Here is a 70,940-nt window from a genome sequence, read left to right as displayed (position 1 = left end):
TAAGGTAAAAAAATATATAATTTTAAGCATCAGTATTTTTTACTTTATGTTTCGGTTCTTTTTGAACCGAAGTCTATTCCTATATATTTTTCAAAAATAAAAATTTAATTTCTTCTCAACTTCACGTATTTTTCACTAAAGAATTACTATGCTCTCCATCAACAAATAGAATCACTACTATCTTTTCTACCTCCATTGAACAAAAGAGATTAAAAAATTATATGCATTACAAAAAAAGAATTATGAAAAAAAAAATGCAAGACTTGACATTTTTTAAATTATTTGAAAAACTACATGTCTCTATTATTTAAAGAATTGAAACATATACTAGCCTTTAGTTTGTTTAGAAGTAAAACTTATATTTGTGTAACAATTTTAAAAGTCCTATTGTAATTTTAAAGTCTTCATTTTGTTTAAAATAGAAATATGTTAAAGAATTTCAAAAGTTATTTTTAGAGTATTTTAAATTATTTTTAATATATTATATAATCTATAAATTTATTATTTTTACTTCATAGATATATATTAATTATTAATACATCTTTTTGCGTACATGAATAATTTCTGTGATACGTATATGGTTGAAAATAATCCTTATAAGTAGTATTGGTTAATAGAAAATAAAATATAAACAAAATACTTTCACCAAAATTTATTTATTCAACGGCATTTTTTAAAGTGCAATTACATAATGTATTTTCATTATTATAATTAAGTTAGGAATTTGTAATTGAGTCTGAATGGAAATGCTTTTAATAATGATTGGAATAATGAAGCTCGGTTCAAGAAGCATGGAAAATATGCACCGACTTTATTGTTTGTGAGCAAGTCAAACACGCAAAGAAACATAAGCCAAGTTGTGTGGTGGGCCCACCCAATTGTTAGGGGAATTTCTGCATCTTCAATTTCAGTTTTAAAATATAATTAAATATAGATATATAGATATCATATATTATTTAAATAAGGTATAGTTTAATATTAATTTTTATTTTGAAATTAATTATTTTTTGGAAACATTTTGTCCGCTATGTATTCATGGAATGTTAAGATACTATATTATTTTTATTTGACTTTGTCTTTTAATAATAAATAAATTTAATATAATATACTTAGATAAAGATTCAAAATGATGACACTTGTATATAATTATACAAGTAAATAATAATTTCATGTGCAAAAAGAAAAAAAGTAAGAGTTGTGCATAATTTAAAAGAAGGTTTAAATATGTTTTTAGTCTCAAACTATCAAAGTAAGGTACATTTTAGTCCTTCTATTTAAAAAAAACGTTAATTTTTTATTTTTTCGGGAAGACCAAAAGTTAAGTTTTTTTTAAGGAGATGACTAAAATGTACCTTACTTTGAAGGAGGGACTAAAAACAAATTTGTTTGATAGTTTAGGGACTAAAAACATATTTAACCCTTAAAAAAAAGGTAATAGATAGTTTACAATGGTATTTTTTGTTTATTATTATTATAATAGATTATGACCATTATTTTAAAAATTGTTTTTATATCACACAATTAACTTTGAATTGAACGTTTTATTACTCTTAAGATTGTGTCACTACAATAATTATTAAAATTATCGATAGATTATTAATTATCCATCGATAATACACATTTTTTGGAGGATTTATCGATAGAGTAAAGAATGATGCTTACTGACGGACTATGATTGTTGGTAATGGATTTTGTAACTTATCGATGGATAAATTCGTCGGTAATATCATAGGTAAATATCATCAATCGTTACTGACGGATGATGGATGTCGGTAAGTCCTTCGAGTTTATGAAATCAGAAACTGGTTTCCTTCTCTCCCATTTTCGTTTTGCACAAACCTTCTCCCCCAACCTATCCCACTGTCTAATTCTTGGCGCGACGCTGGTGGCTGGTGGCTGGTGACTGGTGGCGGTGCACGATGCTGGTGTCTATGTGTGCTGTTGGGTGATGGTGGTCGTTGTGTCACAGTGGTTGTTGGCGATGGATGGTTCATGGTTGTCCATAAGCCCTAAACTAGTAGTGGAGGTTTGTTGGAGGTAAGTATGTGTTGAAGGATTGCCTTCTTGTTTTGGTTCTAAAATTGGTTTAATGGATTGCCTTAGTGATGCTTACTGTCAATGATGCTTGCTACCAATTTGGATTTGGTTTAATGGATTGCCTTATAATGATGCTTGTTGCCAATTTGAAATTAGTTTTATTTAGTTTTGTTATTACGATGATGCTTGCTGCCAAATTGAAATTGGTTTAATGGATTGCCATAACTTGCATGTGTTTTAGTAGTAGCTATTATAGGTTTGGTTTTCATAGCTTTTTGCATTTTGATGCACATCATATGATGACATGGTTCATTCTAGGATTATCATTCCATGCATTACTTCACTTTTCTCATGAATTCAGATTTATCTTGCACTTGTTATCATTGCATTTCAATTTTCATTTCAATTTTCTCATGAGTTTTTCTCTTGTCAAGGGATTATTATTGTCGAAGGTCTGTGCTTACTATATCTTCATCAAGGGAGAGTTTTTGATTGTGCAAAAGCCCTAAACTGTTGAATGTCTCACAAACCATCGAGGTAAGTTTTGAATCCTTCTTTGTTTGTATTTGAGTCTGTCTATTTAACTGCTCAATTTCTAGGTTTCTATTTAACTGTCGCACCTAAGCTTTTAGATATTGAGGTAATAGATAGAAATTGAGCAATATCTATTCATAGATATTATGCTAGTAGATAGAAATTAAGCTTCACATTTTAGTGGAGCGACCCAACGAGCTACACATTTTAGTGCAACTTCATAATCATCATTAGATTTTGTGTTTGCCTAACTTGTTTTGTTTGCACCTCAAGCACCAAACCCAGAATTATCTTTTTGGGTATCATCTTTCATTTTACCTAGGCCTCACGAACATTTAACATTCCCAGATCCACCTATTTGCTTTCAAACTTGTTACCGTCCCTGGCTGACCATTCATTAGATTTAGTATGATCTGTTGTGTTTATATTCCAACCACTTGACTTAGAAGAATCTTCTTGTGTGACAATTTTCCCTCAAGAACCCACCTGGGCATTTTCAAATCTTCCTTCATTTGTTCCAGCTTTGTTACTTACCCAACCATTGCATTTTCAATCATTAAGTACTTTAGGATTGCCTTCGAAGCCAACCTTAAAACCAGAGTTATGTGGTGGGGACATTTCCAAATCCAAATTTTCTTCTTCTAGCAAATCATTAATATAACCAAACAAGCATTAGTTTCTTCTTTCCCATCAGTTCAACCTCTAACCATGTGAAGAAAATTGTAAGCATCCATCCCTTTAATTTCACTTGATCTTATATGCAACTATACATATACTATAGAAGCTCATCTAACTTTGTGGGATCAGTTATTACAACCTAATAGTGACAACTTGAGTGATGGTTGTACCTAACTAACTAACTGATAAAAGGATCAATCTAGATTGAGTGAGTGTAGTGGGGAGTCCAATGCTCTTTGTTTCGGGATATCGTGGTTCTATTTTGTTGTAGGTTCTCTATGTGATGGAAGGTGATTCACGATGTTGAATGAACCTGGGTATCTCGTGGTTGCTCGATGACTTCTCTTGGTTCTTTTGTAGGTTTTTTGTGATGAAGGTGCGAGATCTGTGGGTGGAGATTTAGGCTTTTCCAATTTGGGTTTCTCTTTGCATTTGGGGTTCACAATTTGGGTTTTTGTTTGTAGGTTGGTGGTACGAGAAAGATGATGGACATAAATTCATTAATAAATTTCCTTCCGCAATTAAAACATTAAAATTCATTAATAAATTTTATTTTATCAACGGATAGTTTTTGTTAATAAAAGCTATTTTACTAATATTATGTTGATAAGATTTCATCATTAATATATCATTATCATTTTCTTATAGTGATATAACCTTATTTCTATAATTTCAAGTGGTCTGAATAATTATTATCCACACACTTTTCCAAATTGTGTTTTGTTTTTCATTGAATTCCATTACGTAGATGTCTTAGAAGTGGACTTTGGCTTGGTTATGGTACAATGATATTACTCGTATCCATGTATCACAACACTCAAACCCTTTTGACTATTTTACAAAAGAAAAATAAGTATGTATTATCATCTTTTTCTTTACATAACTCGCATGACTTAGTACCTAACACTACTCCTGATGTGCTAAGCTCTCTTTAGGATTTTATCTATAATAAGCACTCTCCATCCAAAGTGTTTCACATTTGGGAGTGCCCTCACACTCCAATAAAATTAAACAAACTAAATAAAATTAAACATACTAGTGGTTTTCAATTAGACTGTATTGCAATATGGTATAGGTTTATGTAATTGAAAACACACCCTCCTTTATGTTTAGACCCATGTGTCTTTTATTTCTCTTTTGAAAGATTTATCTATTATGATTTGCTCAAATTCTTTTTCTTGGGATGTTTACATACTCATCTTTTTCTCTTCCATACTAAATGTCATTCTCAATTAGTTTCATTTCATTCTTCAAACTCTTTTATTGTTCTGTCCTTACATTGAGATAACATATAACTTAGAAAATCTAAAATTTAGGTATAAAAGAGAACTAATTTGTATTCATCACTTAATTAATTTAATAACTGTGTGTATTTATAAGATACTTTTTGAATGAGATAATTTATTTGTAAAATTGTGAAAATATTGTTCTATTAGAAATGTAATACTCTCTTATAGACTCTTATTTTAATATTTTAGGAATTCAAGTATTCATCTTGCAATTAGTTTAAGTTTAAGTTAAACAATAAATGTTCTATATCTTAGAATGTATTGCATATTCTATTTTCTATGTCTTTTAATTATCTGCACTTGTCTTATATTACACGTTGAAACGATGTTATGTTCATTTTATGTTCTTAAACTTTTTTGTTCATATTATAATTTGAATTTGTTATTCGACTTTATTAGAATTCACCTACAAACAAGACACAAAAATAGAGAAAAGAATGACTGGCAAGAGAAAAATAAATCAAAGAAAACTGATTACATTGATTGTCTAACTCGAAAGAATACATCATGAATATATGTATTAAAATGAGAAGAATGCCACTAAAAAACATAATTAAAATGATTATAAGATAAAACCTAAATGAATGGTCAAACAGGAAAAACTTAAATATATGATATCGCAAAGAGGAAATTTATTTAATTAACTATGATCTTACAATGTGGAACCAAAATTATTGCATTTATTCTCTACGAGAATCTTACCGTGTGAAGTTAATAATAGGTTTAATTGCTTCCTTTGTCCCCAGTTTGGTTGAATTGTGTCAAATTCATCCTCAATTTAAAAAAGTTTCATTGTCGTCCTCACGTGGTGTAAAAGTTTCATTGTCGTCCTCACGTGGTGTAAAAGTTTCATTGTCGTCCTCACGTGGTGTAAAAGTGTCAATTGAATCCAAACATAGAAAAAATTTGTGTCAAAGTAGTCATTTTTCCTATATCTCTGTGTCTTCCTTTCATACAATCAAGTACAGATATTCATTTTACCTTATCCAATTTAAGGCTTTTCATAGCTCCAGAGAAGTGACATATGAAAGGAAGACACAAAGATATAGGAAAAATAACTACTTTGACACAAATTTTTTCTATGTTTCGATTCAATTGACACTTTTATACCACGTGAGGACGATAATGAAACTTTTTTAAAAATGAGGATGAATTTGACACAATTCAACCAAACTGGGGACAAAGGAAGCAATTAAACCTTAATAATAATATGTTTAGTTTTTTTTTTTAAATGAGATTTCAAACATGTTAATATCCGTCTTTCCAATGAGTTATTGAATTATTGAATTATTAGGCATGAGAGTTAGGAAGATATCTTTGTCAAATGACTTTTTTATTCTATTTTTCAATACTATATATGAATACAAATGTCAGAAGTTTCTATCAAATATTTGAATTTATTTGAGGATGGGGTTGGTAGAAGTGTGGTGCTTTGAGGATGTAAATTACACTGATATCTTTTGAGAATTTTTTCGAATTACTAACATCTATTTCTCTTTTTTAAATTCTACAAACTTTCCATTTATTTTTAAAATATTACATTATCTTTTCTCTTTACATTACAAATTCACCTTTTTATCCTTTAAAAACATTACGCATGCACCCTTTTAAATTCTACAAACTTTCCATTTATTTTTAAAATATTACATTATCTTTTCTCTTTACATTACACATTCACCTTTTTATCCTTTAAAAACATTACACATGCACCCTTTTATATCACACACGCATTCCGTAATAAAGAATTACTGTAATGATAAAAATTAGAGGATGTTGATGTAATATATATATATATATATATATATATCATAGTCATATTTGTCTTATTTATCCACGCCACTATTATTTGACTTTTGGATTTTCATGTTTTGCATAACAGAACATTTAGAAATAATGTATTTATAATAATAGGATAATTATATGATATGAAATAAGGCTAAAATAAGCTGAGGTTATTCATCCTTTTAGCAACTTTTTTATTCTGTCTTTTAAAATCCCCGTTTCGGTCAATTTCATTGTTAGTTGGTTTGGGACTAACACGGTTTTATATTTTAAAATGATTAATTATAATAATGATTGGAAAAAAGGTCATTATGTTCGTTATATTCTATATTTTTTTATTACAATTGTACACGTCCAAGATGTTATAAAACATCTTCAAAATATTTTAATTAATATTTTATAATATAAAAATTTATTATCATATTCTATAATGTATTTATAATATAATAATTAATTATCTTTAATGAATCGAATTTATTATATATATTTGTTTATTTATGGTTTAGGAAGTCTATCATATTATATGGAGTAGAGTGAGTTCTCATATAATTTTTATACAATTTTCATTTAATATTACTTACATATTAAATACATTCTTTAAACTCTTACTACCTTGAGATTCAAAAGAGTCTTTTATAGGTGGATTTTTCTTTATTCTTGTTTAAAACTTATATAGTTTTCTCATAGAAAGCAACAATTTAGTTCTTTAGATCTCATATTTCACCTTAGATGAAAACATAGGAAAAGACTAGAAAGGGAGAGGGTGAATAGTATTTTTAAAAAATTTCGCAAATGACATTTAAAATAGCCCTAGTGGGATGTCACGTGTATAAGAAATACAAAATCTTCATGATACAAATTGTATAAAAATGTTCTCTTCGAATATTCAAAAACTTTGAAAAGAGAGTGGTGACTCTCTTTGGAATTGGTTGTTGAAAAGAAAGTAGTGTTTTCTTTGGCAAATAATTGTAGAAAAAAGAACAGTATTCGAATGGTGAATCTTCTTTGGTGAGGGAGATAGATGTTCTGCCTTGTGTGATAGGAGAACAGGTATGAATCCAGAAAAAGATGACTCGAGTGTATCTGTATGGGAAATCTACGGATTAGGCTGTAGGAGCGACTATAGTTGGTGAGGTAAGATACAAGAGTGTGACGGAGTCTTGACATGATGGAGCTCGTGGTTTGGGATGCTCATGGTGTGATTCATGATTGGGATAATCATGATGTGGTGTACCTATGATGATGATCATGGTATTGAAGATGCTCCAAGTTATGTTATGTTGATAGTGGTGTTACTATAATGGTTATAGTAAGTAGTTAGTATCAGTGTTAATGAGTGGATAAACCAAAAGTATATGTGTGAAATGTTAGTGATGACATCAAGGATTACAGATCGAGGATCGAGGAATCTTATTGTTATTACTACTATGTATGGGGTGTTTGATTATTGTTGATATAATCAGTATGTTTATATCTTGTTGTTATGATTGTTTTATCGGTAGCTTATCCCATACGTGTTTGTGTTTGTGTTTGTGAATGATATTATCGGTGGTGGTCATATAATGTGTTATACGTGAGCAAATGATATTGCATGTGTTCCATAGGCATGATAGATTCATGAGATAATGGAGAAAAGATTTGGGTTTCTTTAAAAAAGTACTTTTGGTATAGACTTTTGAAACAACGTAATTGTAGTTGTCTTATTTTCTTAGTCATTTTAATTACTTTTGGAATAATGTAATTAGAGAAGGCTTTTGGAACCATTATGTTTTGAATAAATTATGCATGTTAAAAGGTTAAGGTTTTTGAAAAATACGTATCTACATTATGATAAAGTTTTGAAACTTAGTGGTTTTTGTAAACTTGTGACATCCCAGAATTTAGAGTGTTACATGTTGCATGCACAATCTGCTCTATTCTTTACTAATAATATGCAGTACACACATTCACCTAAACCCAAAATGGATGTTAGTAACAAGGATGAGAATCACGGAATGTTCTTGCCTTAGGAAATGGTGACCTAAAAATAAGTACAACCTACTTCTAACAAATACTAAAAACAACAAGTAAAACACTAACCAAGAAAAGGTCTCTTGTAGGCTAAACGATTTCAAACACACTCTTAGTGAAACAATAGAAAACATAAAACCTTGAACAAGCTCTAAACAACATTAAATGCTCAATGCTTAAAAACACCAAAGCAAACAGGTAATAGAATATACTTATTATATAGACATTTGTTTTATCTTGTGCATGACAGTTACTACAAGCATTCATCTACTCTATCTTATGAGAATAAAAAATGAATGTTGAAAAGAAGAAGATAAAAGAAGATTTGTTCATCAAAAGTTGTGCCAAATAAGAAGTTAAATCTATTTTTTATAAAATTCTGAAAAGCATGTTTGCTCTGACAAAAAGACACCATCCTATGACATACACCTACACCAATAGCCATTAGATTAGACCTCGAGACAAGCTTCGTCAAATGGTCATATTATCAAATCTCAAGACAAGCATCGTCAAAACGGCTATATCAAAGTGTATAAATAAATAATTAACAGAGGAAGAAGATGATGATGAAAAAGGAGATAACAATATCAAGAAATAGCATCATCAAAATTGAGCAAGGAAATATCTTTGATCTATAAGAGTAAAATTCCTCTAACTAGGGATATAGAGAAAGAGAAGAGCTTAAGAAAGAAAAACTCTCAAGCTTAATCAGAATATCAACTTACTTTTGTAAGAAAAAAGAAGAGAGAGTAATAAAGTGAAATAATGAGAAGTTCTCTCAAGCTTAATTATAATATCTACTTATTTTTAAGAGAAGAGAAAAAAAAAAGTAAGTCAAGTAGTATTCTCAAGCTTCATTGTAATATTTGTTTACTTTTGTAAGTAGAAAGAAAAGAGTGATGAGAGAAACACCAGCGAGTATTTAGACTAGATGGTATTGAACATATTCTCTTTGTGAGAGTAATAGCCTAAACGACTTGTAAGCAATTATTGATTATAATGGAGAAAATCAAAACATTATAACTTAACTTAGAAAAGTTAAGAAAATCTAGACAAAGTTAAACAAAGTGGACCCACCTAAAAAATTTTGGATTCATACTTTTGTTCATCCTTAATTTATTTTTCTATCCATCTATTTATTACTGTAAATAAATGAGATATATAAATGCATACTTCTAAACTTTTTATTCATAAAATATAATGTAATATTTTAATTTTGAAGTGTTTATTATTCAAACTAATTGGTTATATGACTATGTTTAATTAAAAGAGTGTTAAAATATTTTATCTTTTATTTTTTATTCATTAAATTTCAAACTAATTGGTTATATGATTATGTTTAATTAAAAGTGTTAAAATCTTTCATCTTCTTTTATTTTTATTCATTAAATTTAAACTTTTGTGATATATAATTTTATTGTCTCATTATTTTCAATGACTAATAAATTATTAAATGAAAATTATACAATATTATTTAAAACTTTAGTAATCTATTTGTCTCTATAGAATTAAGTATATTAATCAATTATGTATTGTAATTGGTTATGAATTTATAATCAATTATAATCACAACTTTTACTTGCATAAATTTATTGAATAAATCAAATGTTCCAATATAAAACCAGCTTTTTCTATAAATATTTGAGGAATGTCGGATTTAGCAAAACACTTTTTCCGCTATCTTAAATTATACAAAAAATAGTATAAACCTTTTTATTCGAAAAAGCAGCTAAAATGCTAAAACTTCAACTGTCTCAGACACCCTTTATAAAGAAATTGACTACGGTTCAGTCCTGAAATAAACATTACATTACATTCGTGAAAGATATCAAATCCTTGGCAAATCAGATGAAAATTTTTAAGTCAAATTCCACCATGATTAAAAAAACAAACAGAAGTTGAAAATAACCATAACATGTATGGGAATCAAAATTGAAGTGCGAAAAAAATGATGCTGGAAAACCCACATTTGAACATCCCCAACCAACCGTAAGATGTATAAAATATCCCCAAAACAAGATACGAAACAAATGAACAACGATGCCCCAAGCTATAGCCATCTAACCACAACACAATGACGATTTACAGGAATAGAAAAATACATTTCAAAGCAGAACTAAGGTTCTGAAACTATCAAATGTATTGAACCAACCATTAGTTGTCATCTTCATGATTTATCCAACTGTTTACATCATCGAGCAGCTTGTAGACGCTGAAATGGTTAACCCTGATCTTCCACTCTCCTTTAGTGGGATCATATGATACAAATTCAGCACCTTGGTCCTCAGCCTTTCTCTTGAGCATCTCCTTGTATTTCTCAATCTTTGGTCCTTCTGTATACTGATGTCCAGTTTTTTTGTCGAAGCATTTGATATTGAGTAGTGTGACCTCAGCAGGCTTATTCAGACCTTGTCCAACAGGAGGTTTCTTTGAATCATCCATGTATACAATCACCTCCCTATTGTTAAACTGAATCAGGGACTCCAAATCAAGCCCTCGTACATCCGTTTCACCCAAGAATCTGATGCTGCCATAGCCTTGCCTTCCAACCACGAAATCCTTCACATGACTGCAGAATCCTGGTTCGGCTCTTTCCTTGGCCGCCAGTTCATGTATCCTAGGCAGTGTATAGTAATCAGATCGCCGCAGTTTTGGCATTAGTGCCTCAACGTCAGCCCCATGCTCATACACAATGGCAGCCTCGCCAGCTCTGTGACCACTCAGTGTCTTGTACATGTCTGCCTTTTGTGAAGAATGATCTTCATTGTTCCCGTTGGAAGTTGGCTTTGTCGCTGTATGCTGACCTTGCTCCTTCACAACACCATTTTCTACACCAATATCTGCAATCATTAACAGAAATTATGGCACAGAAATTAAAAAGCACAAAAATGGGACAACAGCTATATTCTATAAATACATTAAATACTGGAAATTCATAAGGAGCACGTACTATCTTTGTCTTGTGAGCTGGTTCTATCAGGTGTTACACTTGCCTCTTTAGAGATATTCCCTGAAAATGGCATTCGAAAAAAAAATATGGGCACTTTGTCAGTACATTTATATATATATATATATATATATATATATATATATATATATATATATATATATAACGATGTTGTGCATGCTTATAAAGTAATTTATTACTCTACTAAAGTTGTAGTATTTAGACATTACTCATCCAGAGGGTTTTCAAAAACAAAATTGAATACTCTATCCCATCATAGTAAAGACTGGTACACAGCTTTGGTTGGAAAACATTATAATCAACGTACTGAACGAATACTCACTACTCCTACAACTCAATTAGGGAAAGATAAAACACTAAATACAAACTATAAAAAGGATATTACCGTTCTCATTCCTGGGTATGGATTTATCCTTAAAAGTTAACCCCTTCTCAGAAGCCTTTGCCGGCCACTGCTCCATGGGACTAATGATCAACGCCCTTGGATTTTCCCTAGGAATGAACAGAGCATCGGCCTTGGGTGTCGTTGTAGTATCCTCATCATCACTAAAGAATGGAACCTGCAAGAGAGTAGAGAAGTTACGACATAATATATTCAACTCTCCATTAAAGACTATCTCACTAGAAACCTAGATTGAATGAAAAAAAAAAAAACAGCTAAAATACTAACCCGAGGACCATCATTCTTAGAATGATATTTCCTGACAGGAAGCCTTATTCGTCTTTGTGAGAGATGCCGAGATGTTAATAAAGATGATATTCTAACAGGAGCAGGCTTGTCTAGTGCCTGAAATGAGGTGACATTGAATTCGTTACCTTTCATTAAAACTCAATTGTTGACAACAGTTTGGATGGTCAAAAAATTCAATAATTATAGCCTTAAATTAGCATAAAATCCAAAGTTAAACCAAGAAAGTTCAATTACAGGCATGCTAGAGATTCCATATTGAATTGAAGGAGTGGTTCCAACTCGACCAATTGACATCTGAGGCATTGCAGGAAGTGTTCCAAATGGATTTGTATTCGGAACTGCTTGTACAACCACAGAACTCTGGGTAGAAGACCTGCCAAACATAAAAACAAAAAATAATGAGAACAGCAACTACAATATCCACAAACATTCAAAAGACCTTTCATATTAAAACAAATAGGTTCCAATAACAATACACATACGATAATCCTAGATACATATACAAAGAGAATCCTCCATTTTTTTAGTAACTGATATTTGGGAAATACTGCTCCCACAATTTCAGGAGGATTAAAGTTTCAGGCAACTCTATCTTTCCATTTGTGTCCTTGAACCTATAGTGACCGATTTATATAGAGCCAATACTTGACTAAAATAGGACTACTTAAAGAGTTACGAAAAGCTAAAACTGTTTTATTTTTACTACTTACTTTTTTGATACAACATACTACTGTATTTATAGGGGACAATAGTTCAGAATACCAAAGGTCAGGAAGCTCCTAAAAGAACCTAATAGAAAGTTCCCCTACATAAACATTAATAACATTACATTTCAACACTCCCCCAAATTAGTTCTTACTTTCTTTAAAAAAGGACATAAATATGGATAAAAGTTTGAATCTCTCTTTCATTAAATCAACCCTACATCAAGAGAATTATTCAATGAAGGTTACAAAATAATTAAAACCATAAGAATCCCCAAATATTAGAGTAAATAGTTGAAAAGGCAAAATTACATCACGTCTCAGACATTCTAAGGTAGAAAGATCTAACATGTTTTCCTAACTACAAAACTCACAATCTAAGACTTGAATGTGTTTGAGACTCAGAACCATCATCTTCAACTTGGACCCAAATGATCATGCAAAAGTTATGGGGATGAAGTTGCAAGACAGGAAACTAAGGAGTTAGGTTTTAAGAAATAAAGTCCTCGTGACTCATGTGCTTCTCCAATCAAACGACCCATACCATGTTCCTATATAACAAAGGAATCAGTAGTAAAGGTTACAAAACAATTTAAAGAACGAGTCAATTGACTCAAAGAGATTAAATTGTAAGGACAATGAGGAATATACAAAATAGAATATAAATTTAGTGAAGAAGACAAGGAAACTTTGCCAATTTCATGAGATGCCACTTTGGATCCATTGGCAACGGTAATGAAATGAGGAACTTTTGGAAAGGACGTGGAAGAAGATGAAGGAATGTTACCTTCCACTGGAGGCAATTGACACATTTGACATTGAGGAGGATTGGCCAAGATTAAAAGATTTTCTAGGTACCTTAAAAATTCTTGGTACTCTTCATTTGAAATTCCGGATTCTAGATTATCATATTTAAAAGCATGAGTAACTTTGTCTGGAAAGCCATGTAAGGCATAACATTTTTCTTAGGTATGGCCTATTTTCTTACAATATGTGTATTGAGGACACATACTACAACCACCACGTCCTCCTCAATTGCTCCTACCTCATCTTCCTTGTGGTGCTACCATAGCTAATGTTTCAATTCCATTAATTGAATTCTCGTCTTTTACTAATGTAGGTCCCCGAAGAAGTAGAGTAACTAAGTTGTCCATTGATGGGAGTTGATCACCGCCTAAAACTTTTCCTATGTGAGCAACCATATCATGAAATGCTTGTTTGAGAGAAGTTACTCTGAGTTGCCTAAAAGAGACGTTGCACATCATTAGCAAAGATATCGTGTGCCCTTTCCGAAAAGAGGAGCATGTCTTGTAAAGTCTCAAAATTTCTAAGACATCTTGCTTGACAAATTGTCATCAGGACCGCATAATTGAAAATCCAGCTTCTACCACTAAGATTTTTCTTCATCAAGTACAGTAGAAACATCTTGTTCAAGATGATTATGGTATCCTTGACCAAGAAACCATAACTCCACAAAAGAAGACCAAGATAAATAGTTTTTCTAGTTGAGTTTTGCAAAAGTAATGGTAGGAGTAGCAGATAAATAGGGTGTTCCAACCAAAAGTCATTCCAAAGAAAAATTGACGAAGGAAAACTTGGCTTGAGAGTAAAATCCCTAGATATGAGCCACGGCCAACGAAATAGAAAAACAAGGACCACAACACACTCAGGAGACTATAGCAAGACGAGTGGCATTGGAGTGATGAGATTCCCACACAAAGGCGGTGTGTGAGGAAAACCTGCTTGAGGATGGTCGGAGAAAGGTGACGCATGATGGTGTGTGTGGTGGTAGATGAGATGGCGACCACTAGGGACAAGTCGCACTTCACGAGGCGCACTTAACCTTGAATTTGCCGAAGAAAAAGCGACGACAGATAGCAATGGTAGCAAACAACAGCGGCAGACAACAACGACGACAAAAAGTGAAAACCCAAAGGTCTGGCTCTGATACCAACTCAAAGTTTTTAGAAAAGCTAAAACTGTTTTATTTTTACTACTTACTTTTCTGATACAACATACTCCTATATTTATAAGGGACAATAGTTCATAATACCAAAGGTTAGGAAGCTCCTAAAAGAACCTAATAGAAAAATCCCCTACATAAACATTAATAATAATAAAGAACATTACATTTCAACATGACTAATGGTGCTTTACAAGACATTCTAATATAAAATCAAGTAAATATGCAAATTCTTGGAGCATGACCAAGATGGAGGGAATATAAGTTGACGATTAAGGGAAGAATTTGCTACTATTTTGTTTTCAAATATATAATTTATAATATTTAATGTTCTTACTTCTTATTACTCCCTCCTACCTAATTAAAAGACATTGTTTTGACGTTTTATTGTCTCTCTTCAAAAAACTTTGTTCCACTTTCTATTGCATTAATTATCTTTTTACCAGAATACCCTTAATTACTTGATTTCTCTCACAGATTTAGAGATAATAGTCTATTCATATGTTGTCACTATTCTCTCTCTATAATTAATTATTTAGGTGAAAAGTAATTAAATGGAAAATTTAATATACACAGTCCCAATACTATTAAGGGTATTATAGGAAAATCATTTCAAAATTCAGACAAATTTAAAATACAGAAAAATTTATTGCAATTAACTAAAATAACCAACTTTTTCTTATTCGCCAATTGATTATCAATTAGAGTATTATCAATTAGCTAAAAATTCTATTTATTCTATTTAATTATTATAGTTTTCAATTTATATGCTTTTGGTTGTGTATATTTATGTAGAATCAGAATTAAGGTGATATAGTTGTCTCTAATATATAATAAATTTCTATATTTTCTATAATATTATAGATTATAATAGTATAAAACACTATTGATAAAACAGTAAAATTCTCCTTCTCAGTTGCAGGACTGTTTGGGGGCGGAAGTGGCTTGATTTGGGGTCCAGGCCTAACAACCTTCTCACCCAAAAACCCTAAGACTCCGCTTCTTAGTCATCATCCCCTCTCACCAAAGAAAAAAGTAGCTTTATTCTATCACTAGCTGTCACCCACTCAAAAAAAAAGAGTAAAACTAGGTCCTTTCACCCATCAGCCATCACCTCACCCTCTCACACAAGAAGTTACAGAACAGAGGTTGCCCACTGACAGCGCACAAGCTGCCCAGTCTGTCCAGTGAAGGCACAGGTAGCAGAGGCTGTCTGGTGCAAGCGAAAACAACAGAGAGCAGCTATTAAGCCCAAAAATTGCCACACTTTTACGCAATTGTTAAATGTTTCTCCAGCCAAAATGACCACGAACAATTGATAACCCTTACAAAACTGGAAGGGTGTTGTGCTGCAACATACCAGTATGCGCAATAGTTCGCAATTGCTTTTGATCATCCTATTCCCTCCATTTCATTGTGTCCTTTACGCTTTTGATAATTTTTCAAACTACTGACAGTCATTTCCTTCTTTCAACATAATTACAGCCTTATTCCAATATTATCCTTAACAAATACTAACACTAATCAAAATTATTTTATCACTAAAGATAATTATGATGATAGTGGTTGTAACGAAGGTTGAGTGGAGTGAAAATAAGAGGAAGGGAAAATATCCTATCTTGTTACTTTCTAACTCAACTTCCCCCTCAAGATAAATAATGCTCTATACTAATAGGATAAGATAGAGAATAAGATCAGGAAATTCTGTTGATGCGCCAAACAATTGATCACAAAATCTTATTATATCACAACCGGATAAAATAGTTATCTTATTATATCCAGACCACCAAACAGGTTTTTAGTGTTTTATGTATTCATAACACATGTAGCGTTGGGTGAGCTTATAGAAAGATGTAATTATTGTCAATTAATTGTGCAACAATCACAAAAGAATGAAATAAAGAAGAATGTCGCAGAATTTTAGTAAGAATTTCCTATTCACTAACTAATTTATTGCTTTCTTAATACGTGCAAGAAATTCTTGAATGGACAAATAAAATGTAATGGAGAATGATTTATGCAAAGTATTTTTTTCTTAAATTCATGTCTGGATAGTTAGGTCATATATCTTGTATATTCAATAATTCCATGAATCCATGACACATCAATGATTGTGTGATATTAATTTTCTGGATACTTTATATTTCAAAACTCAAAAGATACAGCCCGTTGGTCACCTCCAAAGGGTAAAATCAACTTGAACTAAATGCAAGACTTAAACTAATTATAACTTACGCAAGTCCAAAATTATTCTGACCAAATAGGCCTGGAGTGCCACCGAAGCTGCTTGCACCCACTAATAAAACAGTCATTCAAAACATTAATCCTTCAATCATTGCATGAAACAACAAACAGTAGTATAAACATAAGATAATATAATGAACTGACCAGGTTGTGTCTGGCCAAAGTTGCTAAAGCCAAAAGCACCGCTCGACTGTGCAGGTTGTGCAGGTTGAAAAGGTGTTGAAATGGATGGCTGCGGGTATGAAAGTCAAACAACAAAAGTATTAGAAAAATGCAGTACACACTTGAGCATTTGGCATTTCACATACGGAAATCCTGCCCAATGGATATCGCTTCATTGTTGTTCTGTACTACTACTCGTTATTTATATACAATATTTACAGAAATACTAATAAAATACTTACATAACTGGATTAGAATAATGTTCATTAAGTTTGTAAAGTATAAAGCTCAAATGACTCCAATTTATATTTGCTCATAAACAATGATTTTAAATAAAAACATTATTGATCACCAAATGCAAACGAAATCACGTACCGCTGTTTGACCAAAACCTGTCAGATTATTAGAAGTGAGTGATGCACTTGACGAGAAAATACTTCCAACAAGACCAGAAGAAGGTGAATTAAACAAGCTTGATTGACTAAAAGGTGTAGCCTGCCCAAAGGGGGAGGTATTCTGTCCAAAAGCAGAACTTGTTTGTGCAATTGGAGGGGCTGCAGAACTAAATAATGGGGATGACTGTGTATTGCCAAAAATACTTGAGCCAAATGGTGAAGAGGTCTGAGCAGGAGCAGTATTAAACAGGGATGGAGATTGCCCAAAGCTGGGAGCTGAAGAAGAGTTAGCTCCAAATGGAGATGGGGATGAGCCAAAAATAGAGGGTGCTGCTGCTGAGGTCGAAGAACCAAAAGCTGATGAACTGAAGGCAGGAGCGGCAGAAGTTCCAAATCCAGAAGAAAAGGGGGAACTCTTTGGCGCAAACGGGTTAGAATTAGGTGTTGTGGAAGAAAAAGGATTTGCCGATGATTGACCAAACACTGGGGAAGGAGAAAAGGCATTTGTCTGAGTTGTAGACGAATTGAAGCCTGCCAAACCAGTAGACTGACCAGAGGGAAGTGGTCCACCTAAATTACATAATACATTAAGTCAAAACCATCATCTGCAATGAAAGACAGAAGAATTATAAAAGTTTTTATAATTGTTAAACAAAAAACAAAAAACCTTTGTCTCCCAATTGATAGTCCTCCCATCTTAGTTCCTCGTGACTTTTGTCTTTGTAAACAGGCATGGCAGATATGGATTCCAATTTTGCAGTCTGTCCAGAGGTACCACTATCTGCTTCAGTTGTTGCTGTGTAACTAGCTACTCTACTTCCACCCCGTTGCTGACCTCCAAAACCTGGCTGTCCCATACCAGTATTTCCAAAGGTCGATGATGGAGTTTGAGATCCTGCAAGAAAATATTTGAAGATTACTTTCAACTATATTTGCACTAGACCTAATATCTTTAAAATAGAAATATAACAGTAAAATTCTAATGGTTCTTGAACTAACCAAATGCTGAACTCTGACCTCCGAAGGGTGAGGCTGTACTACCAAATGGACTGCTGCTACCAAATGCTGAAGAAGACTGACCAAAAGCCTGAGTGGATCCAAAACTAAATGCAGGCGTACTAGAGGCCCCAAAAGCAGGAGTACTAGAGGCCCCAAATGGAGTGCTTGAACTACCAAATGCAGACGTGCTTGATGAACCAAACATAGGGTTACTTGAAGCCCCAAAGGCTCCTCCACTACCAAATACGGGAGCACTTGACACCCCAAATGCACTCCCTGTGCTACCAAAAGTTGGGCTAGAGGTGGAACCAAATGCAGGGGTGCTAGTTGCACCAAATGCAGGGCTGCTTGTAGCACCAAAAGCAGGGGTGCTAGTTGCACCAAATGCTGGAGTGCTTGAAGCACCAAATGCAGGAGTGCTTGAAGCACCAAACGCTGGAGTGCTTGAAGCACCAAATGCAGGTGTGCTTGTAGCACCAAATGCAGGAGTGCTTGTAGCACCAAATGCAGGCTGAGATGATCCTCCAAAAGGTGTTGAGGAACCAAATATGCTGCTTCCAAAAGCCGGTTGTGATTGCTGTGTGGCACCAAATGGACTTGTTTGAGTAGGAGTAGATCCAAAACCTCCAAAAGCAGGTTTCTGACCAAAAACGGATGATCCTATAAACCAAGAGAATCAATTCTCAGATTGAACCACAAGATTGTCCCAATAACATTGTTAAAAAAAATGAAGACAGCAAGCTAAATGATTCTAAAGAACTCAGGAATTCAATGAACAACCTGATGAAAAAATTTGATGTAATTTTCAGCTTTCAGAAAGAAAAAAATGAAGACAGTCTAATGAACACACAACAAAAACAACCCGTAAACAAAATGAAAAAAGAATTCCATGCACTCATACCACCAAATGACGATGATGAGCTACCAAAAGCAGGAGTTGAAGAAGACCCGAAAGCGGGCACGGAACTACCGAAAGCAGGTGACGATGAAGCCCCAAAAGCTGTATTGGAAGCAAAGGGAGAAGACTGTTGTGCCGCACCAAATACCCCAGTGGAAGTACCTCCGAACATGGAACTTCCAGTTTGCGAACCAAATGGACTCGTACTACCAAACGGCTTAGGGGCAAATGGATTGGTACTTGAATTGGTCTGTCCAAAAACTGATTGAGAGCCGAAAGGGCTCGACGAAGACTGCCCAAAAGCTGTCAAAAGAATAACACCAAATTATTAACGGTTTGCGAAAGTAATCAATAAGTAAACAAATACCATCCCCCACCCTTCATGCACACTTACAACCAATCAACAAATACAGCAAAGAACACTAATAATAATAACAACACCAATAAACTATAAAACAATCACTCTCCAAAGCAACCCCAACACTCGCATAAACACACAATTATCCTAACACCAAGCACGCAAAAACATTACGAATTTACGCAGAGGAGGCAATACTTACGGTTCGAACCAAACATCGTTAGGAGCAAGGTAGTAACAACCGCGATCTGAATCGAAGAATGTTACGCCTTGGCGATTGTGCTACCTATCCACGAGTTAGATCACGAGCGAGCAGGATCTTCGTTTGGCGGAATCGTGAAAAATCACGACATGACGTGATTTCGCGAGTCGCTCTGCAAAAGAAAGAAGAAGAAAAACATGGTCAGGTTCGAGAATCTTCTTTGCTTAGGGCACACAACCCTAATTCTCGCAGAAATAGGAATATTCGAAGTTACGAACCCCCTCTCTGTTGGACGGGAAATTGAAGAAGAAGGAGGAGGGGACTGATGCTCGGAGAAGAAGCAAGGGTTTTTCTTTCGTTTTTTTGTGATAAGTTAGCGGGTGATGAGAAGAAACGAAACGAAATGTTTGTGGATGAAAAATATTGATGGGCCTGCATCTAAATAGGCCCAATTGTGAAAGCCGCGTAGCTTAAAAATTCCGCTGAATAGAAAACAAAAACATTGCTTGATTGGATTACTAACTATTTGGGGGATATTTTCATTTTTTTTAATTCACCAAGTGAAGTCATTTTTTATATAATAATAGTAATGACATAATGATTAATAAATGTTCATTTTAAAATTACAATAAATTCTCCTTTTTTTTAGTGAAAGAGTATTTAGTAGAATTTTCTTTTTTTTAAGAAGTAGATAATTGTTTGTGTAACATCCCAAAAATACAGTATAAAACTATATAATAGAATAATCACATGTTAATAATACTACAGATCAGTCTTCCAAAAGATAGGATGTGCGCTTATGGCCGAACGGCCTTACAGAATAACGAGAAAGTTAAAACTGTACAAATAAGCAATCTAGAGTGAACGGTTTACAAAAGACCTATACCGCACGGTCATACAAAAGACCTATATCGCACGGTCATACAAAAGAAAAAGGTAAAAGATGATCGAACGGTCATCGTACAAATAAGCTAACTACTGACCGAACGGTTCTACTGTTCGGTCTTAACTTCTACCTCGACCAAACTTTCTTCTTCCAGCGCTTCTTCCAGCTCTTCTCCTTCTGCTCACACCCACACGGATGATCATTGCAACAGGACAAACGACCGAACGTACAAAACGGACAAGACAGGAAAATAGGGTAAGCTTATGTAATTTAATTCATATATCAGCATATTTCATAAAATCAATTAAACCGGATAAATCATTAACTCTTTCATGCAAAGCCTAATACTAGACTCTGACTGTCCAGACTGTATAAATTCTATGTAGCTACGACGTTCGTGCACCCGGGTGATGTAGTAACTGGGATACCCTCAACAGTTGCCACCCGAGGTTAGTCCTATCTGTCCAAATTAACCATAAGGACTAGGACCTCCTATCATTCCCACACATGACTTACCCATCTCTACGTGAGAACGAGTAATCACGGAATATCAGGATGATCCACCATCTTAGCGTGCTCACATTCATACTTTACCAATTCCAATATCCATTCATGAGATATTCCTCCCCGGAATACTCTTTCATAATCAAAGTCATTTCATCCATATCATATTCCATCATCTTTCATCATTAAAACTTTAACTTAACCAATATGAATAAAGATCCCGTAGGATGCCAAATACCGAACGTTAATTTTTAATCCAGAACAAGACCGAACACTTGGAGGGAGACCGAGATGTCTCCAACTCAAACATAATCAAATTGAGAGAGTTACTCACTAGTTGTGAAAAGGACCGAATATAATAATACTTCTCAGAGATTAATATAATTGAATGTTGTTTACCAAGTGAGCCAATTTTTTGTTTTCCAGCTCCCCTTCCTCGACATTTGTCTTCCACTCAGTTGGGGTTTTGGTTGAATTTTTACTAGGTCTGACAGTTTGTTGTATTTTTTTCTCCTTAAGACATATTTTATCACTGTAATAAAAATTTAATTATTATGTTATAATATTTTTAAATAAATGAAAAGTTGTAATTCTCTCTCTTATATATATATATATATATATATATATATATATATATATATATATATATATATATATATATATATATATATATATATATATTGTATAGTATAACCGTCTTGTTAGTCTAAAAATCGAATAGTTGCCCAAACGGTTAACAATATAACCTCACAGGAATCGTCCAGGAAGTTGAGCGGTTTGACTAAAATTGGAATTAATGTTAAGGATGGTTATGTTAAACCTAAGTTAGACCATAATTAGGTCATAATTAGGTCAACACTAATTAGAAACTTATCTCGAAAAATATAAATATAGGTTTGTGGTATTCTGGTAGGTTGGTTACATTCATTGCACATTTATTGTTAACAGGTTCGGACACTTACTCACTTTAACATCATAGTGTTGTGTCTTTTGTAGGCAATTCCCTAGTTTAGTCGAACGATGACGAGTGTGGAGTAGAGGAAGAACATTGACCCGAGTCTTAACAAATTAGTTCTTATAAAAACTATACAAAAGGGTTAGTCAAATAAAATAAAAATAGTACAATAAAATAATAACAAATAAATTAAATAAAATATTAAATAATAAAATTATTTAATATAGTAAAAACTATGTATGAGATTAATCTTCCTTGTACTGAATATACATACAAGGTACTGTATTTATAATAGAAGAAATATGGTTAAGCCAAAAATACAAATAAGAAATAATAACAAACTAACTAAATATAAAGAATAAATATAAGATATCTAATAATCTAATATATCCAATACTCTTCCTCAAACTAGTGGATATAAATAGTATGTGCCAAGCTTATTACAAATATAATCAATTTACGGCCCCCTAAAGTGGTACAGGACTATCTCTTGAACATATACAAGAACAACTTGAAGAAGAACATTTGCAATTCAAAGGATCTGTGACAAGGTCAAAGATCAAGAAGGGGAAAACTTAAAGAAGATGAAGATCATGAGAACAATTGAAGAATAATTTAGGAAATTAAATAATTATCATTTTATTTTAATTTTGCAGAATATTGAATTTGTTGGGCAAGCGGGTCTCACTCGGCGAAAGTCTGAGTCTGTAATTTTCTCTTTTGTTATTGTTATATATTTTAGGCTTTATGCTTTGTGCTTTATTTTAGGGTGTTTATGTTTTCTTAAACTTATGTTCCTATATATAGAGTTACAAAAAGCTGGTATAAATACTTTTGAGTCATATTATATGCATTTTCATTCTTTAAGAATGGATTCTCTTGGTTTTTGTATTAAAACTTTAATTCTTATTAAAGATTAACATATTTGTGGTGAATCTTCACTTGACTTATCAGCTAGATTGTGGTGTCTTCATCCCTGTCTTATTCTACATTCTTCTCTAATTTTTGTTGTTCTTCTTAAGGATTCAAATTCAGAAATGATTGTACTCTTTCCTAGATAGGATTGAATCATTTAGTATTCATAGCAAGGATTTGGTTTGAATTTTTTCTTAGATACCAAATATCATCTGGTATCTAGAGCAAGGTTTTGATTTGAATATCCTCTTTTAATTGTTTTTTTCTGTCATATTAAAAAAACAAAATTTTATCCAATTTCACGAGATTTTATTTTTGTGTGTGTTATCTTCTAAATTGTGCATTTCTACATTTGATTCGTGGAAATTATTTGTTTGTATATTTTGTGTTAATTAATTAATTGTTTACCTTGACTTAGATCTTACATGAGTTTTGGTGTTTGAAGGGAATCTGTTTAGTTTTCTTAGTTTGTCTGTTGAATTGTAAAATTAAAAAAATAATAATGGATCCAAGTATAAAGGAAACAAAGATATAATAAAAAAAAGATAAATTAAGATCCAAGAGCAAAGAAAAAGTTATAGAGTTCAATGCAAATTATTATATTACATTATTGCTTGTTATTGTTAATCTTTTGAATTATATTCAGTTTGTTTTATCCTCTCTACATTGTCTCATTTAGCTCTTTTTGGTTATCCTATTATTTTCTAATATTATTGTTTTGTGTATTTTAAAAATTCCTTAAAGTTTTGTATTTTCTTTGAACTTTAAATTAAGATTTAGATCTCACAACATTTTTCACATTCTTTGTATAAGCAACTAGAGTTTTTTGCCAAGCACTAAGGGAAATTGAGTGGTAAAAGACAAGATAGTACATTCAAGAAAAAGCTTATCATTGTGATACACGAGTAAAATTTGAGTGAAACACTTAGACGAGTTGCGGGAATATAAATATATTCTGTTATTTTAATTTTTTTAACCTTTTGCAGGATTTATCAATATTGAACAATGCAACAGATTCCAATAGAGGCATCCTTCTGGAAGTTGTGTTCTCATAAGGCCTTGGTGGAGAATGTTAATGCCTTGGAGTCCAGAATTGTAAAGTTGAATGGTGAAATTTTTAGTATTAAAACGAAACATAAGCTTGACAAAAATATTTTCCCAAGGGTTAAATCTATAAGATATTCCAAATGTGAAGGTTATGGGCATGACACTCATCAATGTCCTAATTGGAATGCAAGTCTCATGACTACTGATGAAGACCTCAAGAACAACATTCTATATTTGAAAGCGAAGGAAGAAAGGACTTTGCAAAAATTAGATGCGTTGAAAAGTAGAAAAGATCGGAAGCTAAAGAGAGCACAAGAAAAGGAAGTACTTATAGAAAAGGAAGCAAAAGAAATAAGAGAAAGATAAGAGAAAGAAAAGAGAAGAAGAGAAGAGAAAGAAAAGAAAGAGAGAGAAGAGGAGGAAATGAGAGAAAAAGAAGAGAAAAAAAAAACGAAAAGGAAGTAAAAGAAATAGAAGAGAACTAAAAGAGAGAAGAGGAAAAAAATAAAGAAAAGAGCATCCTAATTTGTCATTTAATGGAAGTATTAATTCATCTTATTTAGTTTTGTTGTGTAAGTAAGAATTGTTCATCAAGAAGCAGTGGCACCAACAATGGGGAGAAGAAAGAATGATATTACCTAGGAAATATTTATTTATCAATTAGAAATGACAAAAGCAATGAAAGGAAGAAAGAATGACAAAAAAAGGAAGTCACAGACTTGGAACTTAATGAATATGTGTTTGATATTATGTTTGCTTAGTTATCAATTACTTTGGAAAGTTAAAGCCATTTTATTAGTTTGGACACAAACTTAGAAATAACTGCACATGAGTTAGTTTGTTTGTCCATTCCCAACCAATCTATGAATAAGGATGCAATTTTGGAAACATATGCACATGAGTTAGCTTGCTTGTCCATCTCTAAGCAACCTAAAGACAATCAAAGTCATAGTTACCTGAAAACACTAGAGTGGGGGATGGGGGTTGAGCACTTTCGTTGAATACAAGATTTTTCAAGTAATTCTTAAACGCTCGACCTTGTAAAATATTTTAAACAAAGAATTATTTTCACGTGCTATTAAGGATATTCACTGTAATGTTTGTAAGAACTTCCTTTTTAATGAACAATCACTTAGTACATGAAGCTCTTGTATTTAAAACTAAAATGCAACTGCAGGTTTAATAAGAAAAACGTTGAGACAGAAGTAAACAATAAATGCATAGATATTTTTATATTGGTTCACTCAAAATAAACTGCGTCTAGAGTCCTCTATCCTTAGAGGATTCCACTATAATCTTTAACAAGATTACAATTGAGTATTCTCACCACTCTTAGTATTCCTAGGCACTCCTGGTATCCCCCAATACACAACCTAGTTGAGTTTCATCCACTCTTGGTTGTGTTCATTCAAAATTGTTTTTAACGTGTTATTCAGAATGTATACTGTAGTGTTTATGAGAACTTCCTCAGTTGAATAAGAATCGTTTAGAGCAGAAGTTTCTTGTACTTTGAAATAAAAAAGTAGATGCAAGTTTTATGAGAAAAACGTTTAGACAAAAGAATGAACAACAATTGCACATGTATTTTTATACTGGTTCACTTAAATTGAGCTACGTCCAGCCTCTTTCACAGAGGGTTCCACTATAATCTTTAATAAGATTACAACTGAGTATTCGCACCACTCCTGGTCTTCTAAGTCAGCGAATAACCTCCTGTTATCCTAGACTGGAGTATTCACACCACTCCTGGTACTAGACAACCTTGCCTAGATTTCCTTAACTCAACAGAGTTCAACAAGTGTTTGATTCTCTTCAGAATTGCAATCAACGATTGCTTATAAGTCATTCAGACTATTACTCTCAAAGAAAAGATGTGAGTACAATACAATGCAGTCTAAACACTCGCAGGTGTTTCTCTCTTTTCTCTTTCTCTCTTTCTTACAATAGTAAGTCAATATTACAAAGAAGCTTGAGAGTATTGTTTGACTTCTTTTCTCTTTTTCTGCTCATATTTTTTCTTTTCTTGACCTCTTTCTGTGCTTTTCTTTTGAATGTTTTTCTCATAATGAATATTTTCGTTGCATGTTATCCTCTTGATTCTTTATCTGAATGATCTTCTATATATAGGCCATCAGAGAAATGTTCGTTAGACTCAGCTCTTGGCCTTGATTCCAAGAATGCTATCATTCTTTGTTTCCAATAATAAAACTTTCTCTCCTTGAGTAAAAGACATTGAAGAAACATTCCTATAATGTCTTTGTATTTCTCAACGTCTTTCTAAATTAACACATAAATTTCGATAAAGCATCTATCCTTGAAGGATCTGCACAGATAAAGAGAAACTAAATAATAAACAAAACATACTATTTGTACATTGGATTTAAAACATTAAACGTTTATTATAACATTTAACGTAGTTTGTGTACTATAGCATCATTTAGGATAATATGTTCTTTATATTGTTTAAAATAGTGTATTGTGTTTAAGATATTCTATTATTTTCATCATTTAAGATATTGTTTAGACATATATATCGTTTAATAAGTTATCCTAAATGACTTTTTTGATAGACACTATTTTGTTAAATAATTTTGTTAAATTTCAAAATAAAGAATTTTTAGACGATTTTATATTAACATATCTAAACAAAAATAATTAATTAAACACTATTTTATAAAATTTATTTGTATCTATATATCTAAATTGGATAATAATATTAAATAAATATAATATTCTCATAATGTCATGCAATATGTACATATCATACCATAATAAATAGATTTATAGTAAAACATGCCACAAATATCATTGAATATATAATTAATATACTTGTATATACAAATAATAAATTAAATTGAATGTAATTTGGCAATCAATAATACTACTAAAATCTAAGTTGTCAATCAATAATATTATCAATTAATTACTTTATCTTACACCCGTCTGTAAATATATTATAGATGGATCTCATAAATTCTTCTATATTTATATTTTTTTATTCTAACTTATTTTAACATTGAAAAAAGTGAATCTTCTATCCATATCATCTTGGATAATCGAATTTTTTTTTTCTAATAAAAATATATATTATTAATAAAAAATCATAATTATTTTAAGAATAGAGTCTAAATTAGTCTTTAATATTAATTATCAAAATTTTAATTCATTATTATATTGTTAAATTAATCTATACTTTTTAAATTATTTTTATATTATATATATATATATATATATATATATATATATATATATATATATATATTTCTTTTTCTCCAAATGTCAAACTACATTTAAGACAATGAATAAAATATTAAGGTAAAAGAAAGTTGTTTTATATTATATATTAAGAATTATTTCATATATTACGTGCAGTCTTAAACCAGTACCACAAGCACAAGCAACTGAAAACAAGATTGCATATCAATAAACAATGATATGAAAATAAATTACGTGTGCACACATACACGCTAAACCCATCAGGTATGAACCAAACTCAACGTTGACTCTTCATTTAAACATGTAATGCGTATTCACAGAAATAATTGCTACGAATAGCGGGTCACCTACAAACTATTTTTTAATATACTGTTTTTTATTCATTTAAGTAATTTATCCCTCTTTTTATTTAATAATCTATATTATCTACTGTGTAGAGGTGAGAGAATCGATTTCTCACAATATTTTGCTTAAAATTTTATGTATGAGATTTTTCTTTTCTGCAACAAGTTTTTATTGTCTTTTCAAATTTATTTTCAGATTTTTTTAATTTCCTAAAATATCTTAAAATTTATATGTTTTATTATTGGTGTTTTTTTGTAAGATTCATTAGTTTCTCTAATATCATTAGTTCTAGGATCTTAAGATTTTATGATTCTCACAACATCAACATAATTTCATAAGCATGATAAGAAATTTTACTAACCTTGATCCATGCTAATTGATTCTTGATTTGCTTCAACTCCTTACCCAATCTATCCCTTGATGCTAACTTAATTCTCTCAAGACTTTCTGGAAAGCTTAATGGAAGAGAGAGCTTCTTCAGAATTGTGCGCATCAGGGACAGAACCCTTCACCATTCTTATACAACTTCCATCAAGTTGTAATTGCCATTAAGTCCCTCAATTATATTAAATCACATTTTGACCCTAATTTATTTACACATGAGTCACTTAATAGTTAGGTAATTCTAACATTCTCCCACTTGACTCTTGTGATGTCATAACATTCTGTGATTTAATAAATAATCATAATGCGCATTTGAGGACTTTACATAATTGGCTTCATCATTATTCATAATTAAAGATATAGAAATAATAAGAGTCATGGCGGTCGCACATCATTCAATCGATATGTCTCCTTCCATGTACTACTGTATCATCTCCTTCTCTTTAATATGACGTTAGAAAACTTAAATACATAATGGGTTCAAACATAATGTCATTTCAATAACAATAATATCATTTGTTTCTTTTTCTTCATCATAAATTGTATTCATAACCATACAGAAGAAAATACAAATACAAATTTCAGAAACTTATACATTAAAAAATTCAAGTGTCACATAAGCATTAATAACATTAACATTCAACTTTCAATGGTAGACATAATGCCCATATTCTTTACATGATCAACAAATAATTTGGGCGGTAACCCTTTTGTTAAAGGGTCAGAAATCATAAAATCAGTGCTAATATGTTCTATTGACACTTTATGTTTCTGAATTTCTTCTTTAACGACAAAGTATTTCAATTCCATATGTTTAGCACCTTTGGAATACTTGTCGTTCTTAGAAAAGAAGACTGCTGCGGAATTGACACAATAAATTTTCAGCGGCTTGGCAATACTGTCAACTATTCCAAGTCCTGAAATAAAGTTCCGCAACCAATTAGCCTGAATAGTGGCCTCAAAGCATGCCACAAATTCAGCTTCCATAGTGGATGTAGCAATGACGAACTGCTTCGCACTTTTCCATGAGATTGCTCCTCCGGCTAAAAGATACAGATAACCATATGTAGATTTTCTTGTATTTATACAACCAGCAAAGTCTGAATCTGTATATCCAATCACTTCAAGATGATTAGATCTTTTATAAGTAAGCATGTGATTCTTTGTTCCTTGTAGGTATCTTAAAACTTTCTTTGCAGCTTTCCAATGATCCATTCCTGGATTACTTTGATATCTACCAAGCATACCAACTGCAAAACTAATATCTGGTCTTGTACATGTTTGAGCATACATCAAACTCCCAACAACAGATGCATAAGGGATATTTTTCATCTGTTTCCGTTCCAAATCATTCTTTGGACATTGCATGAGACTAAACTTGTCTCCTTTATGTATTGGAACGGGAGATGCTGAACATTTATCCATCTTAAATCTCTCTAAAACTTTATTAATATATGCTTTCTGAGACAAACCTAACAATCCTTGTGATCTATCACGGAATATTTCTATTCCTATCACATAATATGCCTCATTCATATCTTTCATTTCAAAGTTGTTAGAGAGAAATTTCTTAGTCTCACTTAATAGACCAAGATCATTAGTTGCAAGCAAGATATCATCAACATATAGAATCAAAAATATAAACTTGCTCCCACTGACCTTTAGATATATACACCGATCAACAGTGTTTTCCTTAAATCCAAAGGATATAATAGTATCATTGAACTTGAGATACCATTGTCGGGAAGCTTGTTTAAGTCCATATATTGATTTCTTCAGTTTATACACCATGTGTTCCTTTCCTTTTTCAGTGAACCCTACCGGTTGATCCATATAGACATCCTCTTCTAAATCTCCATTCAGAAAAGCAGTTTTAACATCCATTTGATGCAACTCAAGATCATAATGAGCTACTAATGCCATGATAATTCGGAAAGAATCTTTCTTAGAAACAGGTGAAAATGTTTCTTTATAGTCAATGCCATCTTTCTGAGTAAAACCTTTGGCAACAAGTCGGGCCTTGTACCGTTCGATATTACCATGAGAGTCATGCTTAGTCTTAAAGACCCATTTACACCCAACTCTCTTGCATCCTTCTGGTAATTCCACAAGATCCCATACATCATTTTGTACCATCGATTTAAGCTCATCTTTCATAGCATTTAACCACTTATCAGAATTATCACCATTAATGGCTTCTGAAAATGAAACTGGATCATTATCAATACTTAAGTCATTTTCTGAATCTTGTAAGTAAACCACATAATCATTCGAAATAGCGGACTTTCTTTCTCTTTGAGATCTTCTTAATACTATTTCTTGTGATTGTTCTACAACTGGTTCATTGTTAATCGTGGGAGTATTAATGTGTTGTTCTTCTTGATTGTTGTGTGTTTCTACAACATGAGGAACAACAACTCTTGAAGAAGAGGTACCAATTACAGGAACTTGTACTCTAACTTCTGTAATTTCAACCTTTCGTGAATCTACACTCCCACTAGTTTCACCATTTTCAATGAACCGAGCATTTCCAGTTTCAACAATTCTTGTACTATGGTTAGGACAGTAAAATATATACCCTTTTGATTTTTCTGGATAACCAATGAAATATCCACTGATTGTTCTTGCATCCAGTTTCTTTTCTTGCGGATTATAAATTCTTATTTCTGCCTGACAACCCCAAACATGCAGGTGTCTCAAACTGGGTTTCCTATTTGTCCATAACTCAAAAGGAGTCTTTTGAACAGCTTTACTGGGAATCCTGTTTAACAAATACATGGCAGTCTTTAATGAATACATCCACAATGATACAGGTAAACATGAATTACTTAACATACTCCTAACCATATCCATTAAGGTTCGATTACGCCTTTCTGATACACCATTTTGTTGTGGTGTGCCTGGCATTGTGTATTGAGCACAAATACCACGTTTCTCAAGAAATTTAGCAAATGGACCAGGGTGTTGTCCACTTTCATCATATCTTCCATAATACTCACCACCTCTATCAGACCTGACAATTTTCACCTTTCTGTCTAATTGTCTTTCTACTTCATTTATGTAAACTTCCAAGACATTCACTGCTTGAGATTTCTCATGCAGTAGATAGACATATCCATAACGCGAAAAATCATCAATGAAGGTGATGAAGTATTTCTCTTTATTGAAGGTATTCACATCAAACGGACCACATATATCAGTGTGTATAATTTCAAGAAGCTGTGTACTTCTTGTGGCTCCTTTCTTTGTGTGTTTTGTTTGTTTGCCTTTAATACAATCCACACATACATTCAGATCAGTAAAATCTAAATCAGGAAGGATTTCATTCTTTACTAATCTTTGGATTCTTTCTTTGGAAATGTGTCCCAAACGTTTATGCCACAAATAAGCAGATCGTTCATCCACTAAACTGCGTTTAGTGCTAACATTGTGATGCAAGGTCATAAGAGTTTCAGCATATAAATTATCCAAATTCAATTTATATAAACCATCATAAAGTGTACCAGATCCAATCATACAGGCACGCTTAAACAAACTGAAACAACCATTCCCAAATTTAAAAGAGTATCCAGCAACATCAAGCTTAGACAAAGAAATCAAATTTCTAGTGATACTAGGTACATAAAAAGTATCCATCAGGTCTAAGTGATATCCAGTGTCAAGAATTAATCGATAAGTCCCAACAGCTTCCACTGGAACTTTCACTCTATTTCCCATGAAGACGAACTTCTCAGTTGGGTTTATGGTTCGGATTGTAAGGAATCCCTGCATCACATTAGAAACATGAGTCGTACATCCAGAATCAATCCACCAAGTATTATGGGGAACTTCAGTTAAGTTTGATTCAAAACATACGTAAGCATTATGCTTACCTTTCTTTTCGAACCAAGCTTTACGCTTTAAGCAGTCTTACTGAAAATGTCCAGACTTCTTGCAGAAATGACATTTATCATTTTTCTTCTGGATTTTGGTTGAGGACTCGTCAATCTTTAATGGTCCTTTACCCTTTACATGTTTCTTAAATTTCTTTCCAGCTCCTTGATTCTTTAGATAATGAACAGAGTGGCTTCTTAAGTTCTTAAGTCTGGTCTCTTCTTGAACTAACATACTGTGCAATTCATGCACATTCCATTTGTCTTTTATGGTGTTATAGTTCATCTGAAATGGACCATACTCAGACGGTAGTGAGTTCAAAATGAACTGCACGAGAAAAGTTTCATCCACTTTCATTCATAAAGACTTAAGCCTTGCTGCAATATTTGTCATCTCGATCACGTGTTCATGCATAGTACGTGAACCGTCAAACTTCATGGTGGTCAACGTACTCATCAATGTCCCAGCAAGGGACTTATCAGCAGTTTGGGAGCGCTCTTCCACTAATTTCATAAATTCTTTTGCATTTTCGGTTTTCGGAATAGCAGATTTGATGTTACTTGCAATGCTCATTCTCATAAACATTAGACTAAGTCTGTTTGATCTTTCCCAAGCTTTGTAATGAGCTTTCTCTTCAGTGCTACTAATATCAGTGGTAGCAGTCGGTTTCTCAACTTGAAGAGCCAAGTCAAGATCCAATACACCTAAGTGAAATTGGACTTGTTCACTCCAATCAGGGAAATTTAAACCATTAAAGACCGGAACAGACGTAGCGAGCGAGTGTAAAGATACCGGAACGGGGACAGTAATTAATACATGCTAATCATTAGTGCTTTGAGTCATAAATACAGATTCACACTTTAATCATCATTCTATGTATATCAGTGTTCTCCTTTGGGAGATCCATTAATACACAAACATAAGCATAATGATGCTAATAATTGTAAATATTTATTGATAATTAAAATATGCATCAACTAGAATCATCTACTACCTTTGGGTATATAAATAAATCTAGCGAGCATACAAAATTATCTACAATCATACTCATTAATTATAAGATCAAATAATCATCTTTGGATGATACAAAATATCTTATAATAATGAATTTTCAATTAACCCATAAATTAATTATTCATAATTTAGCATCCATACAATGAGTAATTGAAATAAAATCATTAATAATTTGAAATTAAATTAACTTTAAAATTTTGGTCACTTTGGTGACTAACAAAATTTACCATAATTAATTTCAAATAATAATGATAATAATAACCTTAATTTGTTATTCACCATACATAACATCCTTGTTAAATTTAATTTAACAATATACATTTATTCACATAAAATTTATTATGTGTCATAATTAAATTAAAAAACCTAATTTCAATTTAAGTGACTAAAGTTTCATAAAGTGATAATACTTCTCCTTTAATTTTAATCACTTAAAGACTTTAATTTTTCTTTAATTTTCATTATTAATTTGTTATTATTACTACTGTGATGTACACGTTATAACATTTTGCAAAGTTGTAATGCACCAATTCATATAAAACAAAAAAACTTTCCTTTCATTTAGGTGTGTGGCAGACCAAGTTGGTAAACAAAGTTTGTCTCTAGTTTTATAAAATATAGCAAATTAACTTTCATTGCATTCATTCCCGTAAGCTACTATTCATTGCAAAAGGTGAAAGCACACCACACCATTCACGGCAAAGTCAACATTCATAAAGTTAAACTTAACTTTAATAATAGTTTTGGCATGATTTTCTTTGCACTTCCAGTAACCTTTCACACCTTCAAACTCACGCAACTATTCATCATCCCAAATATACTATTCATCATCCTCTACCTCTTGCACACAGTTTCATTATGCAGCTTTTTTTTTTTTACATATATAACTTGAAGGATTTATTCCAGCACATAATTTCATCATTCTAGGAGAATCATAAATCTAGTAACCATGCTCTGATACCACATGTAAGATTCATTAGTTTCTCTAATATCATTAGTTCTAGGATCTTAAGATTTTATGATTCTCACAACATCAACATAATTTCATAAGCATGATAAGAAATTTTACTAACCTTGATCCATGCTAATTGATTCTTGATTTGCTTCAACTCCTTACCCAATCTATCCCTTGATGCTAACTTAATTCTCTCAAGACTTTCTGGAAAGCTTAATGGAAGAGAGAGCTTCTTCAGAATTGTGCGCATCAGGGACAGAACCCTTCACCATTCTTATACAACTTCCATCAAGTTGTAATTGCCATTAAGTCCCTCAATTATATTAAATCACATTTTGACCCTAATTTATTTACACATGAATCACTTAATAGTTAGGTAATTCTAACATTTTTAACTATGATCCAGTTGCACAAACCTTAATTTGATGAAAGACAACCTTAATTAGAAGAAATCTAGTAATCTATAAGAATATATATCTAACTCTATAAAAACGAAAAATAAAGACATCAAAATGAAAGAGAAAATTGACCTATGTTAAAGCAAAAAAACTCAAGAGATGAGATGAATAAACGTTAGAGTTTAAAGGCTGAAACAAATAATTTCTGTACTGAAAGACAGTGCTACCTATGGAACAGAACTTACAGTATTTTGTAAAGAATTTGAGCACTGGGAAAGCACAAGGGGTGCTTCAACCTGCATCTTCATTTGACTAAACTTTAGTGCTAGTAAGGGTTTTGATAACATCACACAAGTGCTGAAATTCTGTGCTTCAGTTTTATGATTTTCAGCCACAAGGCTGCTGCTTCTTCCATGATCTTCTAAAATTTGTTCAGCTCCATCATTTGTTGAAGTGAATGATTGTGATACCTTCAACGGTTTCAATGCTTGCACCCTATTAAATTTTGAGAAGACACTTTTAGGCTATTGACAGAGTCATATTCATTAATCTCTTTGTTCATTTGAAGTTTAAAAGAAAAAGTAACAAGTTCATACACAGGTTTTACAATATCATAAATTTGTTTATTTTTGTAATAACGGTTGAGAATTGAGAATTGAGAATTTAAGTATAAGTTAAAGTTCTACGTTAAGTAAAAATAAGAAAATTGAACACTATAAAAGGAAGATTCAAAGGTTTTGAATTTAAAATGATGTTAAATTTATGTAAGTTTGATTCAGGTCTAGTTGTTGTGTTTTTTCTAGTTTTTTCTAGTAAAATCTTTGTATTATTGAAAATTCAAATATGAGTCTACATTTCACATTGATTAAAATTAAAAAAGTTGAACATCATGTAAGGAAGAAGATCCATAAATTTATTGTAAATCCTCACTCAAAACCCATGATTATAGCAAGAATGATTTATTGTTATTGTATAGATATTTTTTAAGAGTAATAAGTTGAATTCTAACCTGCATTCAATCTGGCAAGAGTATTTGAGGAGGTTAGGATTATACTCTGTAGCTCCACTGCAAAATTGAAACAGTGATCATTAGTCAATGAAAACTCAAAACTCTGGTAACATAAAGTGTATATAATGGATTGTTGCACTAATTTACCTAAAACTTGGAAGTGACATTCTGATTTTTGGGCCTAACCTGTGGTCAAAGCTCAAAGAAGGCACTGCAATCAACATGGTTGTCATCAGAAAAGTCCTTATGGTGTCAATTATAATTAGAGGGCAAGCTAAACAAATCAAACACAATGAGAACTGTCATAAAACATAGCAATTTCACCCTCACACCATGACAAGCCTTTTAGATAATTCTATGTACAGAATCATAATCTATGCTATTACTGATCCCAAATTAGTGTACACTGAATTTACAATAACCATTTGATAGAGCAACTAAAACAGGAAGAGGCATTGAAAAAATGTATATTTTCAAGTAATATTAACGAAACACATTGAGGCAAGTGAAATCAAATAAAAGAATCCACTGACCAGGACTGGTGAGACTGATGTTAATATTGCATGCTTCTTCTGCATCAGCACATTTGATTTTGGTTACTTCGACATTCAGGGGATCCTTTGGACTAGAGAACTTGGCACCAATTCCAATCCTATGAAGAAATTCACTTTTTTTGGCACTCGGTTGTCTTGAGATTGCTGTGATTGTCTTTTTGAAGAATGGCCAAAGGAAATATGCAAAATATCCAAAATGACCTAGGCTTAGAGAATTCCCATGTTCAGTTTTATTGATTAGTGCTTTATCAAGTATCAGTGTTATGCACACAGCTTGTGCTTTAATGTCTGAACTTTAGTTTTAGTTAAAATCCTCAAAATTGGCATACAACATCATAAGTAGTGTTTTGTAACATAACTCTGATTTCATATTAAGAAGTGTAATTTAAACCTAACTCAATTTAATAAAATTGACTTGTAAAGTAAAATTTACATCAAGTTATATATTATAAATTGACTTGTCTCTAATCGATACGTGACTTTCAACAAACTGTAATTATGCAATAGGTCAAAACAATTACCTTGGAAAACCCAGCCATTTGGCTTGGAAGGCCCACCTCCTGCCCAAAATGTGGGAGTTATACCAAAATGGTAAAACAATACCATAATAGAAGGTTACATGTACAGGCTGAAATCAAGGAAAACTGAGCATAGCAATTCATTCCATTCCAAATTGTAGATGAAATTTTTTAAGTGCAATTAGAATAGTTAGAGTCAAAAGTGAACTGTTAAAATAGACTCTAATCATAACTCTAATATCATGTTAAAAAATAGACTTTAAATCTAATTCAACCCTACAAAACTGACTTGTAAAGTGAGATTTACATCCACTTATATATTATAAATTAATTTTATCTCTAATCGAGAAAATCATCATCCATGAATTATTTTGCAGAACGCATAAAACTTAATTCTCCTGATCTCTAGATAAAATGAAATTCAGCAATTTGTTAAACCTTATTTAGTATGCATGCATCTGGGAATTTTCTTCTACCTTTCTTCCGTGACAACAGGCGTCATCATTGTTCACGTACACCCTTGTTGCCCATCTTTTTCGTCAGAAGAAAAATACAATTACAAGAACTTCTTGATATATCAAAATGGAAAAAGAATCCTGCATAATCGCTTCAATGCAACTGCATGTTTATGCTAAATAAGTGCTTTATCTTATGCAGCCAAGAATTTGGACCAATAAACAATTCTAGAAGAAAAATTGTTCAAAAATAATGAAGAATAAATAAGCCACTGTGGCCTGAGTCTACTGAATCGCCACAACAGGTATTATTATTATGACATCATGCATAATAATACAATGTACCAATGTTTTATGCACTATGCATGGGTCTAGAATTTATTATAAAGTATTTATGATCTATGAAAGCTGCTGTGTCATTTATTATATTTTGGTTTGATTAGTATATTAACATATCTAGAACACTTTGGTTATATCCTCTACAATTTCTAGATGATTTTTTTAATACTGATTAAATAAAATAGATGTATATCTTTAAAATGATATAGAAAATACTATTTGCTTTAATTTAGTAATTAAAAAAGTATTAAGAAAAGGAGAAAAGATGATTTGAGTTATTCATTATTAATATAAAAATGTTTATAATGTTTTAAGGAGTATTAAATACATTTATTACAAACCCCTAATGACTTATAAAGGGTCATATTTTATTTTTTTGGTGGCAGCTTAAAGATGGTGCACAAACAAGTGTTTGAAAGCCATTCATTAAGAAACGGGTATAAAGACAATTTTACACAGGCAAGTGTATTGGTAATATTAAATATTATTTTATCTTTTTGTATACTTTTCTTAAATAATGTTATTTTAATAAGAAAACACATAGCCACACATTAGAAGATGTAAGAATAATGTTCCTCCTTTCCAAGGCATGAACCTTATCTATGTTTTGATTGGACAAGCTACAATATAGTATAAAAATAAGGTTGAACTATTTACCATATTTATCTCAATCTTTTATTTTAATTTCTATATTTATAAATTTGGACTTTAATTTTAGAGTTTAGTTCTTATGTCTCCACTGTTTATACCGTTAAAAAAAATTAAAGTTTAATTATGGGTAAGGTGTGGGTAGCAGCAGCATCACATGCACAAAACTACAACATCCACTTTGGTTGAAAACATCTTTTGGAATTAATTTTTATATAAAACTTCATTCCAATTGAGTGCTGTTCTTTTTCATATTTTATTGATAAATAATCAGTTCAATACTATACATATTGGTATATTTTATTTTTAGTATAATAAAAATATTTTACAATTTTAATATAAATTTTTAATCATGTTATTTTTTATTAAATTCTATTAATAATTAAAATAATTAAACAGTTTTTAACATTTAGCAATATCAGGCGCGTTTATTAAATAAAAAGTTAATCTTAATATATATCATTAACATTCAAGGAAGTCTTTTTTCTTTCCTTTTCATTTTGTAAATTTAAAATTTGTAAATTGATTAAATCTTATTGTTTAATATATATATATATATATATATATATATATATATATATATATATATATATATATATATTTGTGTGTGTGACAATTAATAAAAATCAAATATATTTAATTATATTCACAATTAATAAAGTTCAAAATCAAAATTATTATATTAAAAATATTTTTTTTTCTTATTATCCAAAATCAAATATATTTACTCCTACCACATCAAATAGTCTCACATTGCTTAGAAATTGAAACCTAAAGCGATTTAAATCCTTTTTTTTATTTCATCTTTCGAGTTACCTTTTAAGGACAAAATTATGACGAACAAAGTTGCAAAGCAGATAATACCTCAGACATAGTGATTCACCCTAACGAAATTATTGTGTCCAGGATCGATAACAGAACATTCGGTCCTTGCGATCAATAACAAAACATTCTAATGGCATACACCCTAGTCATGACCAAATACTTTCAAGAAGAGTTGAAGTCATCTGTGGAAGATGAGTCTAGACTCTATTTCTTGGGCCATATGAAGCTTTTAGAGTAAGAATAATTTTGGACAATGTATTTTGAAAAAGTAGTCTAGGATTTATTTATGCTTTATATTATGAATCTAGTAGTGTAGGATTTATTTTGGGTCTTGTATTTTAGGCCAAGTATATAGGGTTTTGACCACTGAAGTCAACAAAGGGTCAATGCCCAATGTTGACCAAGGGGTCAAAGTTTCATCTAACTTGGTAGACAAGGAGGAGTGAGTTGTTCATGCCATGTGTCATCACTCTTTGGAGAGTTTTTCCTCCTTGTCAATGGCCACGTATCATTCTAGGAATGGAGAGGATTCTCCATAGATAATGACCACATGTCCCCCCTCATTAGAGATCATTTCGCCACTTGTCTTCATCTTATTGAAGAGGATTTCTCCTTGTTTTCCAAGCTAGCCAAGGTGGCTCTTTTATGTCGAAGTTTCTGCCTATTTAGAGACACCTTAGCCTATAAATAAAGATGTCTCCCCCTCATGTAATTACGTTTGAAATAGAGTATTGTTATGCTGCCAAATTTGACCCATACTACTTTTATTAGGTCACTCTAGGCTAGAGCAACCCAAGTGGCCTTCTCTAGCCACATTCCTCCAACAGTTGGTCCAACCTCTCTTATATAAACCACACAAAATTCTGAGCTTAGCTCCCTTGTCCATCAAAGCTTCTGCACCATATCATCCTTCACCCGCCTCCATGGTTTTTCTTCTAGTTTTGGCTCAACTTAGCTAAGAGGATTGCCATAACATTCAGTCTCTTAAATGCTCCACTGGGGATAATGAAACATTCTTCTTAGACCTTAACTAGGGGCTTATGTTCCTACCACAACCAATAGTTTCACGTCGCTTAGAAGTTGAGGCTTAAGGCAATTTAAATATCTCTTCCTCCTTCTACACTCCAAGGCACCTTTTAAGGACAAAACCATGACACTCACCATGGGCCGATAAGGGAGCATTCGATCTTTGGGGTTGATAATGGAATATTCTTTCTTTTAAGTCCTCCATTAAGGATAACAAAAGATTCCTCTTAGTCCTCGACTAGGGGCTTATGTTCCTACTATACTCAATAGTTTCACATTGCTTAGAAGTTGAGGCCTAAGATGGTTTAAATACCCCTTCCTCCTTCCGTCCTTCGAGACGCCTTTTTAAGAATAAAACCATGACAAATAAGACTCCAAAGCGAACAATATCTCATATGTATAATGATTGAAGCTAATGATGTCGCTTGAAGGATTTGGGATCAGAATAGTGTTGCTCAATGTAAGACTGATAATGGAACATTTAAGTCCTCCACTAGGGATAACAGAACATTCTCCTTAGACTTTGACTGGGACCTTATGTTTCTACTAGACTCAATAGTCCCATATCGCTTAAAAGTTAAGGTCTAAGATGATTTAAATATTTCTTTCTCCTTTCACCCTCCTAGACTTATTTTAAGGACAACATGTACCAAACAATGGTCCAAAGTGAACAATACATCAAATGTATGGTAATTGACCTAACAATGTCAGAGACTTGGGTTCTTTGAAAAAAGAAATTTTTAATATATGCATTCATAAAGATAGGGTTAAATATATTTTAAGTTTTTAAATTTTGATGTGAAATTGATTTTTTTTTAAACTTTGAAATTTTAATTCCAAACTCTAAAAATAAATAAATATAATCATTTTAATTCAATTACATTATGTATTAAATATATTTTTTAATTAAGATTAAAATAAAAATAAGAAAATTTAACCTAATTTATTATTTTTAAAGTTTGAAGAATAACTATATCAAATTTTTAGATAAAAACAAATTTTAATTTCACAATAAAAATATATTTAATTTTTATGTATAATGATGATATAGTGAAAAGTAGGAACATACGCGCAGGATGTTGGGCGGTTCCATACAAGTCCTGCGATCACAACAAGCTGTTACCCATCACAAAGTTCTAATGTCAGCAACAAATTGCATATGTTTCAAAAAAACATTTGAAGCAAAAAATCTGAGATTAAAATATAACAAAACCTCATCAAAGACACCAACTGGACTGTCCTCATAACTTGCTAGAAAGAAACCACCAAGAGTGTATCTGCATGAAGGGATTTAATTCAGAAATCACAAGTTTCAAAATAAACTTTTTTATTACAATAGTCAAAAGTCAGATACAATTTTGTAAGTTTGTGTGTTTCCATGAATTTAGTTGAAAGCGTCGTGACAAGTTATATTAACTTTTAATACACACTTTTTTATGTCAATTTATAATTGCTGATGTGAAACTTCGATATGATCTGAAAAAAAATATAATCGCCTCCACCTACTCTTCAACGATGAATTCTTTCCTTTTAAATTATGATTGATAGAAATTACATGTAAATGAAATAGTTTAGAAATCCTAAGTGTTGGAACTTACAAGTCATCAATCATTTTCTTGAACCATATTAAAAAAAAGTGAGATTAAGTTTTAGGATATAATTGTTATGCATATTATTTTTATAACAATCTTTCCATATATTGTAAAAATGAAAAAAGTTATTCTAAATTTAACAACATATAATGCATCAGAGTTGATATAGTAAACTATATAATATAATAAATTGTATTCTAAAAAACTTGCACAATACATCGTAGATAAATCTTTAAAATATGTGATCTACCCACTTCAAGAAATCTTTTATTCATCATTATTTTATTGTAAACTATTCCAATAATAATATATTATGTTATATTAAAAGTTGGCTTAAAAGTAACTTTATTACGTGTATTTATAGCAATGACTCAATTTTTTTCTTTGTTTATTTGGGATTTGATGTAATGATAAACTAACAAGTTAATAAATCACTCGCTTTTCTTAACTTACGTATTTATTGTTTGGGTAAAATGGAAAGAAATAAACCTAAAATCTAAGTCTAATTTATTCTCACTAAACCTTTTTGTAAAGTAGAGATATTCCTCCATTAATGTAAATTATAATATCTCGTTATGTAATCTCCAAGAAACTCTATCTTCTTCAAGCCTAGAGAATATGACTAAATTAGGAAACAAGGCAGAAACTGACTTCCCTTTTTAACTCAAACTAATTAATCTCAAGAGCAATTGGAAAACTAATCGGTGTTGAAATTTAATCTCCATTTTATAAAGCAAGTAGAATTTTACCTACCCAAAGGCTTCAACCAATTTGAATTCTTTGGGAATGTATGCTCGAGCTTTCTCTGCTTTCACAAGATGGAGTTGATACCAGGCACTGATGATACATATATCAGAAACAGAACCAGTTAGTTAAACTTATACAAACAAAGACAGACCAAAACATAGTAACTACAGAAAACATGTTACACTTGCCTGCCTCTAAATACCCATGGAGGTTTGCCATATCCAGAAGAAGATCTTCCCTCAACAGCTTCCATATATGAACACTGAATGATAAATCGACAACCCAATTGAAGAAAGCTGAAATCTGTCAGAAACAGATCAGAAATCGTGATAATCGATATCCACAGGTGAAAAACCAGTGTGAATTTCTGTTGGGTATGAGAATGAATGCATTAACATTAGGGAGGCAGAACTTACATGATTGAGTTTGGTGGGTGAAGAGATGAGTGAAAGAAGCAAAAGGGAAGGTGTGGTTATGGATGAAAACTGAAGAAATGGAAGATGGAGAAATGGTGAAAGAAGAGTGCGAGAAGAGGGTAAGGTGTGGTATGGTACAGAAATTATGATTGGATAAACAGAAATTCTTCATCCTGCGTGTCCTTTTGTATGGACATAAAACTACACTGGGACAAGGTTTGGCGCCAACAGAAAGTAAAAATACAAGGCAAAATTTTTTAGATGTGTAACTTTTCATTTTGGGTGCTGTTACTTTAATACCCACTAAATTATATTATTTTATTTTTAATTTAAAATCAATACATATTATTATATTATTATTGTTATAGAGGATTATAAAGTAAGCGTACTTTTTTAGAATGTCAAAGTATTACTTTTTTATTCTGAATTTTTCTAATACTTAAGAAAAACAATAATATTCTCACATTTTAGTTGATTCATCTTAAATAAAAATGTCATTTTATTAATATTGGATTGGTTTTAAATAAAAAGTGGGTGTCCCAACACCTAATAAAAATATAAAAAAACCAAACCTGACCTGTAAGAAATTAATTTAGTTTATCACTGAAGATTATAGTACAATTTTTAAACCAATTGATTAATTAAAATTAGAATAAAAATTTACAATTTTAAAAATTACAATTTTTTGTATTTTATTAAAATGTAAACATATAATATTATTATTATTTAAACAACTAATACTTATAAATTAATTTTTAATTGCTTATTATAATTAAATAATTTAACATAAATTATTATATAAAAATAATATACAAAAAATAAAATATACATATATAAATGCTGACCGTGTATCTTTTTATTTTCCTATCCTTAAATATGGTTAATGGTTAAAGTAGAATTTGTTTCTTTAAAAATACAAAAATATTTAATTAAAAAGTAAGCTGCAATTTATTGGTGGAAATATTTTTATATTATTGGTTATGTTTTCTATATTTCTAAAATATATGAAATTATATTAATTCTTAACATGTATTATTGGTTATGTTTTCTATTTTTTTTTCTTTGTTTTTGTGGAGTTCTTTGCCTTTTCTTTACCTTTAAGGCAATGATGGAAAGAGATTAGTGGATCCAGAAAAAGAAATGTTTGTAGATTTTATTTGAAGTAACTTATTGTCATAATCTTAGCAATATTTGGCACCAAATCTAAGGAAGATCGTATTTGGGCCATTCATCTATGACGTAATCAATTTCATGTGTGCATACCATACCACTTAACATACAACAATAATCTTATGAACTTTATACAAAGTTATTCTCATGAATTCTGGAACCTTATTCCCCAGGAGTACTAGAAACTTCCATTTCTACACTTTAGGTTGGTCACGTATGAGTTCAAGTGAAACAATGTATGAAGAGTAACATGTTAAATAAGGAAATTTTGGATTAGAAAATGTCTTAATCTTTTATATTCATGTTAAATTTTCTTTATATCAAATTCAAATCTTATTCAATAAATAAGGAAATAAAATTGAGTGGGATCTAGGATGTTTTTTTTTTACCTTAAATTCTTGTTAATTCCCTAGCAAACAAAAATGAAAAATATCTAACATCTATATACCACCATAGATTTCTCCCTTTCAAAATCATCCAAAAATCGGAGCTATTAATTGGAATATGATTTAAGATGCAAATCAAGTATTGTGTTTGAAAGGCTAAAATATAAAAGAAATAGATTGTCATCGAAGTTGAGATCTCATTATATATTTTAACTGTACCATTTAATCTCTATGCACGAAAACAGGGTATTGGATTTTTCAAAATCGAATATATCCAAATTCAAAAAAATCAATAGTTATTTTAATTGAAAATTAATTTAGATTTTTTAATCTAATTTAATTTAAATTAAACCCAATTTATCAATTACATTAAAATTATATATAAATTTTGATTTGAATTGGTTCAATTCAAACTTGGTCTGGTTGAATCTTGTCTAACGTAGACTTGGTTTAGCTAGATCAAACTTGACATCAATTCAACTTAATCAAGCATAACTCAACTTGATCCAATTCAATTGAACTTAACATTGAATCTATATGACTAAGTTCAATTTAAGCTCGCTTCGTTCAATCCATCCTAATTTCTTAATCTAAGATTGCTTCGATTCAGCTCATCCTAACTTGGGTTATGCCTAACTTAACATAAGTTTGGGTCTACCAACCCATATGAAGTTGTGTTTCATTTGACTCAGTATATGCATGACTTCAACTTCCTTAACATGGCTTAAATCGGTTTAACCTAACTTCAATCGGCCTAACCTAGTCTTAACTTATCTTAACTAGAGTTAGGCCTAACATGATGATGACCTTCCTCCAAGCTTACTTGCATCCATGGTGGAAGAAGATGAAATCATGAGGCTGAGTGGCACGAAAGCTAAGAGAATGATGGATGATTGAAGTGTTTTGGTTCAGATTTGGTGAATGAATTCCAAGAGAGATGAAACCAACTCTTAGGAAAGGAAGCTAGAGTAGTCTAAGGAGAATTTTACTATAGGGTAGCTCAAATAATAGGCTTGTGCACACAATTGGGCACCATTTCATTACTTAAATTCAAGCTAAAAGTTACACAAGTGAAGGTCTTTATTTAAAGGCCAAGCTAACCCTAAAATGGTTTAAAAAGGAGAGCCTAAAAAAAATCTTGAAATTTGAATTTTGAAGCCAAAAGCCAACATGCTTAAGGTGTGACTTGCCACCTAAGCAAGCACATGTTTTACACCATGAGAAGCTAAACGAGAGAGAGTTGTTATCCAAGCTTGTCTCAAGTTAGGGTTTAAGAAACCTTAATTCCATGTGTCACACTCATGGACTCAAAATTAGGTCCATCTCCTTTTATGCCCAAACTAGACTACTAGGCCCAAGCTCAAACTATGGTCCAAATACAAGGTACAAATAATAAATCTTATACTAGTTGATCCATTATACAAGACCCAAAAACTTGTATTATAATATTTATAAAAGAATCCTAGATTAAGTCTTCACATCTCCTTAGCCCAAATGAACATCAACTTGGACTTGTTTAGTTTAGATGAAACATAATCATCCTTCTTGCTATAACTTTTATGGTTGGTCCCTTCGCTAGGGGTTTGTCATCATCCCCTCCCTCTTAAGAAGGATTTGACCTTAAATTTGGAGTGTCTGCCTCATCATATTTGTTAATTGCAAAAGGAAGATCACTAACATTAAAAGTAGCATTTACTTCATAATCACTAGGAAATCTAACCTATATGCTTTGTTGTTGACTCTTTGACTACTTGGAAAGGATCATTCCCATGGGAGTTGAGTTTGGACTTTCTTTGTTTTGGAAATCTATATTTTCTTAAATAGAGCCAAACCCAATCCTTTTCCTAAAAAATGACTTCCCTTTTCTTCTTATGGTTTTGTTTCATATATTTCTGTATTTGTTGTTGTATTTTGGTGTTTCACCCTCTCATGCATTTACTTCATAAATTCAGTCTTAAATACCCCTTTCTTGTGATTAAAGTCATTAGGAGTAGGTAGAGGTATTAGGTCCAACTTTTCTTGACTTGGACGCAACTCGATTTGGTTTCACTTTACATTCCGTAATATACAAGTTTTAACTTATATTTTCCGTTATTATATTTTAAATATATCATTACATTATTTTAAAAGTTAATTTTATATTTAAAACTCTTATTTGATTATTTTTATATATAAATCAAATAAAAATATTATAAATAATTGATAGAATTTAAATATAAATTTAAGTCATACATTTAAAAAAAGGAAAAAGAAATATAATAAAAATTTCATAATTAATTATTTTAAACTTTTAAATTGGGATGTCTTATTTCGTATTGGTTCAAAATCTAGATGAATTTTTGGTACAACAAAATTAAATGACTCTTATATACTTTAAAAATTTGTTTAATCACTTAAGGATTTCAAAGTCCTATGTTACTACATAATTTTCCTATAGAAGTAAGCAACCAAGTTTATTGAAACATCTTACAAAATCTATATTAGTCTAATTAAAATGTTTGTATATAGTTATTTAATAAATTAAAAACACTTAAATTTGTGATAAATTAAAACTTAATTGTATTTTTTCCTTATATTCAAAAGGAATATTGCCTTTAACAAGAAGGTTCATAGACTGTCCTTGACCTACATGATTTTTATATATATTTTGATTTCATGAATTTTTTCAATAAAACATTTTTTACTTTGAGTTTTTTTACCTAGTTCATATAAGTCAAGACCAAATCTTGTGAGAAAAGTCAAATTAACATTTATCCATACATTAAATGTTTAATATTTGGTTGGAGTAATATCAAAAATCAAATACGCACTAATACTATAGAAGATTTGCTAACTGAAAATTCTACAATAAGAAAGGTCATATATCAATCCACTGCTTGTGGGAAGTCCCTCGATCTCCTTGAAACAAATTCAAAGAAACCCCATAATAAAAGTATGAATGGATTTGAGGAACAAAAGCTTCTTAGCAAAGCTCATGCATCATCGCCTAAATATTATCTCACTACATCGTCTAATGGCATTCCTATGAAAGAACCACAAACTATGCCTGAATTGGTTAATGTACATACATAACATATAAGGTTCTTCCTCAACTATAGAACAAATCTAACATTGGTCAATATATTAATTATGAAATTATGCATCTTTATTTGTATACAACCTATACCAACCATCTTGCAAAGACAAAAAGTTATCACCATCCAACTCGTCAAACGCGGTAAACTAGTCCCTTTGAGGACATATTTGAAAGAAACACCCAAAATCCAACATCCACCTATCAAACACATGTTGTCTCGAGACAATTCAACACCATGTTATCTTCAAAGAACTTCACCTTCTGAATTGTAGCTACCACTTGATCCTACTTCCCCAGTCTTGGATAATCTCTCATTCCATGCTACTTGAAATGTCTGCAATTCGTCATCCTAGAATTCTTAATTCTCGTCTTTCTCGAAAACCATCAACCCTAAAGATAATGTGTTTTTTTGTTGAAAGTTTCACATCAACTAAAAATAAGGTCAATTTATAATATATAAATGAGTGTAAATCTCACCTTACAAATCAGTTTTACAGAATTGAGTTAGGTTAAAGTCCACTTTCAATACTCTCCAAAGTCTTACTCTCAGAAGCCTTGAGGTGAATCTCACTTGTATAGAAGTTAGACTTACCCTCTTCAAGTGTTATCACTATGCTTAAAGAATTTACTACGTTCCTGTAGGCCAGCAAAATCATTTTTGTATCTTTATCATATTCCTTGATGTTTAAGTCCTAAAACTCCATCAAGATTAAATTGAACTCATCTAGATGAACCTTTTCATACATATCCCAAACAACCTCCTCTTCAACAAAAAAAGTTATTGTAAATAGACTTCGTCACAAACAACTTCTCCAACTTCAATCGTAATGTTGAAAAGGTCTTTTCCGCAACCTCATAAAGAACTTCTTTCATGTAAGTCACACCGACTAAAAACGAAGAACACAACTCACAAAGTAAGCTGCGCATGAATAGAAATTATACTGTTTATCAACTTTACTATAGGGTATATAATTGTAAGCGAACCTATACAACTTCTTCTGTGTTTACAACCCAGTACATATGTCTCCCTATTTATAAGGCCATAAAATGAATACTTGGAATTTGTATACTCATTATAAATACTAAAAATATGAATGTCAAATATCGAAAAAAGAAAAAATCAAAATTTATTTATTTTATGGAGACTAAAAATAAGTTTGGGTTAGAGAGAAAAATAGATAATCATTTTACATTGCATTTTTCTTATCAAAGTTTGTAAGAGGCTTGCTACTAATAGTAAAATAAAATAAATGTATTTTTTTGTCTTTAAAATATTTAGTTAAACTTGGTTCTTATGATTTTTTTTTCATTTAACCATTATTTTATTCAATATATATATTTTTGACCTTGCTATTACTTTGTTCCATAAATGGTGCGACATAAATAAGTTATGTCACATACGAAACTAATGAATGCATAGTTCTTAGGTCAACTTAGCACATTAATAAAAGACTAAAGCCAACCAAGTCATTTTACAACGAGTTACTTTGAAAAGAAAATTACTGAAGGCTCTCACAATTGAAAGGATGAATTTTTATTACGAGACCAGAAACTATTACAAGTCAACAATGATACAATGCCAGTTACATATTTTCAGTGTTTCATCTCAGCAGGAATAGATTGTCTCCAAATTCCTGCAAGCATGCTCCCAAAGATTGCCTGAATCACACTTGAAACAGCACAAGGTACTGCAGTTAGGGGATCTCCAAAGTGTTTGGTAGCAAGAACAACCCCAAGAGCTGAGTTCTGCATTTTGAAATGGAGAGATGGGTAAATTATTTTGGACAAGAAGCAATCACCACAAAAGGGTGCATCAAGCACTCTTGCAATTATACCTGATAATCAATGCATGATTTTATAATACAGAGTGCTATATTTACCTGCATGCCAACCTCAATGGATATGGTTCGTGATGATGATACGTCTAGCCCCAACATTCTTGTAAGTACATAACCAAAGAAAAAACCTGAAGCATGAAGAAGAGAGGACGCTAAAATCACTTGTCCACCAGATATAAGGATGGCCGAAGAGCTTTGAGCAATAGCATTTCCACATAAAATTGCCACAGCTGCTACAGCCATGGGCGGCATTAATGGATTGACAAGTTTAACAAGAGGTTGGAAATACTGATTTAGAAATGCACCAGCCAACACAGGAAAAAGTACAACCTGTTGAGAGAGAGGGGATGACAATGAGAAAGGAGCATAGCAACAAATTAGAAATGGAGAAAACTTTAACTCGAGAAGGAAGTCTTACTTGCAATGTTGAAATCAATAAGCCAGATGCATCCACAGTTACAAATTTACCAGCAAGTTTGGTGGTCAGAAAAGGAGTCATGACCTGCAATGTTAGTTTTTCAGCCAATGTGAGAAAAGTTTTCAAAAAGTGTTGGTCATCTCCCCCTATTTGAAGAACTCAATTAGGCCAAGCAGATTAGAATGTCACAATAATATGAAGTTATTCATAGAATCTCTGCAGTTATTTGTAATAAATGTTATAAAGCAAATGAATTACTACATATTATTTGCTTTGACAAGTTTGACGAATGTAAGGTACATGATATTCTATTCAATTTCGTGTAAAATCTTTGTTAAACGTAGAATGTCTTTCAAATAAACATGAGATAAATAACTACATTTTTGCATCGTACCGCCAAATACACAGAAAAAAACACAAAAATAATCATTCACCCTTCAGCACTATAATGTGTAGCAAATACTCTCCAAATTGTTCCATAAAACAAACTTATGTTATATTTAAAGCTTTCTTTCAAGAAAAAAACTTATATACAATACTACATTTCGTGGTTGCTTTTTAATCAAATTTAGAGTTTTACTTTCATAATATTATAACCTTTAATGGAAATATTTATTATGAAATTACCTGAAGCTGTTCTGATCTAAAAACAAAACCAACACCACCTATATGATACTGTTTCTAAGTTTTATCATTACTCTAAACTATTATTACAATACCAGAGAGCCAAAAGACTGCACAAGTTCAAACCCGAGCAGTCACTTTATTAACAATCTGAGACCCCATGTCATGTTTCATGCAGAATTCTATTGTTCAGAATAATTTTGTCTTGAAATGACTTATTCTAACCAACCGTTCAGGCTAGAGAGATAGTGATAGGACTTTGAGAGTGTATGAAAGGAGGAAGAGAAACTAAATAAAATAGGTCATAAGCTGTTATAAGCTGTTAGGAGGGCAGTTAGGGCCATTGGGAGGTTAGCTGTTGGTTGTCTGTTAAGGGTTAGCTTTATAAGGGGGAACGGGTGTCTTGGGACAGACATGTTTTTGCTTTGTTGTATCATAGAGACAGGACCATTACATCCTGTGTGAAGGGAGAGTGCTCCCTTGCTCCCTTGAAAGTGTTCAGGCTGTATACCTTGTATTCTTTGTCATCAAGAATAGTAATACAGACTGTTTTTCAATGTTTCTCTCTGTGTGTTGGTGTGTCCGGGTGAGTTCTGGATTTCTTGTTTCAAGAAATCTATCAGATAGAGTTCACCAAAACTATCATATTGGACTTGAGAAATCCACATAGGGCCACTTGCAGTCGATTGTAATGCCTCCCCTATCTTTCGCCATTAAACATAAGGAAATTCACAAACTCTTCATCAATTTCTCTTGGTGTTCTCATTCACCACAGTGAAGTATATATTACAAAATATCGCTAAGAACTCCAAAATCTTCCAGGCTTCCTTTGAAGATGCCGCTTTTGCTATCTTCTCAAAGCCTGATTCGTCCACCACATTATACAAAAAGTACAAAGTCAATTTATCTTTCACTCACGTCTTTTTCAACACAGTAATCTATGTCACAATCTAGTTTTCGTCCTCCACAGGTTCTTCACGTCTTTTTCAACACAGTAACCTATGTCACAATCTAGTTTTCGTCCTCCACAGGTTCTTCACATCCGCTCTCCACTGTATCCCATACGTTTTGGAATCTCATAAGAACTTCATTTGTAAACACCATTTATCATAATTGGTCTTCTTTGTCAAGTGTAGCTGGTAATTTTGTTAACAACTTTTGTCATCTCTACTCTTTTTTGAAGACACTCAAGCGCATACTGTTTCACTCTTTCTCTCTCTTTACCTCTCTCACTCAACACTTAGAGCATAAATTCTCTTATACCACTCTCTTAAAAAGAAACGCTGCACACACACTGATATTCATTATTTTAGTTCTGTGTTCAAATTCATTAAACTGTGATGGCCTTTAAATAGCTTTGCACATGGACTGGACCGACTACATAAACGAAATAAAACAAGAAACAAAAATAAGACCAGTCAAAAGTTGGCCGGGTTGCTACAGTAAAACTGAAAATAAAAACCAAAGTAAAGAATAAAAACTGTATGCAGTACAACTAATCCACGACACTGGAAAATAAAATCTCACAAAATTACAAAGCTACCCTTCATAATTTAAGTTTATCTAACTTATTTAACCCACTTCAATCAATTTCCTCGTTAGGTGATTTTATATAACACAAATACCAGTAGTGAAGTGTACAACCCAGTTTGATTCATCAATTAATTGATTCACAAAAATTAAATTGCATGTTAATCATAGGGTATAAAGCACATTGTCAAGCTTCAATCTTCCTGGCAACACAACACTCCCCTCTTAGTTTGCTTCTGCTGTGTTTCCATATGGCAATCCCACTAAGCAGTATTTCAATTGGTCACATTTTTCAAAATAGACAAATCACCCATCACAAGTTTTGAGCCTCCAGTATCGATAACTCAACTAAAATTAGTGTTCTTACAATGTAGTCAACCTTTTGGTTAAGCTCAAAAGTTACAACAACTGTTGCAGTTGAGTTCCTGCAACACCTGGTACGATATATCTACCCTTTAGTCACCATCTCATTTTATGTTAACCATGATCTCTTAAGGAGGCTAAACTACAGCAAAAATTTGTGTTTGCCCTAAAATCTCCCTAGACTTTGATTTGATACCATAACAAAGAATCCATCAATTCCTCTTGTTGTTCTCATTCACACATTGAAGTGTATATATATATATATATATGTGTGTGTGTGTGTGTATTCTCAACATATTTTTCAAAAGTATGTCTAAATAATATGGTAATAGAAACCAACAATCGAACTAAAATTATAATACACTAACCACGGCACATATGGTGCTTGCAGCTGTCATAATCACAGAAAGCGCCACATTTCCTCTAGCAAAACAAACAGGTAATCAGATTCCCTATCTCATCAAATCCATAAAATGCATTAATTGGAACAGCAGATCTGAGGCTAATATACCGGGCAAGATATGTAATAATATTACTAGCAGTGCCTGCAACCAAATAAAGACTAGTTAAAGTTGGCAAGGTGAGGACAGAAAAAGCATATAATTCACCAGATTAAAATTCATACCGCCTGGACAGCACCCAACTAGTATTAAACCAGCTGCATAATGTGATGGAAGATTCAAGAGTTTGCTTACGAGAAACCCAGATAATGGCATCACCTGAAAATTGTAAGCAACTTACACAAAGATGCTTCATCAAGATGAATCGCAAATACAAATAAATAACCGAAGTTTTAGTTTGAGGAAACATTTTCTATTTTTATTTTGTCTTCTATTTTCCGAAGAAAAAGTGAAACAGAAAACATTTCTTTAATTTGTTTCACAGCTTTCCATACAAATTTTTGACAAAGGTGATAAAGTAAAATAAAAAAGAACAAATTCTCAAACCAAACAACCCTTAAGTAACATGTTTGAGTATACAGATTAATCATCACACAAGAGGTTGCTTCCTAATATTTTTTTTGACAAACTTCAACATCATTTGATGAAAAGACTTTATAAAGGGTCATAAGCCACTTTCAGAAGTTCAATTACTAGTCACTTTCAACTTTAAGTAGTAGTATGATATGATTAGTTAAACAAAAATCCAAGGCTCTTCAAAATGTTTTATACTTGCTGATAACTACCTCAGGAAATTAAGACACTAACCGAATACTGAAGGACAAAACCCAAGAGGACTTCCCTAGGCATGGAAAGAGCCCCACGAAGATCATCAAGAGTGAGGGTCATACCCATACCAAGCATGATAACGGTGAGGCCAAAAATGTTCAATTTTGGAGTGACCCAATTGAAGCAACTGGGTCGAAACAACCCCAAAACGCACCCAATTGTCACCCACAATGGAAATGCCGCTGATAGAGCTTCACCAACCAGCTCAATCCATTCCCGAAGGCCTCTACCTTCATTCCCTCTATACCCGTTCGACGAATTGCCACACTGAACTGGACCAGTCCTGAAGCTGCTGATTCTTGATGTACAGAGGTTCAGCAGCTGTTGAGGCTGAGCCTTGCATCGTAGTGTGAGGTTAGAAGATGATTCGGTTGAAGTCAAAGGAGGGTGAGGTTTGAGGGAAATGGTTGTTGGAACAAGGTTGGTGTGTGATTGCACTCTTCCTTTGGCTGCTCCATACAGATGTGGAGAGCATGCTACAGATACTTGCATCTTCGCCTTTTAAAATTGCAGACAAGACAACTATGACTGTTAAGATTTAATAAGTTTGAGCCTCTAACGATGTTTTTAACCATTTGCGAAATTAAAATTCTTTCTTTTAAAACTTTATACATTTAGTTTTTAATAGATTAATCACAGTAAATTTATTTAAAAATAAATTTTCAATATGTTTATTTTTTATATTTTTTTATTAAATAAAAACTAATTAATTATAATATATTATTAATTAATTCTTGTTAAAGTTTTTATTTTTAATCAAAATATGTTTTTAATTATTGATAAAAATTCATTCAAATATATTAAAGTTTTTAAATTTAATCAAGATTTTTAATTAAAATTAAAAATTCTTGAACTTAAATGATTCATATGTTATGATTGATATGTTACGTAGAATTAACACAGTACTAATTTGCTATATTATAAAAGTTATTACTTTTATTTTATTAAAAGACAAAAGAAATAAATAAAAATAAATCACACAAAGAATTAAAATAATAAATAAATTTATACATCTAATCTTATAATCTATTAAGAAATTACAACATACTTCTCAATAGAACGTAGAAATAACATAAAAATAAAATAGGTGAGGATAGAGAACATAAGGCTTTGTTCACTTGATTGGATTTGGGGGAGAGTTATTAAGGAGATTTGAGAGGATTTGAAGGTAAATTTTGTTGTTGTTTATTTGAGTAGATTTGGAGGTAAATGAGAATGGATTTCGAAGTAAAGTTTGATTAGTACAGGATTTGATTGATGTGACAAATTAAAGAAATTTACTTTCAAATTTACTCTCATTTACCTCCAAATCCACTCAAATAAACAAAAAAAATTTATTCAAGTGAACAAAGCCTGAAAGATGGTGGAGATGACGAAATTAAATCCCTAATGTCTTTTTATATAGAATGGGTTTTGTTTTGAACTTTTCTATTGTTGTAATTTTTTTTTTTTGATAATGTAATATCCTCCAATTATCTTCTAAATAATCTAATATCTTCAAGATATATTTGATTATTGCGAAAATTGAAAAGATCTTTGCTAGATTAAAAAAGATTTGACAAATATTATCTTTTGATATTTACTTGATGTAATTAAATAAGATAATTATTTAAAAATATCAAATAAAATATCTGAATATATATTTTCTCCCAAAATGATCTTTTATCATAAACATTTATCAATTATCAAAGCCTTTTTTATAGAAAATATAGAAAAAAAATTGAAGGTCCAATTTTTGTTCTTCGTTCCTTTTTCCTAGCTTAGCCAAATTTTTTCATTTTTTCTTGTTTTTCTTGTTTTTCTTGTTTGTGGTTTTGATTATTTTTTGTCCTTAAATTTATATTTAAGATGTCATAAAACTTTAACCAATTTATTTTGATACCTCCATGAGCTCAACTTAGTTATAGTTACGTTAACACACTTCAAAATATTTAAAAAAAACATTTATGCAACTAAGTTTTAACATGTTTTTGTATATCATGCTCAATAAAGGCAATTAAAACAAATCATAATTAAAATTTAAAGTAAAAAATTCAATTAAAAATTCAAAATTAAAAGCTAAATGAGAATATAAATATGCATTTATGATCGTGTCAAAGTTAGTTTTGTCTTGAATTCTTCCATTTTTTTATTTTCTCCTTTAACTCTTTATGATCATCAAAATCTACAAAAGAAGTCGATTTCAAGTAATTTCTACCTATGTTTTGACAGAATAAAAATAGTGTCAAATTGACATAAAAATTAATGTATATATTGGACATTTATCAACCATTAAAGAAGTAACTTCTTCTATCTAAGTCACATTAATCATATAGATTCAAATCACCATCTTGACACAAGAGAATCTTGGTCAACATTTTCTTTCAAACAATTACAAAATTTGACCAATAATTTAAAAAGAGCTAAAATAATACATTTAAATTTTATATATTTCATCATTGTCACTAGTATAACATAAATAAACACAATTTAATATCCCTATAATTATAACTATAACTTTAAAATAAATTACATATATTTATTTTGACTTTAGAAATATTTATTATGTACAGAGAACTAGATTTAAAATGTATATTCTCTTTCAAGATAATTTATGTTTTTCAAATTTTCATTTCGTATCATATTCAATTCAATTTTTAGAAAGGAAACTCAAAACTTTAGGTATGTTACACATGTTTCTATAATAACATACGTTAATTTTGTTTAGTTTTGAAAAAAATAACTCTAACATACGTGAATTATTTATAGTTTTAAAAAAGGTTAACTCAAAAATTTATGTCTATATTGTTGAGAATACAAGTATGAGTCTAAGTCCTACATTGAATAGAAAAGAGAAAAGAGAAGACTATATAAAGATGAAAGACTTGTTAACCTATAACTTTAAGATTTTGGTGTTTGTGTCTTCCTGGTTCCTCTTTGATAGACCCAACCTATATAAATTCATGATAGAGAATTATAGTAATTTTAGAAGGAATGATTCAAAATTTTGAGAACATATTAGAAGTTTTTGTGAAAAAAAAAGAAAAAAAAAACTAAAATAGTGCCAAATTTTGGCCTATAAATAACAAGCATGAGGGAGACTGAACTTGCACCAAAAAGTAGAGAAATTTAGTGAGAAATAAAATTTAGGAATAATTTAGCATAGGAAGAAATTTAGAGTGGAGATTCTGGAAGTTTTCTGTCAGAACCCTTAAAAATCCTGTGTGAGTGGAACACAGGTGTTAGTGAAAATCAGAAAGTGAAAGACAGGTGTGAGCAGCTGAGTGGTCGATCGGTTTTGACGGTTATGTAAAACTTAAACTTTCAAATTTCGTGCCATTTTTTCTACATGCACCCTTCATCTTCAACCTTCTGAACCTTTCATTTTCTCCTCTTCTCTCTACAATCTTCTTCTTCTCTCTACAAAATCTTACCATTTTCTTCTTCCGATCATCATTCAGGCAGCACCTAAGTCCTCCTGGTGCCAAGAGCTTCACTTTGCACCGATCAAGTTGTTGGTTTGAACTGTTTCGTAATCGGTGAACTCTAAGGGTAGAAGAATTTGTAGTGGTGAGCCATTATTCTGCAAGCGTGAGCATTCGGTTGAGTTAAGAGGTAAGAGAAGCTTATATAATTTGATTAAGATTATTAGTTCTGAATGGTTGTATGTTTGTTTGATTATTTGATGAATATGAAGTATTGGTGCTACTACATGTTTGTTTATATGAGTGGATGATTTATAACTGAGGTAAACTGGGTTGATATAGGGTTTGATCTTCAATATGCAGCTTTTTGCGTAATCATGTGTTTGACATTGAGAGTCATTATTGACTATTCGATTTTCCTTTGAGCATTCGGTCTGAACTGGATTCTTCTGTAGAGAATTTTAGTTAATGACCGATCGGTTTTGTACTATTATACATGTAAATAAGCGTTCGGTCTATGTATATTTTCTTATTTGTACTTCTTTAATCAGCTTAGTTAAGATATTCAATAATACCTAAAATCTTAAATATTATATTTATCCTTTGTTGAAAATAAGTCATACATATTTTGTAATTAGAATATATTCCTTCATTGTATAATCTCAGTAATGCTTGGTGATAAACCAAGCGCTCGGTCTCAGTAGTGCTCGGCTTCGAAATAAGCGCTCGGTTCTGTCGCAACCGGAATTGCGACGGAATGACGATCCAAAAAAGAAACGGGTTTGAAAAAGAGATTGAAGTCGTCACCATAGTTTATTCTGGGAAACTACGAAAATGAGATTATGGGTTCGGGAGTCGGTTACGCGTAGGGAAGATATTAGCACCCTACAACGCCTGCCCGAAGGCAGTAGTACCTTTAACTAAATACGCGAATATGATGTGATTTTCAAAATGTTTAAACTATCCCCTAAAATAAAACTCTAAAGAAACAAAATATATTTTTTAGTTTTTTGGACCCGACAAGGATTGACCTCGCTCCTACGTATTCTCATTCAGAATGAGAAATCAGGGTTACGTAGTTCTTTTAGAAACTGCTTGAAAAGTTTGTTTGAGGAATTGTTTGAGAAATTGATTATGGATAAATTTGGATTTTTGGGGAAGTGAACCTGACAAGGACTAGCCTTGCTCCTACGTATCTCCACTCTTGATGGAGAATCAAGGATCACGTAGTTCTGGCTGAAAGATTGCTTTTTCAAAATGGATGTTTTTATGGCTGAAAGATTGTTTATTCAAAATGAATGTTTTTAGTTTTTGAAGGTTTTTCATTTTTGGTATTTTTTATAAAAGAAAGAGGAAAGGTTTTTAGCATAAGGACGGTGGGAGTGATCACACATGTGCTTAACCTTTAAAACATATTTTTGGTATTTTTTTATAAAAGAAAGAGAAAATGTTTTTAGCACAAGGACGATGCAAGCGATCACATGTGTGCTTAACCTTTAAAATATTTTTTGTTATTTTTTATAAGAAAGAGAAAATGTTTTTAGCATAAGGACGACGCGAGCGATCACACGTGTGCTTAACCTTTAAAACATATTTTTGGTATTTTTTATAAAAGAAAGAGAAAATGTTTTTAGCACAAGGACGATGCGAGCGATCACACGTGTGCTTAACCTTTAAAAGATATTTTGGTATTTTTTATAAAAGAAAGAGAAAAGGTTTTTAGCACAAGGACGATGCAAGCGATCACACATGTGCTTAACCTTTAAAATACTTTTTTTAATATTTTTTTATAGGAGAAAGAGAAAATGTTTTCAGCACAAGGACGATGCGAACGATCACACATGTGCTTTTGGTATTTTTTATAAAAGAAAGAGAAAATGTTTTCAGCACAAGGACAATGCGAGCGATCACACATGTGCTTAACCTTTAAAATATTTTTTGGTATTTTTTATAAAAGAAAGAGAAAAGGTTTTTAGCACAAGGACGATGCGAGCGATCACACGTGTGCTTAACCTTTAAAACATTTTTTTGTTATTTTTAATTTATTTTTAAAAAAGAAAAAATGTATTAAGGCACTAGGAAGATGCGAACGATCACAGAGTGCTCATACAGTTATTTACTTATTTAAGAAATCATTTTTTTTGTAATTTTAATTTTATCTTTTAATTTTATATTTTTTCCTTTTTGTCTTTTATTTTTAATTTTTATATTTTATATATATATATATATATATATATATATATTTTTTTTTGACAAATGAACAAACCCAACAAAAACATAAAATACAATATACAAGAGTGGAGTTATCATACATGGCCACATACAATAATATAAAAAGAAAACAATCAAGTAAAAGCTAAAAAAACATTAAAGAGCATAAAACAAAACAACCCAATAAACATAAGGGTGTAGAGATAAAAACCACTATTGCAACACAATCTGCTTCGTCCAGCTCATGCCCAAATGAACGTAAGGGTGCAATGGTGAAGTTTGGGGTGCCACTGGTGAATGTTGGCCCAAGACCAAGGCCCATTTTTGCTCCCAAATCAGAAACCCTAAGGTTTCTTCCTCTCCACTCTTGTTTCACTCTTGTTTCCTCCGCAAGAGCTCCTTCTCTTCTCCTTCCTTCATGAGTGTTGGCCATAGCCAGCTTGCTTGCGCCTCCACCATTCTCCGCTGTCGGGGTCGTTGCCGCAGCTGCATCAAACGAGGTCATCGACAAAAACGAGGTCGTCGATGAAAACGAGGCCAGCCACCACACCGCCTCCGCTGAGTCAAGCCGTCGTCACCGGGATTGTCGCCGGCGACGCTTGTTACGGCCGGGGGAACCACCAGAGTTCCCCTTTCCTTTCTTCCAAACGTTAGGGTTTCTTCCCTCCTTTTCAACTCTGCAACGCTCACTAGGACGATAGAGACGCCGCCGTGGTCCGCTCCTGTCGGGTTCATTACCGGTGGCTAATGGAGCCGCCGGGGATGTCACCCACGCCAACACAACACTTTCTCCTCCGGTCCACGTCGACCACCACAACTCTAGGCACCTGAGTCACGCTGCTACGCCTTTCACCTCGAGCTAGTCAATGACGACTACATCAACAACTATAGTGTTCTTATCGGCTGCCACTCCTTGCCGAGGGCATCACGGAGCTACCAATATCACACCCTTCTCCGTACGTTTCAGCTTCCATTCCTTTCTTATTGGTTTCTTTTGGTTTTTGGTGGTTGAAGGGTAAAGTGGAACAGGATGTTGAACTAAGTCGTGTTCATGAATGGGTTATGGTTTGATAATGGTAATGGAGGTTTTGTGTGTGAACTGTATGTTTTTATGTTTTGGGTGTTTAGATGGGATTGTGCGATGGTGATAGGAACAATAGAGGTTAGGAAAAGAGTGAGTTCTTCTCTGTTTTTCAAGTGTTGAAGATGATGGAGGGGGAATGAAAGATGAATTGATGATGAGGAGGGCGTTTCTCTGTGCGAGCAAATAGAGGAATTAAGAGTAGTGTGAGAGGTGAATCAATGGATGATGAGAGTGAGGGGGTCAAGGTCTAGTGGAGAATCCAAGCGGTTGATGGTGGCCTATGAGGGAGACAAAGGTTGGAGTTTTTATTGCTACTGTGAGCCGAGGCTAGGAAAATGAGTAAAATGAGGATGATAGGTTGGGGAATAGTGGTTCCTGTGATATGGAGGGAATTCGTTTCTGAGGAGGAGGTGAATCCCTTTTTTTTTTTCGCTCTCCCTGCCCTTAGCCATATTCATGAGCCAAGGTCAAAAGCGTGGCCCTGTCAAATGGTTGCTTCCTGCAACAACCCCCTATTATGCTCTGCTGTGTTTCCTAGCTAAAGGCAGTGTAGATGCATGCATGGCGCAGCAGAAGATTTGCACAAGAATGGGAGATAGCGTGGAAACGAAGAAAAAGAATGCAGACCGAGAAAGTTGACCTTTGCCATTTTTTTGTTTTTTTTTGTCTAGAACGTTTAACAAAGGGATAAAAGTAAAAGAAGATAAAAATAAAATAAAATAATAAAACATAATAAAATTATATAAAATAAAATAAAAATATATATAGTATTTAATCACCCAGACAAAATTGGGTGTTGACAGGTTCTACAATATATTTCGTAATATATTTGCATTAGGTATTAAGAGTGTTCGGCCAAAATCCAAAGTGTTCGGTTTAAACTCTTAGGTCTCTGATAAAAACTTTCCTTATCTTCAGTCAGGTTTAATTATATGTATTCTATAGTATTCCACATATTTCTTGAGTTCTGTCTAGTAAAGATCTTTCGGTCAAAGTTGTTGTGAATCCAGTAAACTTTCTTTATTATTATGATAAGTGTTAGGCTTATGATGAGTCTTGTCTCGTATGGACCGTTCGGTCCTATTCTGTGGATAAGTGAAAGACCGCTCGGTCTTACACTAAGTGTTCGGTTAGATTAGTTTAAGAGGTATTCTCTCGTTCGGTCTTGCTTCTAAGATGGGATATTGTTTTCTTGGATTGGTATGACTATGTTGATGATTAATTATGATGATATTTATTTAAAGATATGATGGATGAGGAATGTAATGTGAAGTATGATGGTAATTAAATTGTGAAATAAATGGAATAGTATGGATATGAAAGAGTATTCCAGGGAGGAATGTCTCAAGATTTTGTTATGGAAGGGTAATGTATGAATGTGGTCATGCTAAGGTGGCGTTTATCCTGATATTCTGTGATTACTCATTCTCAAGTAGAGAGGAGTAAATCATATGTGAGAATGGCAGGAGGTCCTAGTCCATAAGGTTAAGATGGGCGAGTTATAACGGACTAACCTCGGGTGGTAGCTGTTGAGGGCATCCCAGCTACTACATCACCCGGGTGCAAAAACGCCGTAGCTATACATAATTCATACAGTCCGGACAATCAGAATATATTGGTCGGTCGTTGCATGCATTGATGTATGATTATGATTGGTTGTTGTTTGATTGAATCATGGAATTATATTTTTATTGAATTAATTAAATTACATAAGCTTACCATATTTCCTGTTTTGTTTGTATTGTCTGTTCGGTCGTCATTCCTGTTGCAATGATCATCCTGTGGATGTGAGTAGAAGGGGAAGAGTGCTTGCTGGAAGAAGCCTTGGAAGAAGTGGAGGTTAAGGCTGAACCTTAAGACCGTTCGATAATTAGAGATTTTCATTCTGTATAACCGTTCGGTATAAGAATAGTTTTGAGAACCGTTCGGTCTAGTTCTTCTTTATGTAAAGTTTTAAATTCTATGGTATTTTTGTAAGGTCGTTCGACCATAATCGTACCTTCTTTCCCTTGCAGAACTGAACTGTAATATTATTAATATGTGATTATTCTATGATATGATTTTACACTGTATTTTTGGGATGTTACATTTTCCTGGAACAACCTCTGATCAAGATAATGATTCTGGAAAAGAGGAAGGGGAGCTAACATTTCTAAGCTTTTATGTTGATTATATAATACTATTGTATGACTATTCATATCTCGAATTATAAAGATATGTGTTAGTTGTATAATTGTTCAGGCATTGAATTTATGTATTAATATTGTTTACGAAAAACTATGTTATTATTTTGAATCTGTGAATAAGAAATTTGTTAAACACTAGTTGAAGAACACTTTACCTAGAAAAGACTTGGTACTTAAGTTGTCCATTGAGACACACCTCTCTTTCCTGAAAGTCTACTCGACGAGTTTTTAACTTAACTCTTATTGAATAGATTATGTACTGCTAATTTATTTTACAATATACACAATTCATATGAAATCTGTGATGGGTGCATTTTATTATATTGGATATAAATTTATGCATTTGAATATGGTATGAGTCTAGTGGAGAGATTTTGTAGTATCATGGTATGAGTTGATGAATATGAATATGATATGAGTCTCATGGAGAGATTTTGTAGTGGCATGATATTATTGTACACGTTGATGTTGAGGGTCCCATTAGGAAGATCATCCCTGATACTCAAATAACTCCCAATCTCAAGTAGAGAATGATGCATTATGTGGTGAGAGGGGCAAGATGTCCTAGTCTATGTACCGATTTTGGATATAGGTGTTAACGGACTAACCTTGTGGTGACATGTTGGATTGTATTTGACCATTATTTTTGTTGTTTGGGGAGTGGAGGTCACCATAAGTGCATGATCACCCGAGACTTCCATCAATGTTTCATTCGGATAATAGAGTCTAGTATAATCATTGGCATGAATATGAGTTATGTGTAGTAGTAGTATCATGCATCATTTTTAATAGTTTGTTACATGGTAGTTCACCCTTACTTGTTTGTATATGTGCTGAAAAATCATATTTGTACAATGATCGTATGACGTGAGTGTTATACAGGAGCAGATGAGAGAATGATGTTTGAAACAGTGCAAATGAAGAGGAAGACAGAAAAATAATAGAGAAGAGGTTCAAATCTTTATGAGTATTATAATTGAAATCTAAGTATAAAAATATACATCGTGTAGGAAATTCTTATTCTTCCCAGTGGAAGATAGTATAAAAGTTACAATTATAAAAGTTACAATTATCGTATTATTTATAAAATATCATAGGTGAAAATTTGAGATATATATCAAAACTAAAAGATATAAAATAATATACGTAATTGTTTTTTTGTTAGTGAATATATTATATATAATTTAAAATGTGAAACTAAATTCTAACCATTAAAAATTAGGAATATGAAAATCATCACAATGTAATTATTATTATTTAAATATTAGCAATAGTGATTTATAAGAAAACATCATAATACAATTCCCAATAGATTTTAGTATGTGTAAATATTCTCCTCAAAGCATGTATCATGCTTATAATTCTCCCTTTATTTCTGTAATATTTAAATATCATTTTTCCTGAGCGATTAAATATGGTGAGAGTTTCTCCAAATTCGTGCAAGGATGCTACCAATGATTGACTGAGACACAGTTGAAACAGCAGCAGGTACAGCAGCCAGGGGATCCCCAAAGTGCTTCATTGCCAAAACAACCCCAAGAATTGAATTCTACAAAATCCCATCAAATAACAACTAAACAAAATTAATGCTCATAAATTAACTACTTTTTATTCTTAGACAATGAATTTAAACTTAATTTAATTTTATGAAATTATTTTATAAATTAAAAATTTGATGATTTTTTTGAAAAAGATTAACTGAAAAAGACAACATTTATGAAACATGACTTTAACATTGATGTCATTCTAATTCAAAACTTATGGGATTTAATTACTGTCAATCTTTATTTAAAATTAATGAGATTTAGATTTATATTTAAATTATCAACAAAATTGTATATTAATATGGTTTTGTATATTTTTAATATATTTTAATATATTCTTCAAAAAAATACATCTCTTATGTAAAATTAAATATTTGTAAATAATTTAATAACAATGTTATGTGAAATTAAATATAAAAATTTATAATTTTATGAATATTTTACTTTTATACTCTGTTAAATAAATGTAAAAATGTATGTAAAAATGTGTTATAATATCGTTGTTCAATTAAAAGGGTATAAACTTTATACCTTCATGCCAACATGAGTGGATATGGTTCGTGATGATGAGAAATCTAGCCCAATGAATCTTGAAAAAACGTAACCAAAGAAAAAACCAGAAGCATGAAGAAGAAAGGTGGCTAAAATGACTTCTCCACCACACACAAGGATTGCTGAAGAACTCTGAGCAATAGCATTCCCACATAAAATTGCCACACTTGTTACTGCAAAGGCTGGCATCATTGGAGAGACAACTTTCACAATTGGTTGGAAAAACTGATTCAGAAATGCACCAACCAGCACAGGAACAAGAACAACCTGTTCAAAGACAAAGTAACAATTGCAACATAGTTCACACAAAGACAGCATTGATTAACTTGACGGAGGTAAAGCTTTTACTTGCAATGTTGAAACCAGTAACCCAGATGCATCCACTGTCACAAATTTACCACCAAGTTTTGCTGTCACAAAAGGAGTCATCACCTGCAATATTCCACAAATAAAAACTGCAATATTCAGTTTTAAACATGAAACAAAATTAAACGTGTATCTTATATCAGAAGTCTCTTATTAACTAGAAATAAATAAAATCAATTTAAAAAATATAAATTAATATAAATTTTATTTTACATACTAGTTTTATAAGATTGAGTTCACAAGTTAACTTCTTTAACATTTTAAACATATAAGTTCAAGAATTCAACTATATTCATTAACAACTAAATTTAGATAAGTATAAATGTTAAAATATTTACTATGCTATCAAATAGAAAATAGTAGAGTATTCCATGTGGTGCTTGACATATACTGTCACGCTGAGAATTCATTCCGTTTGTTAAATCATTATTTGTCCAAAATAGAATATAATTCAAATAAAGGAAAGAGAAAAATTGTAATATTCAATAAAATTATAACAAAATGTATGTTTTTTTTTGTCTAGCAACAAAATGTACAAAAATAACAAAAGAAGAGCAAGGAAAAACACGACTTCAATATTTTTTTCATGAAAAAAATTACGTTACAATTTTTTTTTTCAAAAAGTTAATTTTTGATTTAAAAAACGTTGGATTGGACGACAAGTCCGTTAACATAGTTTTAAAATTATCCATTGGATAGTTTACCTTTTATTAAAAAAATATTTAAATTACTTTTCCATAAAGTTTAATCGACATGGCTAATTCTATTAACCTGTTTAATATTTTTTAAATAACAAAAACAAATTTAAAAAAGAACATGATGCATTAAATTTTTAAAATTTAATATAAAAAACAAAAACAGCATTAAAAAACTAGAAATACATATAAACTAATAAAACCAAATAACTTTTAAGTCTCTAATTTTTTTTACCAAAAATCTAAACACACATTTTGTAGTTTCAAGAAATCAGAAAAAGAATATTTTTTCGTAAGAATTAATATTAATCCTTCCGGTCTAAAATAATGGAGTATAACGTATATAAAAACAAGTAATGGATAGTATTTTAATGTGTTAAATGTTAACACATTATCTAAAAAATCTCAATCAATACAGAAATTATACAAAATTATTGTTAACTTTTATATACTTTTATACGTCTCATAAATATGATTAATCTTGTACTGATTACTTTAAATTATATATAAGAATATTGTAGAAAAAATACATGTATGTTTTCTCCTTGTTTGTCATCTCAAATTGTAAAAATAAAACTATAAGACAATTAGATAAATGGAGAGAGACTTAAGTTTATAAATAAGTTAGTTTTAATTTACGGTGAAGTTAATTTATATTTTTATACGTTAATTTTTCTCTTGATTTCTTAATAATACTTTAAGAAAAATAATCGATTGATGGTATTTAAAGTTAGGCTTTGCAAGAGGGGCTGCTGATGGAGAAAATTTGGTCTGACAATGAAAAATTGATTGTATTATGTATTTTTGTAGGGCCAGACAACTTATCACTTGAGTCCTGCAATATATTTTTATCCATAAATAAAGATTATTAAAATAGATAAACTATTTAAATATGAGTTTTATATTTTTATATCAAAGTAATATAATATTATAATGCCCTACCAACATTTAATTTAGTAAAATCTGAATTAATTTGGTCAAAAATGGAAACCAAAAAGTACAGACCGTTGCAGTTAAGGTGCTTGCAGTTGTGATTATTACAGACAGCGCCACATTTCCGCTGTGAAAACATAAACACATTAATTGCGTCATCAATCATTCAACTATTAATTCATTCCGATAACTCATCCACAATTTCATAAATAATAATACCGTGAAAGATAGGTTATGATGTTACTGGAAGCAGCTGCAAGAAAAAAAATGTAGAAAAACATACATAAATAATTTAGTAAAATATAAAATATGCTAATAATATTATCTTGAAATATTTTTCAGATAAATTAAAATTCATATACCTCCTGGGCAGCCACCAATTAATATTAAACCTGCTGCAAAATGTGGTGGAAGATTGAAAATTTTGCTTATGAGATATCCAGACAGTGGCATCACCTGAAAATGGTTACCAATTCACACAAACATTTCAAGTATACTACTACCAAGTCAATTTTTAGTTAAATTTAACCTCTTTATATATATATATATATATATATATATATATATATATATATATATATATATATATATATATATATATATATATATATATATATATATATAAATTGTTTAATTTTGATTAATGAATGTGGAATTAAATATTAATTAATTTTCTAATTGTAACTTGATGACATAATAGGTGTAAAAAATAAAAAATAAAATTTGTTAACATAGACTCTGAATGATTTTAAGATCTATTTAATAAATAAATTTTAAAATTAACTTAACCTTAAAAATCTAATTTATAAAATAAAATTTATATTCATTTATATAATATCAAACTCATTTATTTTAACGGTGACATTTCTTATAAATATTTCTTCAAGATAAAAATAAAAATACTTATTTAAAAGAATATATATTATTTTTGGTAAAAATAGTTCTTCTAATTTATTTTAAATATTTTTAATTTGTTTTCACTTTTTTAGTTTTAACTTTTAATAAAAATTTAAAATATTTTTTTTTAATTTTAGTCTAATTTAATTTTTCAACTTTCGAATAATTTTAATTAAATTTTGTTAAATTTAATTCACATTTAAGTTTTTTTATATCATTTAATACATTTTTATTTTATAATATTAATAAAAACGTGTTTGAAATATTAAATAAATTTTATTTTTACAATATTAACTAAAAACGTGTTTAAAATATTAAATAAATTTAGCAAAATTTAGTTAAAAAAACTAAATTTAAGATATTAAAATTTTAAAAATGAATTAATTTTAATGTTTTTAAGAGATTAAAAACATATTTAATTATTTAAAATAATTATTAATAATAAGAAACTATATATGTTATTTGTCGAAATTGACTTTTGACAGAGAAACTGTACACAAAATGTCACATGTTATTAGAAAAACGTATCTCATTACAAATTTGACATAAGAAACTTACATTCACTAGTTTTTTAAAAAATAGGATCATTAAAATAATTTAAAATAGTGAAATTAAATTAAAAAGATAGTTTAAAATAGAATAAAAAAAACTATTTAACCTTGTTTTTTACAAATAACCAGATTTTTGTACCTATGTATTTTGCAAAGAAATTCTAGTTTTATCTAATTTTACGATACTTTTAATCACACTTTTATGTGTAGTTAACGGAGTTTCCATTTTTAAAGATGGACAACTGATATTTTGAAGTATAATTAGCCTTTGATTAATTTTACATAATCATAAAAAGTAAAAATAATGATAGACTATAGATTAATTTCATTACAATTATTTAATTAAAGTACTGTAATCATTTATTCACACTCAATCGGTCATATTTTATCATGGTTATTGTTTAACCTCACCAAAATGTTCAACACATATAATATCATACACTACTACTACTACTACTACTACTATTATTATTATTATTATTATTATTATTATTATTATTATTATTATCATCAAAAGTTTGAAATATAATAACTACGTACTAATATTACACAATAAAAAATCTATAATAAAAGGAATTCTGTTGAATGGAAAAACGATTGAGGCAGCACAAATTCATAGTCAAATTTGGGGGTTCATCAAGCAATTCAATTTAGATGCATGAACCAATTCAATTTAATGCAAACAGTAATAATTGAAGCAGAAAAATTCGTAATAGCACAAACGTCTGTATTAAAAAAAAAGAAAGTATTTTTTCTGAATTAAAAATCGATATAATGCAAACCAAACTAATTCTACTGTGTATCTATTGTAATAATTATTCAAGATATATATTTTTAAAACTATATTCATTGTTTTTTCCATAATTAGACGCTTTATAATATGTTTCAGAACTCGTATGAACTATAAATTTAGTTTGTATTTGCTCTTTGAAAATTTATAAAATTATCTCCAACTCAGAATTTAAATTAATATTTATATTTTTCTTTACAATTATACACTCTTTAAAAGCAATGGAAACCCAATTTAATTGAAACTAAACAAACAATTGAATCAGATTTCATTATGAAACCCATTAGATCATAATTAAAAAAAAAAAGCTAAAATCGAAATTATTGCGATTTTTTTGTTTCAAAATTATTCATTTTAATTTGCCTATTTAAAAAATAAATAAATTTCAATTATTATATATAATAAATAACAGAGGGAGAATGATGGGAAAAGCCTAAAACTGAAATAATTATGTATTACTGAATTTAAAATCTGTTTTAACAGGTTAAAAGTGTTGTGATTATGAAGTGTTATTAAAGAATTAAGTGGATGATAGTAATCATATTATGAACTGATCAAACTTTTAACAATCACTGTGTGCAGATACTGACCGAATACTGAAGGACAAAAGCATAGAGAACTTGCTTTGGCATGGAAAATGCCCCACGAAGATCATGAATAGAGAGAGTCATGCCCATGCCAAGCATGATGATGTTGAGTCCCATAATCGTCAACTTGGGAGTGACCCAATTGAAGTAACTGGGTTTCATCAACCCCACAACACACCCAATTGAGACCCACAATGGAAATGCTGCTGAAAGAACCTCACTAGCCAGCACAAGCCACTCCCCAACTCCCCTATTTTCTTTTCCACCGTACATGTTCGACGAAATGCCACACCGAAGTGGACCCACGTTGGAACTGCACACTCTTGGTGTGCAAAGGTTTAGGAGTGCTTGAGGTTGGGAATTGCACCTGAGTGTTATCCCAGAAGGTGATCTGTGTTGAGTGAAAGCGCAGTAGGGAGGTTTTAGTCGAAGGGTTGTTTGAGGAAGATGGTTGGCGTGGGACTGCAGTGGATTAACTCCATGTACATGACGACTGCATGCGATTGAAGCTTGCATTTTCTTTCTCTGGGTTGCTTGTTCCACAACCAACAAAGAAAGTTTGGGATGATGAATAAAATGTTGCACAACACAACTATTTAAAGTTGCGGATTAACGTTAGCAAATAAATTTAATGAATAATACAATTGTTGAAATAAAAATATTTATGTAAACTTTTGATAGTTAATTTTAATTTTTTATGAAAATAATTAATATTAAGTAGGACCGCTTCATTTATTATTCATTTATTTGGCAATATCTTCCCCCAATGTTTCGTTCAAAGCTTCATGCAATACTCCCTAAACAATGTATAGCTAGAATATACACCTCCTTCGATTGCAACAACTATTCTTTTCATTTCCACGTCACTTCTACCTCCACTTGTGATGCCACCACTTCTACCCCTACCAATCTTCACTAATCGAAAAACAACTTTCAATAACAGAACTATTATAACGGATAAAAATTATTCATTATAATAAGTTGATCGATAACAGAATCGTAATAAAAGTAAGATATATTATAACGTAGTTTTGTATATTAGTCATAATACGAAACGCAATGACAAATTTGTAAATAAGTTTAAGACATATTATAACGTAGTGTTGTATATAAGTTATAATATGAAACGCAGTGACAAACTTGTAAATAAGTTCAAAACCTATTATTATTACGTAAATACGGACACCTGTTGGAATTTTTTTGATGTATTATAACGGAGTTTTAAAAATCAGTTATAATATCTCTCTTCCTTTTCTAATTTTTCACGTCTCTCTCGCTATCTCTAATCTCACCATTCCCTCCCATTCTCGTTCCTCTCTTCTTCTCTGAACTGCGCACTCCTCCAAGAACACTCCTCCCTCACCATCACCGAACCACATCTCGCGTTCACTCCTCACCGAACTACATCTTCTTTGCTGCCTTGAGCGTCGCCTCAAATACCAAACCCCATCTTCCTCTAGACTTTCCTTATCTCTTACCTTTTTATCGATTGTTTTGCTTTTTTCTTCATTTTTCACCGATTGAGATTGGTTTCTATCTATTTACACCGATTAAATCTTGGTTCCAACCTTTTTCACCGATTAAATCCCTTCCTACCTCGAACCCTAGAATCTCCTCCTAACAAACGTTTGAATCTAGGGTTTGCTTTTGATTTCACCGTCTTCTGGTGTGTCCTTGTTCGCCGACTCGATTTTACACCGGAATCATGGATTCACGCCGATCCGCCTCGACTAGGAGTCATCACTCGTTCATCATTCTTTGGTATGGTATTCTGTGTAGTCTCATTCATCATTCTCTAGTGTGGTGTGGTGAGAGAGAATCTATGTGTTGGTGTGCTGGTAATAATGGCTGAAGAGGAGCTTGGTATACTCTGCTTGTTGTGTGATTTGTATTTTTATTATTATTTATTTTCATTTGTCAAATGTATGCGCTATTGTTTTGTAGTGATGGAAAGCTTGAGGTCGTGATTCC

At 31.4% G+C, this 70,940-nt stretch overlaps 4 protein-coding genes and 1 long non-coding RNA gene across 14 annotated transcripts; 1 reads left to right on the top strand and 4 right to left on the bottom strand.

Annotated features, from left to right (window-relative positions):
* Nucleotides 1-10,228: 10,228 nt before the first annotated feature.
* LOC108333932 (nuclear pore complex protein NUP98A) lies at nucleotides 10,229-20,348 on the bottom strand. 2 transcript variants are annotated; one of them, XM_017569447.2, is made up of 13 exons: nucleotides 20,193-20,348; nucleotides 19,915-20,086; nucleotides 19,358-19,657; nucleotides 18,457-19,116; nucleotides 18,125-18,352; nucleotides 17,438-18,027; nucleotides 17,045-17,132; nucleotides 16,892-16,952; nucleotides 12,224-12,362; nucleotides 11,969-12,085; nucleotides 11,684-11,858; nucleotides 11,281-11,340; nucleotides 10,229-11,170 (listed from the first exon to the last, which is right to left on the bottom strand). In XM_017569447.2, exons 2-13 carry the CDS (start codon nucleotides 19,928-19,930, stop codon nucleotides 10,485-10,487), a joined length of 3,120 nt encoding a protein of 1,039 aa, XP_017424936.1. In that variant the 5' UTR covers nucleotides 19,931-20,086; nucleotides 20,193-20,348; the 3' UTR covers nucleotides 10,229-10,484. The 2 variants fall into 2 exon arrangements, with proteins under 2 accessions (XP_017424936.1, XP_017424937.1); XM_017569448.2 differs by having other exon boundaries at nucleotides 18,475-19,116.
* Nucleotides 20,349-20,614: 266 nt separating this feature from the next.
* LOC108334214 (protein NEOXANTHIN-DEFICIENT 1) lies at nucleotides 20,615-42,715 on the bottom strand. 9 transcript variants are annotated; one of them, XM_052870864.1, is made up of 12 exons: nucleotides 42,536-42,659; nucleotides 42,308-42,381; nucleotides 42,126-42,209; nucleotides 40,994-41,057; nucleotides 40,850-40,896; nucleotides 36,964-37,018; nucleotides 36,491-36,529; nucleotides 35,949-36,123; nucleotides 35,563-35,626; nucleotides 35,416-35,472; nucleotides 34,652-34,901; nucleotides 20,626-20,977 (listed from the first exon to the last, which is right to left on the bottom strand). In XM_052870864.1, the coding sequence occupies exons 2-12, from the start codon at nucleotides 42,370-42,372 to the stop codon at nucleotides 20,927-20,929; spliced, it is 951 nt and encodes a 316-aa protein (XP_052726824.1). In that variant the 5' UTR covers nucleotides 42,373-42,381; nucleotides 42,536-42,659; the 3' UTR covers nucleotides 20,626-20,926. The 9 variants fall into 9 exon arrangements, 8 of the variants coding, with proteins under 8 accessions (XP_052726821.1, XP_052726824.1, XP_052726823.1 ...); XM_052870863.1 differs by having other exon boundaries at nucleotides 20,628-20,977; nucleotides 42,308-42,415; nucleotides 42,536-42,672; XM_052870860.1 differs by having other exon boundaries at nucleotides 20,632-20,977; nucleotides 42,308-42,422; nucleotides 42,536-42,706.
* A 5,970-nt stretch (nucleotides 42,716-48,685) lies between these two features.
* On the bottom strand, nucleotides 48,686-53,689 carry LOC108332606 (probable sodium/metabolite cotransporter BASS1, chloroplastic). The gene is made up of 7 exons (XM_017567927.2): nucleotides 53,149-53,689; nucleotides 52,566-52,659; nucleotides 52,452-52,485; nucleotides 52,309-52,363; nucleotides 49,424-49,507; nucleotides 49,048-49,335; nucleotides 48,686-48,913 (listed from the first exon to the last, which is right to left on the bottom strand). The coding sequence occupies exons 1-7, from the start codon at nucleotides 53,659-53,661 to the stop codon at nucleotides 48,761-48,763; spliced, it is 1,221 nt and encodes a 406-aa protein (XP_017423416.2). The 5' UTR covers nucleotides 53,662-53,689; the 3' UTR covers nucleotides 48,686-48,760.
* Nucleotides 53,690-58,844: 5,155 nt separating this feature from the next.
* Nucleotides 58,845-61,940, top strand: LOC128194795 (uncharacterized). The gene is made up of 2 exons (XR_008246162.1): nucleotides 58,845-59,740; nucleotides 61,664-61,940. It is a non-coding gene; the product is annotated as an uncharacterized LOC128194795 (long non-coding RNA).
* A 1,409-nt stretch (nucleotides 61,941-63,349) lies between these two features.
* Nucleotides 63,350-69,948, bottom strand: LOC108333679 (probable sodium/metabolite cotransporter BASS1, chloroplastic). Its single transcript, XM_017569157.2, has 7 exons — nucleotides 68,973-69,948; nucleotides 66,507-66,600; nucleotides 66,364-66,397; nucleotides 66,217-66,271; nucleotides 64,499-64,582; nucleotides 64,130-64,417; nucleotides 63,350-63,603 (listed from the first exon to the last, which is right to left on the bottom strand). Exons 1-7 carry the CDS (start codon nucleotides 69,483-69,485, stop codon nucleotides 63,463-63,465), a joined length of 1,209 nt encoding a protein of 402 aa, XP_017424646.1. The 5' UTR covers nucleotides 69,486-69,948; the 3' UTR covers nucleotides 63,350-63,462.
* Between the last annotated feature and the right edge of the window lie 992 nt (nucleotides 69,949-70,940).

Source organism: Vigna angularis, chromosome 11, assembly GCF_016808095.1.
Source record: "Vigna angularis cultivar LongXiaoDou No.4 chromosome 11, ASM1680809v1, whole genome shotgun sequence".
NCBI classification, from domain to species: Eukaryota; Viridiplantae; Streptophyta; class Magnoliopsida; order Fabales; family Fabaceae; genus Vigna; species Vigna angularis.
This window is presented reverse-complemented; position numbering and strand designations above follow the sequence as displayed.

What these genes read in the sequence shown, in the direction of transcription:
- LOC108333932 (XM_017569447.2), bottom strand. An exon ending in AGGTCAGAGTTCAGCATTTG is followed by an intron (nt 18,353 to 18,456) that starts GTTAGTTCAAGA and finishes ATTTTCTTGCAG; the next exon opens with GATCTCAAACTCCATCATCG. An exon ending in CTTTGGCCAGACACAACCTG is followed by an intron (nt 16,953 to 17,044) that starts GTCAGTTCATTA and finishes CTGTTTTATTAG; the next exon opens with TGGGTGCAAGCAGCTTCGGT.
- LOC108334214 (XM_052870861.1), bottom strand. Translation starts at nt 42,707, where the DNA reads ATGAAGAATTTCTGTTTATCCAATCATAATTTCTGTACCATACCACAC. An exon ending in CACCCACCAAACTCAATCAT is followed by an intron (nt 42,423 to 42,535) that starts GTAAGTTCTGCC and finishes TGTTTCTGACAG; the next exon opens with ATTTCAGCTTTCTTCAATTG. An exon ending in CAAATTCTTTACAAAATACT is followed by an intron (nt 20,978 to 34,651) that starts GTAAGTTCTGTT and finishes GGGTGTGAGCAG; the next exon opens with AAGGAGAAGAGCTGGAAGAA.
- LOC108332606 (XM_017567927.2), bottom strand. Translation starts at nt 53,661, where the DNA reads ATGCAAGTATCTGTAGCATGCTCTCCACATCTGTATGGAGCAGCCAAA. An exon ending in AGTTGGGTGCTGTCCAGGCG is followed by an intron (nt 52,486 to 52,565) that starts GTATGAATTTTA and finishes ATTTGGTTGCAG; the next exon opens with GCACTGCTAGTAATATTATT. An exon ending in TATTGATTTCAACATTGCAA is followed by an intron (nt 49,336 to 49,423) that starts GTAAGACTTCCT and finishes CTCTCTCAACAG; the next exon opens with GTTGTACTTTTTCCTGTGTT.
- LOC108333679 (XM_017569157.2), bottom strand. Translation starts at nt 69,485, where the DNA reads ATGCAAGCTTCAATCGCATGCAGTCGTCATGTACATGGAGTTAATCCA. An exon ending in CTTTTGTCCTTCAGTATTCG is followed by an intron (nt 66,601 to 68,972) that starts GTCAGTATCTGC and finishes AACCATTTTCAG; the next exon opens with GTGATGCCACTGTCTGGATA. An exon ending in ATCATAACCTATCTTTCACG is followed by an intron (nt 66,272 to 66,363) that starts GTATTATTATTT and finishes ATGTTTTCACAG; the next exon opens with CGGAAATGTGGCGCTGTCTG.